Source organism: Pseudophryne corroboree, chromosome 6, assembly GCF_028390025.1.
Source record: "Pseudophryne corroboree isolate aPseCor3 chromosome 6, aPseCor3.hap2, whole genome shotgun sequence".
Taxonomy (NCBI): Eukaryota; Metazoa; Chordata; class Amphibia; order Anura; family Myobatrachidae; genus Pseudophryne; species Pseudophryne corroboree.
This window is the reverse complement of record NC_086449.1, coordinates 26603162-26675250: the sequence shown is the minus strand read 5'-3', so window position 1 is coordinate 26675250 and position 72089 is coordinate 26603162. Positions and strand designations below refer to the sequence as shown.

Below are 72089 nucleotides of genomic sequence, written 5' to 3'. Positions count from 1 at the left end.
TCCGACTTTCAGGGATGAATCTGCATTTTGCATTTAGTCAAACACTTAAACAACATATAAAGGGCAATTCCACCTGCAGGCAACTGTATGGAATTGGCTGCAAATCGCCTTCATACAAATATAACTAAGTCCATGACTCTCGCTATTCATTCTGTGCTGTTCAGCCACGTCTTTATATCATGCCTGCATGCTTCTGACAAGTGTGGAGGGCATGATTGATGTCACTGCGCAATGTGGAAGCAGGGAATTAATGGCGCAATGCACATCATCTGTCTTTGCCCACCGCTGCGATAGACTGCGATTTGTGTCCAGTCGCAGTACCTACGGGGCCTGATGATGCAAATGATGTCCATACGCGGTGTACACAGGGCCTGATGATGCGAATCCCGTGTATACGCAGTGCAGATGGGGCCTGATGATGCGATTCGCGTGCATACGCAGTGTAGACGGGGCCTGATGATGCAAATCCAAGTTCTCCAGACCAGTTGGACCCGAAAACAGGCAGGGTCTCAGTGCCAATGGAAAGCAACAATGGTCACTATGGGGGTCATTCCGAGTTGATCATAGCTGTGCTAAATTTAGCACAGCTACGATCATGAACTCAGACATGCGGGGGGACGCCCAGCACAGGGCTAGCCCGCCCCGCATGTCAGTGCTGCCCCCCCCCCCCCCTGCAGAAGTGCAAAGGCATCACACAGCGGCGATGCCTTTGCACTTCAAGAGTAGCTCCCGACCAGCGCAGCTTTAGCGTGCTGGCCGGGAGCTACTCATCGCTCCCCAGCCCGCAGTGGCTGCGTATGACGTCACGCAGCCGCTGCGGGCCACTCCCCGCATGGTCCGGCCACGCCTTAATTGGCTGGACCGCACCCACGAAACGGCGGTCAAACGCCGCCGTTTTCCCCCCTCCCGCCCATCGACCGCCTCTGCCTGTCAATCAGGCAGAGGCGATCGTTGCGCAGCGACGGCGCACGCGCAGTTCTGACCCGATCGCTACGCTGCGAAAAACTGCAGCGTGCGATCGGGTCAGAATGACCCCCTATGTCTCTGCATATTAGTCCTTACACCAGCTATGTCTCTGCATATTAGTCCTTACACCAGCTATGTCTCTGCATATTAGTCCTTACACCAGCTATGTTCTGCACATTAGTCCTAACACCAGCTATGTCTCTGCATATTAGTCCTTACACCAGCTATGTTCTGCATATTAGTCCTTACACCAGCTATGTCTCTGCATATTAGTTCTTACACCAGCTATGTCTCTGCATATTAGTTCTTACACCAGCTATGTCTCTGCATATTAGTCCTTACACCAGCTATGTTCTGCATATTAGTTCTTACACCAGCTATGTTCTGCATATTAGTCCTTACACCAGCTATGTTCTGCATATTAGTCCTAACACCAGCTATGTTCTGCATATTAGTTCTTACACCAGCTATGTCTCTGCATATTAGTTCTTACACCAGCTATGTTCTGCATATTAGTCCTAACACCAGCTATGTTCTGCATATTAGTCCTTACACCAGCTATGTCTCTGCATATTAGTCCTTACACCAGCTATGTTCTGCATATTAGTCCTTACACCAGCTATGTTCTGCATATTAGTCCTTACACCAGCTATGTCTCTGCATATTAATCCTTACACCAGCTATGTTCTGCATATTAGTCCTTACACCAGCTATGTTCTGCATATTAGTCCTAACACCAGCTATGTCTTTGCATATTACTCCTAACACCAGCTATGTCTCCGCATATTAGTCCTTACACCAGCTATGTCTCCGCGTATTAGTCCTTACACCAGCTATGTTCTGCATATTAGTCCTTACACCAGCTATGTCTCCGCGTATTAGTCCTTACACCAGCTATGTTCTGCATATTACTCCTTACACCAGCTATGTTCTGCATATTAGTCCTTACACCAGCTATGTCTCCGCGTATTAGTCCTTACACCAGCTATGCTCTGCATATTAGTCCTAACACCAGCTATGTTCTGCATATTAGTCCTTACACCAGCTATGTTCTGCATATTAGTCCTTACACCAGCTATGTTCTGCATATTAGTCCTTACACCAGCTATGTCTCCACGTATTAGTCCTTACACCAGCTATGTTCTGCATATTAGTCCTAACACCAGCTATGTTCTGCATATTAGTCCTTACACCAGCTATGTTCTGCATATTAGTCCTTACACCAGCTATGTTCTGCATATTAGTCCTTACACCAGCTGTGTTCTGCATATTAGTCCTTACACCAGCTATGTCTCCACGTATTAGTCCTTACACCAGCTATGTTCTGCATATTAGTCCTAACACCAGCTATGTTCTGCATATTAGTCCTTACACCAGCTATGTTCTGCATATTAGTCCTAACACCAGCTATGTTCTGCATATTAGTTCTTACACCAGCTATGTCTCTGCATATTAGTTCTTACACCAGCTATGTCTCTGCATATTAATCCTTACACCAGCTATGTTCTGCATATTAGTCCTTACACCAGCTATGTTCTGCATATTAGTCCTAACACCAGCTATGTCTTTGCATATTACTCCTAACACCAGCTATGTCTCCGCATATTAGTCCTTACACCAGCTATGTCTCCGCGTATTAGTCCTTACACCAGCTATGTTCTGCATATTAGTCCTTACACCAGCTATGTCTCCGCGTATTAGTCCTTACACCAGCTATGTTCTGCATATTACTCCTTACACCAGCTATGTTCTGCATATTAGTCCTTACACCAGCTATGTCTCCGCGTATTAGTCCTTACACCAGCTATGCTCTGCATATTAGTCCTAACACCAGCTATGTTCTGCATATTAGTCCTTACACCAGCTATGTTCTGCATATTAGTCCTTACACCAGCTATGTTCTGCATATTAGTCCTTACACCAGCTATGTCTCCACGTATTAGTCCTTACACCAGCTATGTTCTGCATATTAGTCCTAACACCAGCTATGTTCTGCATATTAGTCCTTACACCAGCTATGTTCTGCATATTAGTCCTTACACCAGCTATGTTCTGCATATTAGTCCTTACACCAGCTGTGTTCTGCATATTAGTCCTTACACCAGCTATGTCTCTGCATATTAGTCCTTACACCAGCTATGTCTCTGCATATTAGTCCTTACACCAGCTATGTTCTGCATATTAGTCCTTACACCAGCTATGTTCTGCATATTAGTCCTAACACCAGCTATGTTCTGCATATTAGTCCTTACACCAGCTATGTCTCTGCATATTAGTTCTTACACCAGCTATGTTCTGCATATTAGTCCTTACACCAGCTATGTTCTGCATATTAGTCCTTACACCAGCTATGTTCTGCATATTAGTCCTAACACCAGCTATGTCTCTGCATATTACTCCTAACACCAGCTATGTCTCTGCATATTAGTCCTTACACCAGCTATGTCTCCGCGTATTAGTCCTTACACCAGCTATGTTCTGCATATTAGTCCTTACACCAGCTATGTCTCCGCGTATTAGTCCTTACACCAGCTATGTTCTGCATATTACTCCTTACACCAGCTATGTCTCCGCGTATTAGTCCTTACACCAGCTATGCTCTGCATATTAGTCCTAACACCAGCTATGTTCTGCATATTAGTCCTTACACCAGCTATGTTCTGCATATTAGTCCTTACACCAGCTATGTTCTGCATATTAGTCCTTACACCAGCTATGTCTCCACGTATTAGTCCTTACACCAGCTATGTTCTGCATATTAGTCCTAACACCAGCTATGATCTGCATATTAGTCCTTACACCAGCTATGTTCTGCATATTAGTCCTTACACCAGCTATGTTCTGCATATTAGTCCTAACACCAGCTATGTCTCTGCATATTAGTCCTAACACCAGCTATGTCTCTGCATATTAGTCCTTACACCAGCTATTTTCTGCGTATTAGTCCTTACACCAGCTATGTTCTGCATATTAGTCCTTACACCAGCTATGTCTCTGCATATTAGTCCTTACACCAGCTATGTCTCTGCATATTAGTCTTACACCAGCTATGTTCTCCATATTAGTCCTTACACCAGCTATGTCTCCGCGTATTAGTCCTTACACCAGTTATGTTCTGCATATTAGTCCTAACACCAGCTATGTCTCCGCGTATTAGTCCTTACACCAGCTATGTTCTGCATATTAGTCCTTACACCAGCTATGTCTCCGCGTATTAGTCCTTACACCAGCTATGTTCTGCATATTACTCCTTACACCAGCTATAACTCCGCGTATTAGTCCTTACACCAGCTATGCTCTGCATATTAGTTCTTACACCAGCTATGTTCTGCATATTAGTCCTTACACCAGCTATGTTCTGCATATTAGTCCTTACACCAGCTATGTTCTGCATATTAGTCCTAACACCAGCTATGTCTCTGCATATTACTCCTAACACCAGCTATGTCTCTGCATATTAGTCCTTACACCAGCTATGTCTCCGCGTATTAGTCCTTACACCAGCTATGTTCTGCATATTAGTCCTTACACCAGCTATGTCTCCGCGTATTAGTCCTTACACCAGCTATGTTCTGCATATTACTCCTTACACCAGCTATGTCTCCGCGTATTAGTCCTTACACCAGCTATGCTCTGCATATTAGTCCTAACACCAGCTATGTTCTGCATATTAGTCCTTACACCAGCTATGTTCTGCATATTAGTCCTTACACCAGCTATGTTCTGCATATTAGTCCTTACACCAGCTATGTCTCCACGTATTAGTCCTTACACCAGCTATGTTCTGCATATTAGTCCTAACACCAGCTATGTTCTGCATATTAGTCCTTACACCAGCTATGTTCTGCATATTAGTCCTTACACCAGCTATGTTCTGCATATTAGTCCTAACACCAGCTATGTCTCTGCATATTAGTCCTAACACCAGCTATGTCTCTGCATATTAGTCCTTACACCAGCTATTTTCTGCGTATTAGTCCTTACACCAGCTATGTTCTGCATATTAGTCCTTACACCAGCTATGTCTCTGCATATTAGTCCTTACACCAGCTATGTCTCTGCATATTAGTCCTTACACCAGCTATGTTCTGCATATTAGTCCTTACACCAGCTATGTCTCCACGTATTAGTCCTTACACCAGCTATGTCTCTGCATATTAGTCCTTACACCAGCTATGTCTCAGCGTATTAGTCCTTACACCAGCTATGTTCTGCATATTAGTCCTAACACCAGCTATGTCTCTGCATATTAGTCCTTACACCAGCTATGTTCTGCGTATTAGTCCTTGCACCAACTATGTCTCTGCATATTAGTCCTTACACCAGCTATGTCTCTGCATATTAGTCCTTGCACCAACTATGTCTCTGCATATTAGTCCTTACACCAGCTATGTCTCTGCATATTAGTCCTTACACCAGCTATGTTCTGCATATTAGTCCTTACACCAGCTATGTCTCTGCGTATTAGTCCTTACACCAGCTATGTCTCTGCATATTAGTCCTTACACCAGCTATGTTCTGCATATTAGTCCTAACACCAGCTATGTCTCTGCATATTAGTCCTAACACCAGCTATGTCTCTGGATATTAGTCCTTACACCAGCTATGTTCTGTGTATTAGTCCTTACACCAGCTATGTTCTGCATATTAGTCCTTACACCAGCTATGTCTCTGCATATTAGTCCTTACACCAGCTATGTTCTGCATATTAGTCCTTACACCAGCTATGTCTCCGCGTATTAGTCCTTACACCAGCTATGTTCTGCATATTAGTCCTAACACCAGCTATGTTCTGCATATTAGTCCTTACACCAGCTATGTCTCCGCGTATTAGTCCTTACACCAGCTAGGTTCTGCATATTAGTCCTAACACCAGCTATTTTCTGCATATTAGTTCTTACACCAGCTATGTACTGCATATTAGTCCTAACACCAGCTATGTCTCTGCATATTATTCCTAACACCAGCTATGTCTCTGCGTATTAGTCCTTACACCAGCTATGTTCTGTGTATTAGTCCTTACACCAGCTACTCCGCATATTAGTCCTTACACCAGCTATGTTCTGCATATTAGTCCTTACACCAGCTATGTTCTGCATATTAGTCCTTACACCAGCTATGTCTCTGTGTATTAGTCCTTACATCAGCTATGTTCTGCATATTAGTCCTAACACCAGCTATGTCTCTGCATATTAGTCCTTACACCAGCTATGTTCTGCATATTAGTCCTTACACCAACTATGTCTCTGCATATTAGTCCTTACACCAGCTATGTCTCTGCATATTAGTCCTTACACCAGCTATGTTCTGCATATTAGTCCTTACACCAGCTATGTCTCTGCATATTAGTCCTTACACCAGCTATGCTCTGCATATTAGTCCTTACACCAGCTATGTTCTGCATATTAGTCCTTACACCAGCTATGTCTCTGCATATTAGTCTTTACACCAGCTATGCTCTGCATATTAGTCCTTACACCAGCTATGTTCTGCATATTAGTCCTTACACCAGCTATGTCTCTGCATATTAGTCCTTACACCAGCTATGTTCTGTGTATTAGTCCTTACACCAGCTATGTCTCTGCGTATTAGTCCTAACACCAGCTATGTCTCTGCATATTAGTCCTTACACCAGCTATGTTCTGTGTATTAGTCCTTACACCAGCTATGTCTCTGCGTATTAGTCCTAACACCAGCTATGTCTCTGCGTATTAGTCCTAACAACAGCTATGTCTCTGCATATTAGTCCTTACACCAGCTATGTTCTGCATATTAGTCCTAACACCAGCTATGTTCTGCATATTAGTCCTAACACCAGCTATGTTCTGCATATTAGTCCTAACACCAGCTATGTTCTGCATATTAGTCCTAACACCAGCTATGTCTCTGCCTATTAGTCCTTACACCAGCTATGTTCTGCGTATTAGTCCTTACACCAGCTATGTCTCTGCGTATTAGTCCTTACACCAGCTATGTCTCTGCATATTAGTCCTTACACCAGCTTTGTCTCTGCGTATTAGTCCTTACACCAGCTATGTCTCTGCGTATTAGTCCTAACACCATCTATGTCTCTGCGTATTAGTCCTTACACCAGCTATGTCTCTGCGTATTAGTCCTTAAACCAGCTATGTCTCTGCGTATTAGTCCTTACACCAGCTATGTCTCTGCATATTAGTCCTAACACCAGCTATGTCTCTGCATATTAGTCCTTACACCAGCTATGTCTTTGCATATTGTCCTAACACCAGCTATGTCTCTGCGTATTAGTCCTTACACCAGCTATGTCTCTGCATATTAGTCCTAACACCAGCTATGTCTCTGCATATTAGTCCTTACACCAGCTATGTCTCTGCGTATTAGTCCTTACACCAGCTATTAGTCCTAACACCAGCTATGTCTCTGCATATTAGTCCTTACACCAGCTATGTCTCTGCGTATTAGTCCTTACACCAGCTATGTTCTGCGTATTAGTCCTTACACCAGCTATGTCTCTGCATATTAGTCCTAACACCAGCTATGTCTCTGCATATTAGTCCTTACACCAGCTATGTCTCTGCTTATTAGTCCTTACACCAGCTATGTTCTGCGTGTTAGTCCTTACACCAGCTATGTTCTGCATATTAGTCCTTACACCAGCTATGTTCTGCATATTAGTCCTAACACCAGCTATGTCTCTGCATATTAGTCCTAACACCAGCTATGTCTCTGCATATTAGTCCTTACACCAGCTATGTTCTGTGTATTAGTCCTTACACCAGCTATGTCTCTGCGTATTAGTCCTAACACCAGCTATGTCTCTGCATATTAGTCCTTACACCAGCTATGTTCTGTGTATTAGTCCTTACACCAGCTATGTCTCTGCGTATTAGTCCTAACACCAGCTATGTCTCTGCGTATTAGTCCTAACAACAGCTATGTCTCTGCATATTAGTCCTTACACCAGCTATGTTCTGCATATTAGTCCTAACACCAGCTATGTTCTGCATATTAGTCCTAACACCAGCTATGTTCTGCATATTAGTCCTAACACCAGCTATGTTCTGCATATTAGTCCTAACACCAGCTATGTCTCTGCCTATTAGTCCTTACACCAGCTATGTTCTGCGTATTAGTCCTTACACCAGCTATGTCTCTGCGTATTAGTCCTTACACCAGCTATGTCTCTGCATATTAGTCCTTACACCAGCTTTGTCTCTGCGTATTAGTCCTTACACCAGCTATGTCTCTGCGTATTAGTCCTAACACCATCTATGTCTCTGCGTATTAGTCCTTACACCAGCTATGTCTCTGCGTATTAGTCCTTAAACCAGCTATGTCTCTGCGTATTAGTCCTTACACCAGCTATGTCTCTGCATATTAGTCCTAACACCAGCTATGTCTCTGCATATTAGTCCTTACACCAGCTATGTCTTTGCATATTGTCCTAACACCAGCTATGTCTCTGCGTATTAGTCCTTACACCAGCTATGTCTCTGCATATTAGTCCTAACACCAGCTATGTCTCTGCATATTAGTCCTTACACCAGCTATGTCTCTGCGTATTAGTCCTTACACCAGCTATTAGTCCTAACACCAGCTATGTCTCTGCATATTAGTCCTTACACCAGCTATGTCTCTGCGTATTAGTCCTTACACCAGCTATGTTCTGCGTATTAGTCCTTACACCAGCTATGTCTCTGCATATTAGTCCTAACACCAGCTATGTCTCTGCATATTAGTCCTTACACCAGCTATGTCTCTGCTTATTAGTCCTTACACCAGCTATGTTCTGCGTGTTAGTCCTTACACCAGCTATGTTCTGCATATTAGTCCTTACACCAGCTATGTTCTGCATATTAGTCCTAACACCAGCTATGTCTCTGCATATTAGTCCTAACACCAGCTATGTCTCTGCATATTAGTCCTTACACCAGCTATGTTCTGTGTATTAGTCCTTACACCAGCTATGTTCTGCATATTAGTCCTTACACCAGCTATGTCTCTGCATATTAGTCCTTACACCAGCTATGTTCTGCATATTAGTCCTTACACCAGCTATGTCTCCGCGTATTAGTCCTTACACCAGCTATGTTCTGCATATTAGTCCTAACACCAGCTATGTTCTGCATATTAGTCCTTACACCAGCTATGTCTCCGCGTATTAGTCCTTACACCAGCTAGGTTCTGCATATTAGTCCTAACACCAGCTATGTTCTGCATATTAGTCCTTACACCAGTTATGTTCTGCATATTAGTTCTTACACCAGCTATGTACTGCATATTAGTCCTAACACCAGCTATGTCTCTGCATATTATTCCTAACACCAGCTATGTCTCTGCGTATTAGTCCTTACACCAGCTATGTTCTGTGTATTAGTCCTTACACCAGCTACTCCGCATATTAGTCCTTACACCAGCTATGTTCTGCATATTAGTCCTTACACCAGCTATGTTCTGCATATTAGTCCTTACACCAGCTATGTCTCTGTGTATTAGTCCTTACATCAGCTATGTTCTGCATATTAGTCCTAACACCAGCTATGTCTCTGCATATTAGTCCTTACACCAGCTATGTTCTGCATATTAGTCCTTACACCAACTATGTCTCTGCATATTAGTCCTTACACCAGCTATGTCTCTGCATATTAGTCCTTACACCAGCTATGTTCTGCATATTAGTCCTTACACCAGCTATGTCTCTGCATATTAGTCCTTACACCAGCTATGCTCTGCATATTAGTCCTTACACCAGCTATGTTCTGCATATTGGTCCTTACACCAGCTATGTCTCTGCATATTAGTCCTTACACCAGCTATGTTCTGTGTATTAGTCCTTACACCAGCTATGTCTCTGCGTATTAGTCCTAACACCAGCTATGTCTCTGCATATTAGTCCTTACACCAGCTATGTTCTGTGTATTAGTCCTTACACCAGCTATGTCTCTGCGTATTAGTCCTAACACCAGCTATGTCTCTGCGTATTAGTCCTAACAACAGCTATGTCTCTGCATATTAGTCCTTACACCAGCTATGTTCTGCATATTAGTCCTAACACCAGCTATGTTCTGCATATTAGTCCTAACACCAGCTATGTTCTGCATATTAGTCCTAACACCAGCTATGTTCTGCATATTAGTCCTAACACCAGCTATGTCTCTGCCTATTAGTCCTTACACCAGCTATGTTCTGCGTATTAGTCCTTACACCAGCTATGTCTCTGCGTATTAGTCCTTACACCAGCTATGTCTCTGCATATTAGTCCTTACACCAGCTATGTCTCTGCGTATTAGTCCTTACACCAGCTATGTCTCTGCGTATTAGTCCTAACACCATCTATGTCTCTGCGTATTAGTCCTTACACCAGCTATGTCTCTGCGTATTAGTCCTTACACCAGCTATGTTTCTGCGTATTAGTCCTTACACCAGCTGTCTCTGCATATTAGTCCTAACACCAGCTATGTCTCTGCATATTAGTCCTTACACCAGCTATGTCTTTGCATATTGTCCTAACACCAGCTATGTCTCTGCGTATTAGTCCTTACACCAGCTATGTCTCTGCATATTAGTCCTAACACCAGCTATGTCTCTGCATATTAGTCCTTACACCAGCTATGTCTCTGCGTATTAGTCCTTACACCAGCTATTAGTCCTAACACCAGCTATGTCTCTGCATATTAGTCCTTACACCAGCTATGTCTCTGCGTATTAGTCCTTACACCAGCTATGTTCTGCGTATTAGTCCTTACACCAGCTATGTCTCTGCGTATTAGTCCTAACACCAGCTATGTCTCTGCATATTAGTCCTTACACCAGCTATGTCTCTGCTTATTAGTCCTTACACCAGCTATGTTCTGCGTGTTAGTCCTTACACCAGCTATGTTCTGCATATTAGTCCTTCCACCAGCTATGTCTCTGCATATTACTCCTTACACCAGCTAGGTTCTGCATATTAGTCCTTACACCAGCTATGTACTGCATATTAGTCCTTACACCAGCTATGTCTCTGCATATTAGTCCTAACACCAGCTATGTCTCTGCATATTAGTCCTTACACCAGCTATGTCTCTGCATATTACTCCTTACACTAGCTATGTCTCTGCATATTAGTCCTAACACCAGCTATGTCTCTGCATATTAGTCCTAACACCAGCTATGTCGCTGCATATTAGTCCTAACACCAGCTATGTCTCTGCATATTAGTCCTTACACCAGCTATGTCTCTGCATATTAGTCCTAACATTAGCTATGTCTCTGCATATTAGTCCTAACACCAGCTATGTTCTGCATATTAGTCCTAACACCAGCTATGTCTCTGCATATTAGTCCTAACACCAGCTATGTCTCTGCATATTAGTCCTTACACCAGCTATATTCTGCGTATTAGTCCTAACACCAGCTATGTCTCTGCGTATTAGTCCTAACACCAGCTATGTCTCTGCGTCTTAGTCCTTACACCAGCTATGTTCTGCATATTAGTCCTAACACCAGCTATGTTCTGCATATTAGTCCTAACACCAGCTATGTCTCCGCGTATTAGTCCTTACACCAGCTAGGTTCTGCATATTAGTCCTAACACCAGCTATGTTCTGCATATTAGTCCTTACACCAGTTATGTTCTGCATATTAGTTCTTACACCAGCTATGTACTGCATATTAGCCCTAACACCAGCTATGTCTCTGCATATTATTCCTAACACCAGCTATGTCTCTGCGTATTAGTCCTTACACCAGCTATGTTCTGTGTATTAGTGCTTACACCAGCTACTCCGCATATTAGTCCTAACACCAGCTATGTTCTGCATATTAGTCCTTACACCAGCTATGTTCTGCATATTAGTCCTTACACCAGCTATGTCTCCGCGTATTAGTCCTTACACCAGCTATGTTCTGCATATTAGTCCTAACACCAGCTATGTCTCTGCATATTAGTCCTTACACCAGCTATGTTCTGCGTATTAGTCCTTACACCAGCTATTATCTGCATATTAGTCCTTACACCAGCTATGTCTCTGCATATTATTCCTTACACCAGCTATGTTCTGCATATTAGTCCTTACACCAGCTATGTCTCTGCGTATTAGTCCTTACACCAGCTAAGTCTCTGCATATTAGTCCTTACACCAGCTATGTTCTGCATATTAGTCCTTACACCAGCTATGTCTCTGCATATTAGTCCTTACACCAGCTATGTTCTGTGTATTAGTCCTTACACCAGCTATGTCTCTGCGTATTAGTCCGAACACCAGCTATGTCTCTGCATATTAGTCCTTACACCAGCTATGTTCTGTGTATTATTCCTTACACCAGCTATGTCTCTGCGTATTAGTCCTAACACCAGCTATGTCTCTGCATATTAGTCCTAACAACAGCTATGTCTCTGCATATTAGTCCTAACACCAGCTATGTTCTGCATATTAGTCCTAACACCAGCTATGTTCTGCATATTAGTCCTAACACCAGCTATGTTATGCATATTAGTCCTAACACCAGCTATGTCCTGCATATTAGTCCTAACACCAGCTATGTCTCTGCCTATTAGTCCTTACACCAGGTATGTTCTGCGTATTAGTCCTTACACCAGCTATGTCTCTGCGTATTAGTCCTTACACCAGCTATGTCTCTGCATATTAGTCCTTACACCAGCTATGTCTCTGCGTATTAGTCCTTACACCAGCTATGTCTCTGCGTATTAGTCCTAACACCATCTATGTCCTGCATATTAGTCCTTACACCAGCTATGTCTCCGCGTATTAGTCCTTACACCAGTTATGTTCTGCATATTAGTCCTAACACCAGCTATGTTCTGCATATTAGTCCTTACACCAGCTATGTTCTGCATATTAGTCCTCACACCAGCTATGTTCTGCATATTAGTCCTAACACCAGCTATGTCTCTGCATATTATTCCTAACATCAGCTATGTCTCTGCGTATTAGTCCTTACACCAGCTATGTTCTGTGTATTAGTCCTTGCACCAACTATGTCTCTGCATATTAGTCCTTACACCAGCTATGTCTCTGCATATTAGTCCTTACACCAGCTATGTTCTGCATATTAGTCCTTACACCAGCTATGTCTCTGCGTATTAGTCCTTACACCATCTATGTCCTGCATATTAGTCCTTACACCAGCTATGTTCTGCATATTAGTCCTTACACCAGCTATGTTCTGCATATTAGTCCTTACACCAGCTATGTTCTGCATATTAGTCCTAACACCAGCTATGTCTCTGCATATTAGTCCTAACACCAGCTATGTCTCTGCATATTAGTACTTACACCAGCTATGTTCTGTGTATTAGTCCTTACACCAGCTATGTTCTGCATATTAGTCCTTACACCAGCTATGTCTCTGCATATTAGTCCTTACACCAGCTATGTTCTGCATATTAGTCCTTACACCAGCTATGTCTCCGCGTATTAGTCCTTACACCAGCTATGTTCTGCATATTAGTCCTAACACCAGCTATGTCTCCGCGTATTAGTCCTTACACCAGCTAGGTTCTGCATATTAGTCCTAACACCAGCTATGTTCTGCATATTAGTCCTTACACCAGTTATGTTCTGCATATTAGTTCTTACACCAGCTATGTACTGCATATTAGTCCTAACACCAGCTATGTCTCTGCATATTATTCCTAACACCAGCTATGTCTCTGCGTATTAGTCCTTACACCAGCTATGTTCTGTGTATTAGTCCTTACACCAGCTACTCCGCATATTAGTCCTTACACCAGCTATGTTCTGCATATTAGACCTTACACCAGCTATGTTCTGCATATTAGTCCTTACACCAGCTATGTCTCTGCGTATTAGTCCTTACATCAGCTATGTTCTACATATTAGTCCTAACACCAGCTATGTCTCTGCATATTAGTCCTTACACCAGCTATGTTCTGCATATTAGTCCTTACACCAACTATGTCTCTGCATATTAGTCCTTACACCAGCTATGTCTCTGCATATTAGTCCTTACACCAGCTATGTTCTGCATATTAGTCCTTACACCAGCTATGTCTCCGCGTATTAGTCCTTACACCAGCTATGTTCTGCATATTAGTCCTAACACCAGCTATGTCTCCGCGTATTAGTCCTTACACCAGCTAGGTTCTGCATATTAGTCCTTACACCAGTTATGTTCTGCATATTAGTTCTTACACCAGCTATGTACTGCATATTAGTCCTAACACCAGCTATGTCTCTGCATATTATTCCTAACACCAGCTATGTCTCTGCGTATTAGTCCTTACACCAGCTATGTTCTGTGTATTAGTCCTTACACCAGCTACTCCGCATATTAGTCCTTACACCAGCTATGTTCTGCATATTAGTCCTTACACCAGCTATGTTCTGCATATTAGTCCTTACACCAGCTATGTCTCTGCGTATTAGTCCTTACATCAGCTATGTTCTACATATTAGTCCTAACACCAGCTATGTCTCTGCATATTAGTCCTTACACCAGCTATGTTCTGCATATTAGTCCTTACACCAACTATGTCTCTGCATATTAGTCCTTACACCAGCTATGTCTCTGCATATTAGTCCTTACACCAGCTATGTTCTGCATATTAGTCCTTACACCAGCTATGTCTCTGCGTACTAGTCCTTACACCAGCTATGTCTCTGCATATTAGTCCTTACACCAGCTATGTTCTGCATATTAGTCCTTACACCAGCTATGTTCTGCATATTAGTCCTTACACCAGCTATGTCTCTGCATATTAGTCCTTACACCAGCTATGTTCTGTGTATTAGTCCTTACACCAGCTATGTCTCTGCGTATTAGTCCTAACACCAGCTATGTTTCTGCATATTAGTCCTTACACCAGCTATGTTCTGTGTATTAGTCCTTACACCAGCTATGTCTCTGCGTATTAGTCCTAACACCAGCTATGTCTCTGCGTATTAGTCCTAACAACAGCTATGTCTCTGCATATTAGTCCTTACACCAGCTATGTTCTGCATATTAGTCCTAACACCAGCTATGTTCTGCATATTAGTCTTAACACCAGCTATGTTCTGCATATTAGTCCTAACACCAGCTATGTTCTGCATATTAGTCCTAACACCAGCTATGTCCTACATATTAGTCCTAACACCAGCTATGTCTCTGCCTATTAGTCCTTACACCAGCTATGTTCTGCGTATTAGTCCTTACACCAGCTATGTCTCTGCGTATTAGTCCTTACACCAGCTATGTCTCTGCATATTAGTCCTTACACCAGCTATGTCTCTGCGTATTAGTCCTTACACCAGCTATGTCTCTGCGTATTAGTCCTAACACCATCTATGTCTCTGCGTATTAGTCCTTACACCAGCTATGTCTCTGCGTATTAGTCCTTACACCAGCTATGTCTCTGCGTATTAGTCCTTACACCAGCTATGTCTCTGCATATTAGTCCTAACACCAGCTATGTCTCTGCATATTAGTCCTTACACCAGCTATGTCTCTGCATATTGTCCTAACACCAGCTATGTCTCTGCGTATTAGTCCTTACACCAGCTATGTCTCTGCATATTAGTCCTAACACCAGCTATGTCTCTGCATATTAGTCCTTACACCAGCTATGTCTCTGCGTATTAGTCCTTACACCAGCTATTAGTCCTAACACCAGCTATGTCTCTGCATATTAGTCCTTACACCAGCTATGTCTCTGCGTATTAGTCCTTACACCAGCTATGTTCTGCATATTAGTCCTTACACCAGCTATGTCTCTGCGTATTAGTCCTAACACCAGCTATGTCTCTGCATATTAGTCCTTACACCAGCTATGTCTCTGCTTATTAGTCCTTACACCAGCTATGTTCTGCGTGTTAGTCCTTACACCAGCTATGTTCTGCATATTAGTCCTTCCACCAGCTATGTCTCTGCATATTACTCCTTACACCAGCTAGGTTCTGCATATTAGTCCTTACACCAGCTATGTACTGCATATTAGTCCTTACACCAGCTATGTCTCTGCATATTAGTCCTAACACCAGCTATGTCTCTGCATATTAGTCCTTACACCAGCTATGTCTCTGCATATTACTCCTTACACTAGCTATGTCTCTGCATATTAGTCCTAACACCAGCTATGTCTCTGCATATTAGTCCTAACACCAGCTATGTCGCTGCATATTAGTCCTAACACCAGCTATGTCTCTGCATATTAGTCCTTACACCAGCTATGTCTCTGCATATTAGTCCTAACACCAGCTTTGTCTCTGCATATTAGTCCTAACACCAGCTATGTTCTGCATATTAGTCCTAACACCAGCTATGTCTCTGCATATTAGTCCTAACACCAGCTATGTCTCTGCATATTAGTCCTTACACCAGCTATATTCTGCGTATTAGTCCTAACACCAGCTATGTCTCTGCGTATTAGTCCTAACACCATCTATGTCTCTGCGTCTTAGTCCTTACACCAGCTATGTTCTGCATATTAGTCCTAACACCAGCTATGTTCTGCATATTAGTCCTTATACCAGCTATGTCTCCGCGTATTAGTCCTTACACCAGCTAGGTTCTGCATATTAGTCATAACACCAGCTATGTTCTGCATATTAGTCCTTACACCAGTTATGTTCTGCATATTAGTTCTTACACCAGCTATGTACTGCATATTAGCCCTAACACCAGCTATGTCTCTGCATATTATTCCTAACACCAGCTATGTCTTTGCGTATTAGTCCTTACACCAGCTATGTTCTGTGTATTAGTGCTTACACCAGCTACTCCGCATATTAGTCCTAACACCAGCTATGTTCTGCATATTAGTCCTTACACCAGCTATGTTCTGCATATTAGTCCTTACACCAGCTATGTCTCCGCGTATTAGTCCTTACACCAGCTACGTTCTGCATATTAGTCCTAACACCAGCTATGTCTCTGCATATTAGTCCTTACACCAGCTATGTTCTGCGTATTAGTCCTTACACCAGCTATTATCTGCATATTAGTCCTTACACCAGCTATGTCTCTGCATATTAGTCCTTACACCAGCTATGTTCTGCATCTTAGTCCTTACACCAGCTATGTCTCTGCGTATTAGTCCTTACACCAGCTAAGTCTCTGCATATTAGTCCTTACACCAGCTATGTTCTGCATATTAGTCCTAACACCAGCTATGTCTCTGCATATTAGTCCTTACAACAGCTATGTTCTGTGTATTAGTCCTTACACCAGCTATGTCTCTGCGTATTAGTCCTAACACCAGCTATGTCTCTGCATATTAGTCCTTACACCAGCTATGTTCTGTGTATTAGTCCTTACACCAGCTATGTCTCTGCGTATTAGACCTAACACCAGCTATGTCTCTGCGTATTAGTCCTAACAACAGCTATGTCTCTGCATATTAGTCCTTACACCAGCTATGTTCTGCATATTAGTCCTAACACCAGCTATGTTCTGCATATTAGTCCTAACACCAGCTATGTTATGCATATTAGTCCTAACACCAGCTATGTCCTGCATATTAGTCCTAACACCAGCTATGTCTCTGCCTATTAGTCCTTACACCAGCTATGTTCTGCGTATTAGTCCTTACACCAGCTATGTCTCTGCGTATTAGTCCTTACACCAGCTATGGCTCTGCATATTAGTCCTTACACCAGCTATGTCTCTGCGTATTAGTCCTTACACCAGCTATGTCTCTGCGTATTAGTCCTAACACCATCTATGTCTCTGCGTATTAGTCCTTACACCAGCTATGTCTCTGCGTATTAGTCCTTACACCAGCTATGTCTCTGCATATTAGTCCTAACACCAGCTATGTCTCTGCATATTAGTTCTTACACCAGCTATGTCTCTGTATATTGTCCTAACACCAGCTATGTCTCTGCGTATTAGTCCTTACACCAGCTATGTCTCTGCATATTAGTCCTAACACCAGCTATGTCTCTGCATATTAGTCCTTACACCAGCTATGTCTCTGCGTATTAGTCCTTACACCAGCTATTAGTCCTAACACCAGCTATGTCAATGCATATTAGTCCTTACACCAGCTATGTCTCTGCGTATTAGTCCTTACACCAGCTATTAGTCCTAACACCAGCTATGTCAATGCATATTAGTCCTTACACCAGCTATGTCTCTGCGTATTAGTCCTTACACCAGCTATTAGTCCTAACACCAGCTATGTCTCTGCATATTAGTCCTTACACCAGCTATGTCTCTGCTTATTAGTCCTTACACCAGCTATGTTCTGCGTATTAGTCCTAACACCAGCTATGTCTCTGCATATTAGTCCTTACACCAGCTATGTCTCTGCTTATTAGTCCTTACACCAGCTATGTTATGCATGTTAGTCCTTACACCAGCTATGTTCTGCATATTAGTCCTTCCACCAGCTATGTCTCTGCATATTACTCCTTACACCAGCTTGTTTCTGCATATTAGTCCTTACACCAGCTATGTACTGCATATTAGTCCTTACACCAGCTATGTCTCTGCATATTAGTCCTAACACCAGCTATGTCTCTGCATATTAGTCCTAACACCAGCTATGTACTGCATATTAGTCCTTACACCAGCTATGTCTCTGCATATTACTCCTTACACCAGCTATGTCTCTGCATATTAGTCCTAACACCAGCTATGTCTCTGCATATTAGTCCTTACACCAGCTATGTCGCTGCATATTAGTCCTAACACCAGCTATGTCTCTGCATATTAGTCCTTACACCAGCTATGTCTCTGCATATTAATCCTAACACCAGCTATGTCTATGCATATTAGTCCTAACACCAGCTATGTTCTGCATATTAGTCCTAACACCAGCTACGTCTCTGCATATTAGTCCTAACACCAGCTATGTCTCTGCATATTAGTCCTTACACCAGCTATATTCTGCGTATTAGTCCTAACACCAGCTATGTCTCTGCGTATTAGTCCTAACACCAGCTATGTCTCTGCGTATTAGTCCTTACACCAGCTATGTTCTGCATATTAGTCCTAACACCAGCTATGTTCTGCATATTAGTCCTTACACCAGCTATGTCTCCGCGTATTAGTCCTTACACCAGCTAGGTTCTGCATATTAGTCCTAACACCAGCTATGTTCTGCATATTAGTCCTTACACCAGTTATGTTCTGCATATTAGTTCTTACACCAGCTATGTACTGCATATTAGTCCTAACACCAGCTATGTCTCTGCATATTATTCCTAACACCAGCTATGTCTCTGCGTATTAGTCCTTACACCAGCTATGTTCTGTGTATTAGTGCTTACACCAGCTACTCCGCATATTAGTCCTAACACCAGCTATGTTCTGCATATTAGTCCTTACACCAGCTATGTTCTGCATATTAGTCCTTACACCAGCTATGTCTCCGCGTATTAGTCCTTACACCAGGTATGTTCTGCATATTAGTCCTAACACCAGCTATGTCTCTGCATATTAGTCCTTACACCAGCTATGTTCTGCGTATTAGTCCTTACACCAGCTATTATCTGCATATTAGTCCTTACACCAGCTATGTCTCTGCATATTAGTCCTTACACCAGCTATGTTCTGCATATTAGTCCTTACACCAGCTATGTCTCTGCGTATTAGTCCTTACACCAGCTAAGTCTCTGCATATTAGTCCTTACACCAGCTATGTTCTGCATATTAGTCCTTACACCAGCTATGTCTCTGCATATTAGTCCTTACACCAGCTATGTTCTGTGTATTAGTCCTTACACCAGCTATGTCTCTGCATATTAGTCCTAACACCAGCTATGTCTCTGCATATTAGTCCTTACACCAGCTATGTTCTGTGTATTAGTCCTTACACTAGCTATGTCTCTGCGTATTAGTCCTAACACCAGCTATGTCTCTGCGTATTAGTCCTAACAACAGCTATGTCTCTGCATATTAGTCCTTACACCAGCTATGTTCTGCATATTAGTCCTAACACCAGCTATGTTATGCATATTAGTCCTAACACCAGCTATGTTATGCATATTAGTCCTAACACCAGCTATGTCCTGCATATTAGTCCTAACACCAGCTATGTCTCTGCCTATTAGTCCTTACACCAGCTTTGTTCTGCGTATTAGTCCTTACACCAGCTATGTCTCTGCGTATTAGTCCTTACACCAGCTATGTCTCTGCATATTAGTCCTTACACCAGCTATGTCTCTGCGTATTAGATTTTACACCAGCTATGTCTCTGCGTATTAGTACTAACACCATCTATGTCTCTGCGTATTAGTCCTTACACCAGCTATGTCTCTGCGTATTAGTCCTTACACCAGCTATGTCTCTGCGTATTAGTCCTTACTCCAGCTATGTCTCTGCATATTAGTCCTAACACCAGCTATGTCTCTGCATATTAGTTCTTACACCAGCTATGTCTCTGCATATTGTCCTAACACCAGCTATGTCTCTGCGTATTAGTCCTTACACCAGCTATGTCTCTGCATATTAGTCCTAACACCAGCTATGTCTCTGCATAGTAGTCCTTACACCAGCTATGTCTCTGCGTATTAGTCCTTACACCAGCTATTAGTCCTAACACCAGCTATGTCAATGCATATTAGTCCTTACACCAGCTATGTCTCTGCGTATTAGTCCTTACACCAGCTATTAGTCCTAACACCAGCTATGTCTCTGCATATTAGTCCTTACACCAGCTATGTCTCTGCTTATTAGTCCTTACACCAGCTATGTTCTGCGTGTTGGTCCTTACACCAGCTATGTTCTGCATATTAGTCCTTCCACCAGCTATGTCTCTGCATATTACTCCTTACACCAGCTAGGTTCTGCATATTAGTCCTTACACCAGCTATGTTCTGCATATTAGTCCTTACATCAGCTATGTCTCTGCATATTAGTCCTAACACCAGCTATGTCTCTGCATATTAGTCCTTACACCAGCTATGTCTCTGCATATTAGTCCTTACACCAGCTTTGTCTCTGCATATTAGTCCTAACACCAGCTATGTCTCTGCATATTAGTCCTAACACCAGCTATGTCTCTGCATATTAGTCCTTACACCAGCTATGTTCTGCGTATTAGTCCTAACACCAGCTATGTCTCTGCGTATTGTCCTAACACCAGCTATGTCTCTGCGTATTAGTCCTTACACCAGCTATGTCTCTGCATATTGTCCTAACACCAGCTATGTCTCGGCATATTAGTCCTAACACCAGCTATGTCTCTGCATATTAGTCCTAACACCAGCTATGTCTCTGCATATTAGTCCTAACACCAGCTATATTCTGCGTATTAGTCCTAACACCAGCTATGTGTCTGCGTATTAGTCCTAACACCAGCTATGTCTCTGCGTATTAGTCCTTACACCAGCTATGTCTCTGCATATTAGTCCTAACACCAGCTATGTCTCTGCATATTAGTCCTTACACCAGCTATGTCTCTGCATATTAGTCCTTACACCAGCTATGTCTCTGCATATTAGATCCCTACACCAGCTATGTTCTGCGTATTAGTCCTTACACCAGCTATGTCTCTACATATTAGTCCTAACACCAGCTATGTCTCTGCATATTAGTCCTTACACCAGCTGTCTCTGCGTATTAGTCCTTACACCAGCTATGTTCTGCATATTAGTCCTTACACCAGCTATGTGCTGCATATTAGTCCTTACACCAGCTATGTCTCTGCATATTAGTCCTTACACCAGCTATGTTCTGTGTATTATTCCTTACACCAGCTATGTCTCTGCATATTAGTCCAAACGCCAGCTATGTCTCCGCGTATTAGTCCTTACACCGGCTATGTCTCTGCATGTTAGTCCTTACAACAGCTATGTCTCTGCATATTAGTCCTTACACCAGCTATGTCTCCGCGTATTAGTCCTTACACCAGCTATGTTCTGCATATTAGTCCTTACACCAGCTATGTTCTGCATATTAGTCCTTACACCAGCTATGTTCTGCATATTAGTCCTTACACCAGCTATGTTCTGCATATTAGTCCTTACACCAGCTATGTCTCTGCATATTAGTCCTTACACCAGCTATGTTCTGCATATTAGTCCTTACACCAGCTATGTTCTGCATATTAGTCCTTACACCAGCTATGTTCTGCACATTAGTCCTTACACCAGCTATGTTCTGCATATTAGTCCTTACACCAGCTATGTCTCTGCATATTAGTCCTTACACCAGCTATGTCTCTGCATATTAATCCTTACACCAGCTATGTTCTGCATATTAGTCCTTACACTAGCTATGTCTCTGCATATTAGTCCTTACACCAGCTATGTTCTGCATATTAGTCCTTACACCAGCTATGTTCTGCATATTAGTCCTTACACCAGCTATGTTCTGCATATTAGTCCTTACACCAGCTATGTTCTGCATATTAGTCCTTACACCAGCTATGTCTCTGCGTATTAGTCCTTACACCAGCTATGTTCTGCATATTAGTCCTTACACCAGCTATGTCTCTGCATATTAGACCTTACACCAGCTATGTCTCTGCATATTGGGGGTCATTCCGACCCGATTGCTCGCTGCAGTTTCTCGCAGCGCAGCGATTGGGTCAGAACTGCGCATGCGCCGGTGCAGCAGTTCGGCGGTGCATGGTAGCCGTCGTTGCCTAGCGATCACCTCTGAGGCACAGACGGTCGCTGGGTGGGAGGAGGCTGGACGGTGGCGTTAAGCTACCTTTTAGGGGGAGCGGTCCGGCCAACGCATGCGTGGCCGGAACATTGGGGGGGGGGGGGGGCGGTCCGCGGCGGCAGCGTGACGTCACACGCAGCTGCTGCGGGTCGGGGAGCGACGAGTAGCTCTTGGACAGCACGCTAAAGCTGCGCTGGTCGTGAGCTACTCTTGAAGTGCAAAGGCATCGTCTTTGCATTTCTGGGGGGCGGGGGGCGGCACTGACATGCAGGGTGGACTAGCACAGCTACGATCAACTCGGAATGACCCCCATTAGTCCTTACACTGGAGATGTCCTCATACCCCATATAGATTTCTATGTTAATTGTGGCACAACACATGGCTGTGTACACTACATATATTTATATTAGAAGAGTATCGCAAACTGCTATCACGTTCTCATTACCTCAGAATCTTATATGAAATACATAAAATTATCTCTGAATTAATTTTTTTTAGTTTAAAATAGAAATGCGATGGGGTATTTCCCACCTTCTCTATCACAAACACTTAAGTCTCAATCTTACATGCTATAAACATAGCCTATAATAATTGAATCGGGATACCACTGACCATTCCCTTCGGTGTTAAGCCTCTGACCTGTACAGCCATTTTTGATGTTACCTAGGAGACTTTACAGCAGTCTTCCCGCCCAACACCTCTCTCTCTCCCTTTTCCAGAGTGATGCAAGACTGAGAAGCCCCACTTATTAGCTTATGAAACAAGGCATCCGTCATAGATTACCAGACATATAAATAAATAAATGTCTGATAATGGAATTACATCCCTGAGAGTAATTCTGTGAGTCTGCCTGTTGGTTCTGCAGGTTTTCTAACACACGGGAAGCAGATTTTGGTCTTGTTCACACTTGTCTGTTTCTCATCTGGCGTCTGCGGGCGCTGAGCATATGGTATGCCAGCAAAATTCACATTACAAAACAAGGCAGCGAAGCTCTGCGGGGCCGTTCCGTAGTCCTGCGTCTGTATTGATCTTATATCACAGCTTAGCAATAGGTATTCGTTTAATAATCATTATTTTTCTTTTTTTTCACGGCGTTTCTTCAAGACACAAGCGGCTTTTCTCCATAATCACTGAAGCAATTTCCGCGTCTTTATACTGCTGTAGATTCGCCGGGAATATGTCTTTTTTTACATTTTATTATTATTATTTCTAAGCCTAAAGAAGCTCATTTTATATTTCCTTCCATCTCTGAAGAGATACAGCTTTCATTTGATGGGCAAATTAAATCCAACACATTTTCACAAGATGAATATTCCCTATGGGAAAAAAAAGGAGATGCGTGCTTGCGTTTTTGCATTTAAACAATTAGCACAGTCCCAGACGTCTACCCCAAAAAGCCATTGCTGAAGTCTCCGGATAAGAGGGGGGGGGGGGGCACAAAAATATTCGCTTTAAGGCCTTCACGCCGACTGGTGTTTTACTTCTGCTTATTACACCAATAAAATATTCTATTGCCCCAGTTTATCAAGACAATCCTGCTTTGGCAGCTGAGTGACACTTGACCATCGATTATTGTGACTCATCGATGGTCAATGGCCATCCCTACTGCAGGATACTGTCCTGGAGTAGGGATGGCCATTGACCATCGATGAGTCACAATAATCGATGGTTTATGGCCGATGTAGAATACTCTTGCCATCTATGGGCAAGACCCAGATGGTTTCCCTTCCTCGATGGCAAGGCATAACCAAATTATTATTTTTTTAATGAGGTACCGGGACAAGGAGTATAGTTCCACCCCCTGACACCCACAAATCCCCACCCCATATTCTGATTGGTCAGCGAACCAGTCAGTAAAAGAACAGGGATGAGCCCTGCTTTGCGCTGGGTAATACGTAGCTCAGTTCCTACTAGCGAATACCCTTGATATTACGGGCAAAGCACCCCAATTTCTCCGCCAATATTACTTTTTGCCCCGTTCTAAGCATACCCCATGGATCATATGATTTGTAAATTATAAAAAAAAAATTTAATGGCGTGATCTGCTGACCGCCGATAGCAAATAAGCACACCTTAAAGTCGCCTCTAGCCTATCTACTTGTGGGGGTTTCAGTCATCATGTTCCACTTCAGCCTGGGAAAGGGCGAGTGTTATAATAAATCTTGTTTCCATGCGTAACGCAGCAGAAAATGAACAAACATCCAGAGAGAAATCTCATTTATTCTCTGGTACAATGTAGGTGAAGCTGACATTATAATTATAAATGACCCTTTTTCCCCCTCTTCCTTTTCAGTTTTAAATGACTTTTCAACAAAGGAGACTGGAGAGAGGACGCCTTTGAAGGAGAGTTCTGGGCGGAATAACGCTGTAACAGAAAGCACTCCTCTGACTAGCACTGTAGAACTGCCCCAGGGACCCCCCTTGTTCGTTGGGGGGGGGGGGGGGGTACAAAATGTGACATTCAAAATGATGACATGGTTGTTATGTCGATATGTGAAATGCAAAAATTAACAATGTCATCACTGACATATCGACATCATGAATATCAACAGTCGACGTGTTGACATTACAACTGAGCCCACACCCTATCTCTAACCACAGCCTAACCCTTACACTAACATTTTGACCGTCGACATTCAGACCATGGGGGGTATTCAATTCAAGTCGGAGCTGCCGTCTTGACGGAAAGACTGCAGTTTCCGACTTTTTTTAGGTCGGATAGTGTTCCGAACTATTCAATTGGGATGCCATTTTTCCGACAGGTCGGCAATTCCGACTTGTCGGAGAACAAGTGGATTGGCGGATTAGCGTGCTTTGTCGGATTCACGGCCAAATCCGACAGGTTTTAGCCCCATTTTCGACAATGTCAGTCCGACTTTAAAAAAAGTCGGATTGACATTGTCGAGAATGGCTAAGTCCGCTAATTGAATACTGAAATGTCGGATCCTTTCCGTCGGAAAAAGATCCCACATCAATTGAATACCCCCCATGTTGACATTCTGGTGTCGGCGTTCTGAATGGCGGCATTAAGGGGCATGTCCAATTAGCCAGCTCGGGCACCGCAAAGTAACCCATAGAGATTGCGCAAATGCAGGTATCTGCGTTAAATCCCAAGGGTGTATTGTAATGCAGACTTTTCCTCGCAGCTCCGGAGGCTCCTCTGGTAATTAACATGCAAGGTTTCCGCGGGCCATTAAATCGGTCAGCGCGGGGAATAATTTCATATTCCCTTATGTCTACATACCTCTTGGGGTACTTACTGTTCTACAAAACCTTAAATGGAGACAGCGTCACGTTGAAGATTCTCTAATAGGCCCTCATTCCGAGTTGTTCGCTCGCTAGCTGCTTTTAGCAGCATTGCACACGCTAAGCCGCCGCCCTCTGGGAGTGTATCTTAGCTTAGCAGAATTGCGAATAGAAATTTCTTTGCAGTTTCTGAGTAGCTCCAGACTTACTCCTACACTGCGATCAGTTCAGTCAGTTTCGTTCCTGGTTTGACGTCACAAACACACCCAACGTTTGCCCAGACACTCCCCTGTTTCTTCAGACACTCCCGCGTTTTTCCCAGAAACGCCAGCGTTTTTCCGCACACTCCCATAAAACGGCCAGTTTCCGCCTAGAAACACCCACTTCCTGTCAATCACACTACGATCACCAGAACGATGAAAAAACTTTGTTAGGCCGTGAGTAAAATACCAAACTTTTGTGCAAATTTACTTGGCGCAGGCGCACTGCGAACATTGCGCATGCGCAGTTTGCGACTAATCGCTCCGTTGCGGAAAAAATCTAACGAGCGAACAACTCGGAATGACCCCCATAGTGCAAGCCCAGGTGTTGTGTACTGTATGCGTGTGCGTGGGATTATAGTCTGCAAATTTGTAACCCCCATATGATTTTCTGGCCGGGGGGAGGTGGACTTTATATTAATGACATCTTAGAGATGGATCAGAAATCCACTTATCCTGTCCTGTACTGAAGAGCAGAGCAGCCATCAGGGGGGGACTGTGGGGAATGGGGTCCAGGGCCCATACAGAGAGGGGGCCCACCCCTGGCTCCTACCGCCAATACCTGTAGAGCAGGCCTGGCCAACCTGTGGCTCTCCAGATGTTGTGAAACTGCACATCCCAGCATGCCCTGCCACAGGTTTAGCATTCCTTAATAGCAAAACTGTGGCAAAGCATGATGGGACTTGTAAGTTTTACAACAGCTGGAGAGCCACAGGTTGGCCAGGTCTGCTGTAGAGTTTCACCAGTCTGTGACTCAACATCAGGCTGATGTGCAATGAGGACTTCTTAAAACAAGCCTTATCTTTTTTGGAAGGGAGGGGCCCTGTCTATTTTGTCAGTCCCGGGCCCCACAATTTCTGATTGCAGCCCAGCTGAGGAGACCCGACAGGGCTGAAACAGGCCGTCAGCATTTTCACGTCCTGCAGACTCTTGGGCAAAGGTCCTATCCTAGGGGGCTTCTGTTCGGCTGCCATAACAGAAGTCTCTCCCCTCACTTTGGAGTAGACAATTTGGTGTAAAAAAAAAGTTTGGTTGACCCCGGAAACACCGACATGTAATATATCAGCAGAAAATCTTCTTCGTTCTGTCATTTTCGGTACATATTTATAAAAAGTGCCATTTTTTTTTTTAACAATAAATTCTGGATTCTGGGCAGGGTCTTAATGATAACGTGGTTTCTGAGCTGCAACGCCGGTAGAGGTGATTTGTGGAGAATCCGCCGTTCGCAGAAATACGCGGTGGCGGGATCCTGCCCTCCGCCGTCTCCGCAGCGACATTTCTCAGAAAGACGTTTTCTTGTCATTAAAACCACCCGCAGATGAGCCTTTGGGCACAGGGCTGTGATTCTGTTTGCGCTGGCAATAAAATATATATTTTAAGATGCACCACACAGGTTGACATAAGTAACCAGCGCTAGCTCTGCAAGCGAGTAACAATGAGCCGGGAATCAGAGTAACAGAAACATGCAACCTCCCGTCCCCCAGAGTATGTAGTCAGAACGTCTCCGATTGCAATGTCCGTGTCAACAGCAGACGATCGACATTGTAAAAATGTTAACACCTGGAAAATGTTACTCAGGGAAAAAAGAAAACGCAGGTGCACAACTGCACACTCTAAGCACTGAGAATACTGATAATCAAGCAATTACAATAAACAGAACAATTAGGAATGTTAGGGACCCACCTGATGAGATGCAGTCAGCATACCGTCGGACATGATCCCGGGGCTCGAAATACCGACGCCAGAATCCTGTCCGCAGCAGGAACACCGGCACGGAAATCCAGACAGGACTCTGGATCCTGGCGTCTAAATACCGACGTCCGGAATCCTGATCCTTCTTGATGCAATCGGGGTTAGGGTTAGTGTTTAGGGATGGGAAGGTTAGGGACCGGGGAGGGAGGGTTAGGGTTTTGCCCTTAGCAGGGGAGGTTAGGGTTTGGCACTTAGTGGGGAGGGTTAAGTTTCGGCAGCGGGGAAGGGAGGGTTAGGGTTAGGCACCCACAAGGGAGGGTTAGGGTTAGGCACCTACAAGGAGGGTTACTGTAGGGAAAAGGTGAGGGTTAGGGGGCTTAATGGGGGCTTGCGGGATTCTGATGGACGGGATGCCACTGTCGGTATACAGACAGCCGGCATCCTGTCCATTGTCAAATCATACTAAACCCCACCTGATGAAGTTACCATGATGTGGTAGGGGGGCATGCATTTTTGGCTAAATTTGCTAAGTACCTCAGTACTCTTAGTGCTAAGAGTGTGCACCTGCATTTTCTTTTTTTTCTGTGTGGCACTACAAGTCTCAGAATGGTAGCACCTCTTATGATTAACATTAAGAAGTGCTTTCAAGGTCTCCTCCCCCCCATCCTACATAATTGTGTATGTATGTACACTGGAAGGTGTAGATAGTCCTTCTACCTGGACTAGTACAGCAACCACCTACTCTTTCATTTGCTGGCTAGATATGAGAACGGGCACTATGATAGATAAGACCTGGATAAATGTATATCTCAGTATTAGGGACCCACCCAATGAGGGCACCGTGACAAGGTAGGTGGGCTCACGTTTGGCCAAACACGAGCTAAGTACCTCAATTTTACTCCATACTAAATTGTAGAGTTTATTATAATTATTTTGATTATCAAAACTGTGCTTAGAGTGTGCACCTGTGTTTTGTATTTTTCCTGCATGGCACTACAAGTCTCAGCAAGCATCTTATGTTTTAAATTAGTCCAGCTCCCCCCCTTAACCAGGAAAATGTTGATTAAGAATAAGATTAATGTTAGGATTAGTGTTAGTGTTAGGCATAAAATGAAACTAATAGCAAAGTGCCGACATTTCAGTCATGTTGACGCCATCGCGTGATTTACGAAAATCCATCCAGTATCATACGTTTTCGGTCCTAAATAAATAAAATGTGAGCAGCTCATTATACACCGCGACTATCGGCAGGGGGTGGAGCGCCGAAGCGGTAAGTTAACCGTTACCATGCCAGCGGCATCACAGAGATATTCTTTTCAGCAGTAGTTTCACAACTGGCCGATGCTTTCTGTTCCGCGCATGCGGCGTTGCCCCAGGTGCCGCAGCTCCAGTCGCACTGTGGTGTTACTCGCAGTGTGATTGTGTATGGGGGTAGTGATGGGGAGTAGAGAACGGAGGCACGATGCTGCCATTTTGGGGGGTGTGGCCAAGCCAGCGACTGCCTCTGCGGACGCAGAACCACCGGCCTCTGCAGCTTAGTTGCGGTGGACACTCTGAGCAAACTTATGGTGGTTCAGATGTGTGGTGTTCCCGATGTTGATCCAGTGCTGCGTCTCCGGGCGCAGGTAGCGCGTCTGGGACGCCCTTGGTGGGTGATCTCATTTCAAAAGATGGCTCCTGTGTGCATTTGCATAACTCAGTTACCAAAGAAGCAACACTGATTCCTCTTGTGTCTGTGGCAGCTTCCCTTGCGGCCTCCCTGCCCCCTGGTATGCAATGTTGTGCCCCTGCAAATATATATATATATATATATATATATATACATATATGTGTGTGTTTGTGTGTGTGCGTGTGTGTGTCTGGGTGTGCAACAGGGTTTAGGGATCTTAAACAGAGAGCAGAAATGCAGGATACAGAGAGGGGGATACAGAGAAGATGGAGGGAGAAAGGAGTAATAAGCTAACAATGGAGGACTGAGGGCCTCTTGTGGTGAAACAGAAAACTGCAGCACCTCGACCAGTATACACAGAGGAGACAAAGGACAATGAGGATAAATAAATTCATAGAATTGATTAGAAGTACAAAAAAAAAACAACAATACAGAAATACAAACAATTCAAATGCAAATACATTCCGAAAGCCGGAAAATAAATAATTCAGAAAAATAATCTTGAATCCTGAGATGAGTGAGAGAGAGAAGGGAATGAGTGAACTCTGATCTGTCACAGGGCTCCCACCCAATATGCATGAACAGCTGGATAGCGCCACCATGTGTCAGGCTTAGGAGTTGCAGTCACCATAAAAAGTGCCCTTAAAAATAAAAGCATACCAGAATGATTTCTATGTGAGAAAAACTTGTAGGCTAGAGCACAGGAGCTTACAGTCTATTCTGGAATCTTGTAGCTAAACAGTTGAACACAATCTTCTTGGGAATTATTTAGGGGTGCCAGACGCGCGCTATAAGTGATTGGAGGCTGTAAAAGACTGGCTCTGTGTGGTTCAAGGTTTCTGTTGAGTGCTTGTGAGTCCTGCGAGCTCTGGAGTCCTGACAAAGGGCACTTAACACTCAAGAAAACCCCAATAAATGTGTGGGGTGAGATGATAGATGAGTATCACACGGAGCAGATGAGCTCAGAGAAATACCCAAAGTATCTCTGCTCACTACATCACGTTCCATGTGAAAAAAAATGTTTTTTTTTTAATTGGAGTGCTGCTTTAATGACTAAATACACCATAAATAAGGGCACATAATTCAGTGTTTATTTTGTTTCAATTTTCAACATGGGAAAATGGCAGGGTGTGAAAGACACAGCGTGACAGTGGAGGGTGTCAGGGACCAGAGGACAGGGTAACAGGCGAGGTTGTGAGGGCCCAGAGGACTTGGTGAAGGTGGAGGGTGTGAGGGCCAAGAGAACAGAGTGATGGCGAAGGGTTTGGGGGACCGGAGGACCGAATGACAGCAGAGGGTGTGAGGACCAGAGGACTGGGTGATGGCGAAGGATGTGAGGGCCCAGAGGACAAGGTGGTGAGCGAGAGTGTTGGGGACTAGAGGAAAGGTTGAAGTCGGAGGGTTTGAGGGCCCAGAGGACAGGGTGAAGGCGGAGGGTGTGAAAACCGACAGGACATGGTGACGGTGGAGGGTGTAAGGTCCTAGAGAACAGGGTGACAGTGGAGGGTGTGAGGGCCCAGAGGACAGGGTGATGGCGGAGGATGTGAAGTACCAGAGGACATTTTAAAGGCGGAGTGTGTGGGGGCCCAGAGGACAGGGTGACGGCGGAGGGTGTGAGGGACCAGAGGACAATGTGACGGTGAAGGATGTGAGGGACCAGAGGACAGGGTGACGGCGGAGGGTGTGAGGGACCAGAGGACAGGGTGAAGGCGGAGGGTGTGAAAACCCACAGGACATGGTGATGGTGGAGGGTGTAAGGTCCTAGAGAACAGGGTGACAGTGGAGGGTATGAGGGACAGGGACAGGGTGACAGAGGAGGGTGTGAAGAACCAGAGGACAGGGTGATGGCGGAGGGTGTGAGGGACCAGAGGAAAGGGTGACGGCAGAGGACAATGTGATGGTTGAGGATGTGAGGGACCAGAGGACAGGGTGATGGCGGAGGGTGTGAGGGACCAGAGTACAGGGTGACGGCGGAGGGTGTGAGGGACCAGAGAACAGGGTGACAGATGAGGATGCAAGGGCCCAGAGGACAGGGTGATGGCGGAGGGTGTGAGGGACCAGAGGACAGGGTGACAGATGAGGATGCGAGGGCCCAGAGGACATGGTATCGGCGGAGGGTGTGAGGGACCAGAGGAAAGGGTGACAGGTGAGGATGCAGGGGCCCAGAGGACAGGGTGACAGAGAAGGGTGTGAGGGACCAGAGGACAGGGTGATGGCGGAGGGTGTGAGGGACCAGAGGACAGATGAGGATGTGAGGGCCCAGAGGACAGGTTGACAGAGGAGGGTGTGAGGGCCCAGAGGACAGGGTGACAGAGGAGGGTGTGAGGGCCCAGAGGACAGGTTGACAGAGGAGGGTGTGAGGGCCCAGAGGACAGGGTGATTTTTAGGGCAGTAAAGTGGAATTGCTGCAGAGGTGTAGCCTCTCTCTACTAATGACAGTTAAACTGGCAATATGTCCGCTACAAGTATAGTATGTGGCCGACTGGTTCCATGACAAGCATTGTTGTGCTGGGGTGTGCTTCATAGGGTCCACAGTGTCTAGGTCGACAATGTTTGGGTCGTCCACTATTGGTCGACAGTAACTAGGTCGACGGGGTCTCTAGGTCGACATGGTCTAGGTCGACAGGTCAAAAGGTCAACATTAGTTTGTAATGGGGGGTTTTTGTGTCGTTTTCTCCGTACAATGACTGGGAACCCCAATTAGTGCACTGTGTCCCCTGGCTTCAGGCAAGGTGCCTCGCTGCACTCGGCACAGGTTACTATTCCCAATCGTAGTCCGCGTGGATCGTTAATTACGAAAAAGTAAAAAAAAAAGATATTTTTTTTAAAAACTCATGTCGACCTTTTGACCTGTCGACCTAGAACATGTTGACCTAGAAACCCTGTCGACCTTGACACCCGGTCGACCTAGTTACTGTCGACCAATAGTGGTCGACCTAAACATTGTCGACCTAGTTACTGTCGACCTAGAGACCGGATCCCCATGCACTGATGGAATCATTGATGTCCCATCCATAGTCTGGTGTTACAGGAAGATCATGCAGTATTGGCATCAGTCTGGACGGCGCAGTGGGCGTAGCCAGGAGGCTTCCCCAGGCGTATCAGGCGCAGGAGGTAATCCGAGTGCAGAGCGGAGTCTGTCAGGTCGATAAATCGCTTGTAATTCAGCTGCAGCTCCTGAAAGTGAAAGACCACAAAGTGATATTAGAAGGGACACTAGAACTTAGGCATGGGGGCACGTGGACCCCAGGGTGGGGGAGCGTTATGCTTTCCCCTCACTAGGACGGGCGGCAGAAAACAATTGCTTATTTTAATTTCCAAAATATTGGTCATTGCTCCCACAAACAACCAGGACCCATTGTAGTCACCACACTCAGTGGTTTCTGTGGATCTGTCAGAAGACAGCTGCATTGTACCCATAGGTTATAGATTGCAATGTCATTTTACCCTCCCGGACACGCTTTTACCTCTCTCACTGTACCAGGCGGTAGCACTATTGTCTTACAGCAGCTCTTGGTACATTAAATGTGAAGATCAGAGGAAATTACAGGAAAATATGATAGACATTTGATGGAGGTGATGGAGGTGGTGTCAGAATCTGTAATAAGCACAGCTTAGTAGATCATGGACAGGTTAGTTCTGTAAGCTCCAGTCAGTCTTCTGGCAACCAGTCAGCTGTGCAGACTAGAGGGCCTATTTATAAATAATCACATTTGCAATGCAATCTGGGTGCAATATTAGCATCCAAAATATCGCTTTGCAGGATCGGCATGGAACACAGGTACAGGGGCTCTGAAAGGAGTCTGTCCCTGCGATGTGTTCGGACTTTTATTGGGAGTCCTGTGCATGCACGGCCACTGATGGCTAATTATGTGATGGGTAGCCTATAAGCTACTGCGGGATAACATAATTTACTGATGGGGCCAATCTCGGGAATGCTTTGCATTCTGGACCTTGGTTCATTCTGACCCCATAGAAACCTATGGGGATGCGGTCACTGACAGAATGTAGGGATTACTCTGTCATACATTTGAGTGATACTAAATATATGCAGATATCCTCAGGGGGATATGCCACCAATATTTAATGGTAAATGGACCTCTTGGTTTCATTATCTCCTGCTTGGTTCTTTGACTGGTGCTATTTGGATGTCTCAGCTCTTATAGGGAGTCTCCCTGTATACTCTCTTGTGGGTTGTAATCAGTGAGTATGGATTGAAGGATAGACCGTATATAGACGGTCAATAGGTCAACACGAGGTGGCCAACGGGCAATAGGTCCACGTGGTCAAAAGGTCAACAGTGAAATGGTTGGCATAGACTTAGGTCGACGTGGACAAAAGGTTGACAGGTTCAAAAGGTTGCCAAATGGTCGACACAGAACAATTTTTTTTGTTATTTTATCCCTAATCCTTCCCCTATTGAATAACCCTAACTGTCCCCGTATGCAGTCTAACCCTTTACCAAGTGCCTAAACCTAACTGTCCACTCCCCAAAGTGGCTAACCGTAACCATAAAACTAATCCCTAATACTAACAATCATGTATAATCAGGAAAAACCACATGTTGACATTTTTTGTGTTGACCATTTGTGTGACCTATTGCCGTCGACCATCTGGTGGTGCCCTGTTGACTGTCTATCTACAATCCGGATACCGCAATCAGTCTGTTCCTGTCTTGTCCAAATGCAAACTTGGATTTATGCTCTGAGATGCTCAACAAAGTTAATCTTTCTGTATCATTTGGAAAGCCTGTTACCTGATGATATTTCTCTTTTGTGAAGCTATCCTGCACTCTGTGAAAGATCTGCTAAGTATCTTGTTACAGTGATATGATCTGTGCATATTGAAAAGAACTGTGTGGCATTTCACTATAGTTCAATTAATCTCGAGTATTCTGAAGATCTACTCAATAGCTTGTTGCTGTGTAATATTCTTAAATTGTTGTGCAGTATTTCTCTTCAAAACGCATTTATTTATGCATGCAGAAAACCTGCTACTACTTATCAATTCATATCTCTACTGTAAAATATACCTGTGCTATTGGAAAGAACTGTGCAGTATTTATATCCAAGGCATTTACCTCTACATGCAAACAATATGTTACTTCCAGTCAGTTTTCTTGTAAAAAAGACTTGTAATATTTGTGAGAATTGTCCAGCAAAACATTAATTAGTGGTAATTATAAAACTGGCAAGCATATTCTTCAGTGAAGATTGCCCATGCTATACTGAAGACCTGGAATCCTTTTCTTCTGTATAGTTTCATAGTCTCTGAGGTGTCCTGTTCCCTTTAAATAAATGTGTCTGAGATCTTGAGCTTGAGTTGATGTCCTACTGGCTGTCAAGTACCAGTGAACGATTGTAGTTCAGGGGAAGGGGGTCTGTTACAGTCATTCATAACAGGTGATGGAGGTGGCGGTGGGAGTACATTACCTTAAACTGGCACTCAAAGTCCGTCTTCTCCCTGATTACACTCTCCAGCTGCTCCTGCACAGCACATATCCTGGTATAAGGAGATATAGGGTACAGGGGAAAATTACGTCATCTACACAGCGTTGGAATGACAACAGGGCAATTTGAGCTGGATGCCGGGGGTACACTATTATACGGGGCAGGCCAGTTTTGAAACCAGAGTGAGAGAGGGAAAGAGAAGAAGACAAAGGGATATAGAATGAGACACAAAGATTATATACACTTATCGAGTATATACGGGTGTTAATAACACCAGTATGTACCTAGAAATGCGCAAAGGATAGCTGTCCCAATAAGAGCTGTCCTTTGCGATCACAGGACTTCTGGGTTTTGAACCCGGGAGCTTTTTTGTGCATGCACAATATGACGCGGCGGCCGCAGAGGGTGCTAGGGAGGGATACAAATACAGAAGGAACACGAAAAGGAGCCCATAGGCTTCTACTGGGTAACGGCATCTAAAGATGGAGTTACCCATCGGATACAAGCTCCGGAGCTTGGTACATACATATGGGAATGCCGGAAAAATTCCCCAAACTGCAGTTTTGGAGTTTTCGTCACGTTTTCACCTTTTAGTACATCCCGCTTTGTATGAGAGTGAGTGTGCGTCTGAGCGTATGTGTCTATGTGAGTGTGTCTGAGTATGAGGTGTGTGTGTGTTAGTGAGTGTGTGTATGAGGGTACGTTAGTGTGTGTCTGAGCGTATGTGTCTGTGTGAGTGTGTCTGAGTATGAGGTGTGTGTGTTAGTGAGTGTATGAGGGTATGTTAGTGTGTGTCTGGGGGTATGTGTCTGTGTGAGTGTGTCTGAGTATGAGGTGTGTGTGTTAGTGAGTGTATGAGGGTATGTTAGTGTGTGTCTGGGGGTATGTGTCTGTGTGAGTGTGCCTGAGTATGAGGTGTGTGTGTGTTAGTGAGTGTATGAGGGTATGTTAGTGTGTGTCTGGGGGTATGTGTCTGTGTGAGTGTGTCTGAGTATGAGGTGTGTGTGTTAGTGAGTGTATGAGGGTATGTTAGTGTGTGTCTGGGGGTATGTGTCTGTGTCTGTGTGAGTGTGTCTGAGTATGAGGTGTGTGTGTTAGTGAGTGTATGAGGGTATGTTAGTGTGTGTCTGGGGGTATGTGTCTGTGTCTGTGTGAGTGTGTCTGAGTATGAGGTGTGTGTGTGTTAGTGAGTGTGTATGAGAGTGAGGGTGTGTCTGTGTGAGAGTGTCTGAGTATGAGGTGTGTGTGTGTTAGTGAGTGTATGAGGGTATGTTAGTGTGTGTCTGGGGGTATGTGTCTGTGTGAGTGTGTCTGAGTATGAGGTGTGTGTGTTAGTGAGTGTATGAGGGTATGTTAGTGTGTGTCTGGGGGTATGTGTCTGTGTCTGTGTGAGTGTGTCTGAGTATGAGGTGTGTGTGTTAGTGAGTGTATGAGGGTATGTTAGTGTGTGTCTGGGGGTATGTGTCTGTGTCTGTGTGAGTGTGTCTGAGTATGAGGTGTGTGTGTGTTAGTGAGTGTGTATGAGAGTGAGGGTGTGTCTGTGTGAGAGTGTCTGAGTATGAGGTGTGTGTGTGTTAGTGAGTGTATGAGGGTATGTTAGTGTGTGTCTGGGGGTATGTTGGTGCTGCTGTTACACAGAGCATATAAAGTAATGTGGTTTTCTCACTTCTCTTGGAAAGCCTTTAGTTCCTCCGCCTGCTGCCGTTTCATTGAGTCTCTCTGTTGCTCCGATTGTCTCTGTTCCTCTGCTACAGCCTCTGCTACCGCGTGCTTCAGACGGTCCTTGTAGTGCAGCTGATAACACAAAGCATTACCTAGAATATACATTTCATCTAGTGATGGTATAGTGGTGCCTGTACTGGTGACGGTGTAATGGTGCCTGTACTGGTGACGGTGTAGTAGTGTCTGTACTGGTGATGGTATATTAGTGTCTGTACTGGTGACGGTGTAATGGTGCCTGTACTGGTGATGGTGTAGTAGTGTCTGTACTGGTGACGGTGTAGTAGTGTCTGTACTGGTGATGGTGTAGTAGTGTCTGTACTGGTGACGGTGTAATGGTGCCTGTACTGGTGATGGTGTAGTAGTGCCTGTATTGGTGACGGTGAAGCAGTTTCTGTACTGGTGATAGTGTAGTAGTGTCTGTACTGGTGACGGTGTAATGGTGCCTGTACTGGTGACGGTGTAGTAGTGTATGTACTGGTGATGGTGTAGTAGTGTCTATACTGGTGATGGTATAGTGGTGTCTGTACTGGTGACGGTGTAATGGTGCCTGCACTGGTGATGGTGTAGTAGTGTCTGTACTGGTGATGGTGTAGTAGTGTCTGTACTGGTGATGGTGTATTAGTGTCTGTACTGGTGATGGTGTAGTAGTGTCTGTACTGGACACGGTGTAGCAGTGCCTGTACTGGTGACGGTGAAGCAGTATCTGTACTGGTGATGGTGTAGTAGTGTCTGTACTGGTGACGGTGTAGTAGTGTCTGTACTGGTGACGGTGTAATGGTGCCTGTACTGGTGATGGTGTAGTAGTGTCTGTATTGGTGACGGTGAAGCAGTTTCTGTACTGGTGATAGTGTAGTAGTGTCTGTACTGGTGACGGTGTAATGGTGCCTGTACTGGTGACGGTGTAGTAGTTCCTGTACTGGTGATGGTGTAGTAGTGTCTGTACTGGTGACAGTGTAATGGTGCCTGTACTGGTGATGGTGTAGTAGTGTCTGTACTGGTGACGGTGTAGTAGTGTCTGTACTGGTGACGGTGTAGTAGTGTCTGTACTGGTGATGGTATATTAGTGTCTGTACTGGTGATGGTATAGTGGTGCCTGTACTGGTGACGGTGTAATGGTGCCTGTACTGGTGATGGTGTAGTAGTGTCTGTACTGGAGACGGTGTAGCAGTGCTTGTACTGGTGACGGTGAAGCAGTATCTGTACTGGTGATGGTGTAGTAGTGCCTGTACTGGTGATGGTGTAGTAGTGTCTGTACTGGAGACGGTGTAGCAGTGCTTGTACTGGTGACGGTGAAGCAGTATCTGTACTGGTGATGGTGTAGTAGTGCCTGTACTGGTGATGGTGTAGTAGTGTCTGTACTGGAGACGGTGTAGTAGTGCTTGTACTGGTGACGGTGTAGTAGTGTCTGTACTGGTGACGGTGTAATGGTGCCTGTACTGGTGATGGTGTAGTAGTGTCTGTACTGGTGACGGTGTAAAGGTGCCTGTACTGGTGATGGTGTAGTAGTGTCTGTACTGGAGACGGTGTAATGGTGCCTGTACTGGTGATGGTGTAGTAGTGTCTGTATTGGTGACGGTGAAGCAGTTTCTGTACTGGTGATAGTGTAGTAGTGTCTGTACTGGTGATGGTGTAATGGTGCCTGTACTGGTGACGGTGTAGTAGTGTCTGTACTGGAGACGGTGTAGCAGTGCTTGTACTGGTGACGGTGTAGTAGTGTCTGTACTGGTGACGGTGTAGTAGTGTCTGTACTGGTGACGGTGTAATGGTGCTTGTACTGGTGATGGTGTAGTAGTGTCTGTACTGGTGACGGTGTAATGGTGCCTGTACTGGTGATGGTGTAGTAGTGTCTGTATTGGTGACGGTGAAGCAGTTTCTGTACTGGTGATAGTGTAGTAGTGTCTGTACTGGTGACGGTGTAATGGTGCCTGTACTGGTGACGGTGTAGTAGTGTCTGTACTGGTGATGGTGTAGTAGTGTCTGTACTGGTGACGGTGTAATGGTGCCTGTACTGGTGATGGTGTAGTAGTGTCTGTACTGGTGATGGTGTAGTAGTGTCTGTACTGGTGATGGTGTAGTAGTGTCTGTACTGGTGATGGTATAGTGGTGCCTGTACTGGTGACGGTATAGTGGTGCCTGTACTGGTGATGGTGTAGCAGTGCCTGTACTGGTGACGGTGAAGCAGTATCTGTACTGGTGATGGTGTAGTAGTGTCTGTACTGGTGACGGTGTAGTAGTGTCTGTACTGGTGACGGTGTAATGGTGCCTGTACTGGTGATGGTGTAGTAGTGTCTGTACTGGTGACAGTGTAATGGTGCCTGTACTGGTGATGGTGTAGTAGTGTCTGTACTGGTGACTGTGTAGTAGTGTCTGTACTGGTAATGGTGTAGTAGTGTCTGTACTGGTATGGTGTAGTAGTGTCTGTACTGGTGATGGTGTATTAGTGTCTGTACTGGTGATAGTGTAGTGGTGCCTGTACTGGTGACGGTGTAATGGTGCCTATACTGGTGATGGTGTAGTAGTGTCTGTACTGGTGATGGTGTAGTAGTGTCTGTACTGGTGATGGTGTATTAGTGTCTGTACTGGTGATGGTGTAGTAGTGTCTGTACTGGTGACGGTGTAGTAGCGTCTGTACTGGTGACGGTGTAATGGTGCCTGTACTGGTGACGGTGTAGTAGTGCCTGTACTGGTGACCGTGAAGCAGTATTTGTGCTGGTGACGGTGTAGTAGTGTCTGTACTGGTGATGGTGTAGCAGTGCCTGTACTGGTGACGGTGAAGCAGTATCTGTACTGGTGATGGTGTAATAGTGTCTGTACTGGTGACGGTGTAATGGTGCCTGTACTGGTGATGGTGTAGTAGTGTCTGTACTGGAGACGGTGTAGTAGTGCCTGTATTGGTGACGGTGAAGCAGTTTCTGTACTGGTGATAGTGTAGTAGTGTCTGTACTGGTGACGGTGTAATGGTGCCTGTACTGGTGATGGTGTAGTAGTGTCTATACTGGTGACGGTGTAGTAGCGTCTGTACTGGTGACGGTGTAATGGTGCCTGTACTGGTGACGGTGTAGTAGTGCCTGTACTGGTGACCGTGAAGCAGTATTTGTGCTGGTGACGGTGTAGTAGTGTCTGTACTGGTGATGGTGTAGCAGTGCCTGTACTGGTGACGGTGAAGCAGTATCTGTACTGGTGATGGTGTAGTAGTGTCTGTACTGGTGACGGTGTAGTAGTGTCTGTACTGGTGACGGTGTAGTAGTGTCTGTACTGGTGACGGTGTAATGGTGCCTGTACTGGTGATGGTGTAGTAGTGTCTGTACTGGTGAAGGCGTAATGGTGCCTGTACTGGTGATGGTCTAGTAGTGTCTGTACTGGTGACGGTGTAATGGTGCATGTACTGGTGACGGTGTAGTAGAGCCTGTACTGGTGACTGTGAAGCAGTATTTGTACTGGTGACGGTGTAGGAGTGTCTGTACTGGTGATGGTGTAGTAGTGCCTGTACCGGTGACGGTGAAGCAGTATCTGTACTGGTGATGGTGTAGTAGTGTCTGAACTGGTGACGGTGTAGGAGTGCCTGTAATGGTGACGGTGTGGTAGTGTCTGTACTGGTGATGGTATAGTGTGGTACCTGTACTGGTGATGGTGTAGTAGTGTCTGTACTGGCAGAGCCGGCCATAGGTATAGGCAAACTAGGCAATTGCCTAGGGCATTTGGTATGCCTAGGGGCATCAGCAGCTTCTGCTGATTAAAATGATATGCGGCATGCCTATATTCTGTGTGCAGCATTTCATATGCAGATACAGACACAGTCTCACACAGTATATTGGCATGCTGCATATCAGTTTAATCAGTAGAAGCTGCTTGTGCATCCTAGCCATAGGTGTGCGCAGGGGGGGTGCCTGGTGCGCACAGGCACCCCCTAATGTCCGGCACCCCGATCTCACATGCCTGATGCAGCGATCGCCGAGCAGGCTGATTACTGTCCCCTCTGCACTGCACCCTGTCAGGACTGCATTACTGACCGCACGCCTGGGTTAATCAAGGGTGCCACTGACACCGGCTTTCAAATTCCCAGCTCCACCTCCATGTATAAAAACAGTGTGATGTGACATGATTATGTCATGCTGCTCGCACGCCCATCCGTCACACCCGCCACAAGCCCACCTCTCTCCTTCTATGCTATGCCAACGCCAGCCACTGATGAGGAGCAGCATGCAGCCAACGTTCCTCTTAGGAAGACAAATTCAATACTGGCAGACGGCCGGCAGCAGCATGGACACATCACTTGTTTTTCCAGCAGCGGCAATACTAGTCTGCGACTGTCAGTGTCAGTGAGAGACTGACTTCTAAGTAAGCTGCTGCATCTTGCAGGGGAAAGCGAGGGAGAGCCAGACCAGGCTGAGGAGGAACAGTGTAATTGCAGTGAGTGCCATCAGGGGTGTTTGTTTGGAGCACACCACAACATCTGACAATGTATCTGCTTTATTAGGATTGGTACAAAGGTGGATATTTTATATGCATTGACCATCAATAGATGGTGCTAGATACGCCCAAAAGGCGGTGCTAGACACACCCCTCCGACGGTGCACCCCCTAATAAAATGGTCTGCGCACGCCAGTGATCCTAGCCACATAGCAATGCAAATAAGATGCATTTTCATAAAAAAATGTGCCTGACATTCAAATTGAGGCAAGATTTATGAGGACACATCTGTATCCAAGCAGAGGCAGAGGTCACAGTGTTAGTGGCAGTGTGAGTGTTGTGTGCATGTGAGTGGGTTGGTTGTGCAGTATTGTTCGGAATATGTGTAAGGAGCATTATGTGTGTCATGTAAAAATTCATTAATAATGTGTAACATATGTGTAAGGGGCACTATGTGTGTCCTTATGTGTATAAGGGCATTAATAATGTGCGGCATATGTGTAACAGGGTACTATTGTATGTGTGTCATTATGTGTATAGGGGCACTAATAACCTGCAGCAAATGTGTAGGGGGCACTTTGTGTGTCATTATGTGTATAAGGGCATTAATAATGTGCGGCATATGTGTAACAGGGTACTACTGTATGTGTCATTATGTGTATAGGGGCACTAATAATGTGCAGCAAATGTGTAGGGGGCACTATGTGTGTCATTATGTTTATAAGGACATTAATAATGTGCGGCATATGTGTAAGGGACATTACGTGTAAAAGGGCATTAATAAATGTTGGCATAATGTTTAAGGCGCATTATGTTTATAAGGACATTAATAATGTGTCTCATAAGTGTTAGGGGCATTACTGTGTGGCATTATGTGTTTAAGGTTCTCTACTATGTGGCGTTGCGTATGTCAAGGGCACTACTGTTTCATCTAATGTGAATAAAGAGCAATAGGGTGTGGTGTAATGTGAATAAGGAGCAATTCAGTGTGATGTAATGTGAATAAGGGGCTCTACTGTGAGGAGTAACGTTTATAAGGTAAAGTGATACTACTGTGGGATGTAATATGAATTATGGACACTATCGCATGATCAAATGTGAATAAAGTGCAGTACTGTGTGGCGTAACTGGAATTGGGGTTACTATTGTGTGGCCATGCCCCTTGCCAGCAAAAACACACCCCTTTTTGGGCCGTGCGCCAAATGTGCGAACTGTTCCTATTTAAAATATAGGGGGTACAAACACCAAAATAAGGACTGCTATGGATGAGGGGTGATGGTGCTGGGAAAGAAGTGCAAGGTCCGAGGCGGAACCAGCGGTGGTGCTAGGGGGCACCAGCCAAAATCTTGCCTAGGGCATCATATTGGTTAGGGCCGGCTCTGTGTACTGGTGACGGTGTAGTAGTGCCTGTACTGGTGACGGTGAAGCAGTATCTGTACTGGTGATGGTGTAGTAGTGTCTGTACTGGTGATGGTGAAGCAGCACCTGTACTGGTGATGGTGTAGTAGTGTCTGAACTGGAGACGGTGTAGCAGTGCCTGTACTGGTGACGGTGAAGCAGTATCTGTACTGGTGATGGTGTAGTAGTGTCTGTACTGGTGACGGTGTAGTAGTGTCTGTACTGGTGACGGTGTAATGGTGCCTGTACTGGTGATGGTGTAGTAGTGTCTGTACTGGTAACGGTGTAATGGTGCCTGTACTGGTGATGGTGTAGTAGTGTCTGTACTGGAGACGGTGTACTAGTGCCAGTATTGGTGATGGTGAAGCAGTTTCTGTACTGGTGATAGTGTAGTAGTGTCTGTACTGGTGACGGTGTAATGGTGCCTGTACTGGTGACGGTGTAGTAGTGTCTGTACTGGTGACGGTGTAGTAGCGTCTGTACTGGTGACGGTGTAATGGTGCCTGTACTGGTGACGGTGTAGTAGTACCTTTACTGGTGACTGTGAAGCAGTATTTGTGCTGGTGACGGTGTAGTAGTGTCTGTACTGGTGATGGTGTAGCAGTGCCTGTACTGGTGACGGTGAAGCAGTATCTGTACTGGTGATGGTGTAGTAGTGTCTGTACTGGTGACGGTGTAATGGTGCCTGTACTGGTGATGGTGTAGTAGTGTCTGTACTGGTGACGGCGTAATGGTGCCTGTACTGGTGACGGTGTAGTAGTGTCTGTACTGGTGACGGTGTAGTAGTGTCTGTACTGGTGACGGTGTAATGGTGCATCTACTGGTGACGGTGTAGTAGAGCCTGTACTGGTGACTGTGAAGCAGTATTTGTACTAGTGACGGTGTAGGAGTGTCTGTACTGGTGACGGTGTAGCAGTGCCTGTACTGGTGACGGTGAAGCAGTATCTGTACTGGTGATGGTGTAGCAGTGTCTGAACTGGTGACGGTGTAGGAGGGCCTGTAATGGTGACGGTGTGGTAGTGTCTGTACTGGTGATGGTGTAGTGTGGTACCTGTACTGGTGATGGTGTAGTAGTGTCTGTACTGGTGACGGTGTAGTAGTGCCTGTACTGGTGACGGTGAAGCAGTATCTGTACTGGTGATGGTGTAGTAGTGTCTGAACTGGTGACGGTGTAGGAGTGCCTGTAATGGTGACGATGTGGTAGTGTCTGTACTGGTGATGGTGTAGTAGTGTCTGTACTGGTGACGGTGAAGCAGTATCTGTACTAGTGATGGTGTAGTAGTGTCTGTACTGGTGACGGTGAAGCAGCACCTGTACTGGTGATGGTGTAGTAGTGTCTGAACTGGTGACGGTGTAGGAGTGCCTGTAATGGTGACGATGTGGTAGTGTCTGTACTGGTGACGGTGTAGTGTGGTACCTGTACTGGTGATGGTGTAGTAGTGTCTGTACTGATGACGGTGAAGCAGTATCTGTACTAGTGATGGTGTAGTAGTGTCTGTACTGGTGACGGTGAAGCAGCACCTGTACTGGTGATGGTGTAGTAGTGTCTGAACTGGTGACGGTGTAGGAGTGCCTGTAATGGTGACGATGTGGTAGTGTCTGTACTGGTGACGGTGTAGTGTGGTACCTGTACTGGTGATGGTGTAGTAGTGTCTGTATTGGTGACGGTGAAGCAGTATCTGTACTGGTGATGGTGTAGTAGTGTCTGAACTGGTGACGGTGTAGGAGTGCCTGTAATGGTGACGATGTGGTAGTGTCTGTACTGGTAACGGTGTAGTGTGGTACCTGTACTGGTGATGGTGTAATAGTGTCTGTACTGGTGACGGTGAAGCAGTATCTGTACTAGTGATGGTGTAGTAGTGTCTGTACTGGTGACGGTGAAGCAGCACCTGTACTGGTGATGGTGTAGTAGTGTCTGAACTGGTGACGGTGTAGGAGTGCCTGTAATGGTGACGATGTGGTAGTGTCTGTACTGGTGACGGTGTAGTGTGGTACCTGTACTGGTGATGGTGTAGTAGTGTCTGTACTGGTGACGGTGAAGCAGTATCTGTACTGGTGACGATGTAGTAGTGCCTGTACTGGTGACTGTGAAGCAGTATCTGTACTGGTGATGGTGTAGTAGTGTCTGAACTGGTGACGGTGTAGGAGTGCCTGTAATGGTGACGATGTGGTAGTGTCTGTACTGGTGACGGTGTAGTGTGGTACCTGTACTGGTGATGGTGTAGTAGTGTCTGTACTGGTGACGGTGAAGCTGCACCTGTACTGGTGATGGTGTTGTAGTGTCTGAACTGGTGACGGTGTAGGAGTGCCTGTAATGGTGACGATGTGGTAGTGTCTGTACTGGTGACAGTGTAGTGTGGTACCTGTACTGGTGATGGTGTAGTAGTGTCTGTACTGGTGACGGTGAAGCAGTATCTGTACTAGTGATGGTGTAGTAGTGTCTGTACTGGTGACGGTGAAGCAGCACCTGTACTGGTGATGGTGTAGTAGTGTCTGAACTGGTGACGGTGTAGGAGTGCCTGTAATGGTGACGATGTGGTAGTGTCTTACTGGTGACGGTGTAGTGTGGTACCTGTACTGGTGACTGTGTAGTAGTGTCTGTACTGGTGACGGTGTAGTAGTGCCTGTACTGGTGACGTGAAGCAGTATCTGTACTGGTGATGGTGTAGTAGTGTCTGTACTGGTGATGGTGAAGCAGTATCTGTACTGGTGACAGTGTAGTAGTGTCTGTACTGGTGACGGTGTAGCAGTGCCTGTACTGGTGACTGTGAAGCAGTATCTGTACTGGTGACGGTGTAGTGTGGTAACTGTACTGGTGATGGTGTAGTAGTGTCTGTACTGGTGACGGTGTAGTAATGTCTGTACTGGTGATGGTGTGGTAGTGTCTGTACTGGTGACGGTATAGTGTGGTACCTGTACTGGTGATGGTGTAGTAGTGTCTGAAATGGTGACGGTTTAGGAGTGCCTGTAATGGTGATGGTGTGGTAGTGTCTGTACTGGTGACGTTGTAGTGTGGTACCTGTACTGGTGATGGTGTAGTAGTGTCTGTACTGGTGATGGTGTAGTGTGGTACCTGTACTGGTGACGGTGTAGTAGTGTCTGTACTGGTGACGGTGTAGTAGTGTCTGTACTGGTGATGGTGTGGTAGTGTCTGTACTGGTGATGGTGTAGTAGTGTCTGTACTGGTGATGGTGTAGTGTGGTACCTGTACTGGTGACGGTGTAGTGTGGTACCTGTACTGGTGATGGTGTAGTAGTGTCTGTACTGGTGATGGTGTAGTAGTGTCTGTACTGGTGATGGTGTAGTAGTGTCTGTACTGGTGACGGTGTAGTGTGGTACCTGTACTGGTGAGGGTGTATTAGGGTCTGTACTGGTGATGGTGTAGTAGTGTCTGTACTGGTGATGGTGTAGTAGTGTCTGTACTGGTGACGGTGTAGTGTGGTACCTGTACTGGTGAGGGTGTATTAGGGTCTGTACTGGTGATGGTGTAGTAGTGTCTGTACTGGTGATGGTGTAGTAGTGTCTGTACTGGTGATGGTGTGGTAGTGTCTGTACTGGTGATGGTGTAGTGTGGTACCTGTACTGGTGACGGTGTAGTGTGGTACCTGTAATGGTGATGGTGTAGTAGTGTCTGTACTGGTGATGGTGTAGTAGTGTCTGTACTGGTGATGGTGTAGTAGTGTCTGTACTGGTGATGGTGTGGTAGTGTCTGTACTGGTGATGGTGTAGTAGTGTCTGTACTGGTGATGGTGTAGTAGTGTCTGTACTGGTGATGGTGTAGTAGTGTCTGTACTGGTGATGGTGTGGTAGTGTCTGTACTGGTGATGGTGTAGTAGTGTCTGTACTGGTGACGGTGTAGTGTGGTACCTGTACTGGTGATGGTGTAGTAGTGTCTGTACTGGTGATGGTGTAGTAGTGTCTGTACTGGTGATGGTGTAGTAGTGTCTGTACTGGTGATGGTGTGGTAGTGTCTGTACTGGTGATGGTGTAGTAGTGTCTGTACTGGTAACGGTGTAGTGTGGTACCTGTACTGGTGATGGTGTAGTAGTGTATGTACTGGTAACGGTGTAGTATACATCTCACCTCTGCTGCCTCTTTCGCTGCTTGCATCTCCCTCTCCCGTTCCCTCTCTGCCTGTCGCCGCGCCTCCTCCAGAGCCTCCAGCACAGCGTCTGTGGACTCTTCCTTCCAGCACTGCCGCAGTCCCCTCATCTCCTGCTCCATCTCTTGCTGTAGCCGGTGGCGTAGCATCCTCATACGCTCTTCCTCCAGGTGCTGCCTGTTCCTGGCTATCTCCGCCAGCTGCCTCTGGAAAGACTGTAGTGCACAGGGCGGACATTAAGCTACTGTGTAGGGTTACCCAGGCTGGTGGCAACCACTCCTCTCCAAGGCTTGCTAGATCTCCCCCTATGTGTACCCACATCCCCCACTAGACTGTAACATAATATATGCAATTATGTGTAAACGTGTCTGTTGCCATCTTATGTACTTATGTAATATTGTGTTATGTGATAACGTCGATGTGTTGCGCTACGGAACCCTTGTGGAGCCATATAATAATCATAATGCAGACCATTCCGTCGACGCCTTATCTACAAGAGGCTTAAACAATGTCACACTGAGGAAAGGGGTGAAATTTATACCTCATTTTGTTCTCTCAGTGCCTCTTCCTTCTCCTTCTCCATTCTTCCAATTGTGGCTCGTAGACTGGCGCACGTCTCACATGCCGCTACGTGCTGCCCAGAGCTGCCGCCTGTCGCAGAGAACGGACACAACTTTAACCAGGGACAAAGTACCGCAACCCACCCCTCACCTACATACAGGTGGCAGCCATTTTGTGGGCGGAGTCTAGACCAATAATTCGGCCTGTACATTCAGTAGGAACCAGTGACATCACTGAGGTACGAGACACAGAATGTATTACGCAACACTGTGCATGCAGGAGATCTAGCTACGTAGCGGCAACGGGGACAGTCGCACCTGACCAAAGCAGCTTACAATCTACGGGTACGCGTGAAGGCGATAGATACGCTAAGAATAGTAGATTCAATTAATTCCTAAAAAAAATTATAAATAAATACATAAAGGAAATCAGCAAATCATAAGGTCCACACCACAATGCTGACAGTTATGTTGTTATGTTACGTCATTGAAATGTCAACATGGAATAAGTCGACATCAGCAGAATGTTGACAAGTTCATAATAGGAGGGGAAAATAGGAGGAGGGTTACGGTTGTGGCTACTGGGTGGGAGGGTTAGGCTACAGAAGACACTAGGGACAGGGAAGTTTAGGGTTAGGCTACGGGGTAGGGGGGATAGGCTGAAGGGAAGGAGGCAAGGGTTAGGCTGTAGGAGGCAAGGGTTAGGCTGCAGGAGGGGGCGGAGCTAGACACTAGGGGCAGGGGAGTTTAGGGTTAGGCTACGGGGTAGGGGGGATAGTCTGAAGGGAAGGAGGCAAGGGTTAGGCTGTAGGAGGCAAGGGTTAGGCTGCAGGAGGGGGCGGAGCTAGACACTAGGGGCAGGGGAGTTTAGGGTTAGGTTACAGGGTGGAGGGATAGGTTGAGAGAGGGGAGGTTAGGGTTAGGCTATGCAGGAGGTTAGACACTAGGGGCAGGGCAGGCTGCAGGAGGGGTGGTTAGGGTTAGGCTGCAGGAGGGGAGGTTAGAGTTAGGCACTAGGGGAGGGTTAGGCTGTAGGAAGGTAGGGTTAGGCTACTGGGTGGGAGGATTAGGCACTAGGAGGAGGGTTAGGCTAGGAGAGGGTCAAGGTTAGGCTGCAGAAGGGGATGGCTAGCCTAAGGGGCAGAGGGTTAGGGTTAGGCAATAGGGGGAGGGTTTTGGCTGCGGGAGGAGAGGTTGGGTGTTAGCGGTACTCACCACTGTCAGCGCATTCGGACTAGGTAAGCATTTTGTTGGCATTTTAATCATGTTGACATTTCATTAGTGTTGACATGATGACTGTTGGCATGGTCAATGTGGACATTACGACATGTCAACATTCTCATGATGACATTGCGACTATCAACAAAATATCCAGAGGCCTCTGCGTCTGGGCAGCTCTAGTCCTAATTTTTAGCTGTACAAATTGGGATGACCTAGAAAATGTCCTGCCGACGCCATTTGTGTCTGTAAACGGTTCCATAGAATGCTCTGTGAGGTGTCCTTCTTATTGGCAGAATCACTTCCCACCGACAGCTGGAGAGGGACTCTACTAACCCCATGGGGTAATTACTCTGCAGGAAAGACTTTGTACAATCTCCATTCAGGACAATTGCTCCAGACTGTGACCAGCCGTGTTACTGTATATCCTAGAAAGCCCCAGTTACTCCAGGCAGGTCAATGGCCCACAGGCCTCTATATTTGGCACGATGGAGGCAGGCCTAGATGACCTGTTGCTATGGCCCTCCGCACTGGTGGACCTACAGGCAAAGATTTGCCAGGGCAGCACGGATGGTGTAATGGTTAGCATTACTGCCTCACAGCACCGAGGTCATGGATTCGATTCCCACCATGGCCCTGTGTGGAGTTTGTATATTCTCCCCGTGCATGCGTGGGTTTCCTCCCACAATCCCTCAAAAAATATACAGGTAGGTTATTTGGTTCCCAACGAAAATTAACCGTATCGTGAATGTGTGTGTGTACAAGTGGTAGGGAATATAGATTGTAAGCTCCACTGGGGCAGGGGCCGATGTGAATGGACAATTATTCTCTGTAAAGTTCTGCGGAATATGTGTGCGCTATATAAATAACTGGTAATAAACAAATATTTCATTTATCGGAATTGTGGAGTTTCCACACCCCTGGCTAATGGCACCCCAGAATACGTCAGGGCCCACCTTAGACAGGACGCCTGAGCGGCTTCTTTGCGCCCTATTAGGCCATTGGCGTAATTTCCCATGAGCCAATCTATGAGCCCAGCTGCCTGCGGTGGCAGATGTGGGCTTCGCACAGTAACCCCTCTGCGGCCTATACTGCAAATCACATTCCGAACTGTGACCCGACATCATGACACCCGCACATTTTACCATTATCGTCTTACAAGGTTATTGATGACTTTCGAGTAAGATTCCATAAAGAACGCTCGTGCCCCTCGTTAATCAGTGGGGAAAGTTAGCCAACATCTGCAGTTTACAAAATAATTTTAAAAAACGACAACAATTTTTGGGTAAAAAAAAAAAATATATATATATATATTTTTTTTACAGCCGGTGACATTCGCCAAGATTTATCAAGCTTTGGAGAGTGATAGATTGCACGGTGATAAAGTATCAGACAATCAGCTCCTAATTGTCATGTCACAGGCTGTGTTTGAAAAATGACAGTCTGGAGCTGGTTGGTTGGTCTTTTCTCTCCGTCCACTTTATTTCTCTCCAAGGCTTGATAAATATAGACCAAAATTATTTACCTAAAGAATATTCTATCACAGGTTTTACAGAAAGTCTCCACTAGTATAAGTTCCAGACATGCACACACAGGGCACACACACAGGGCACATGACGCACACACAGGACACACACACACGCAGAGCACACATAGAGCACAGAGTGATGGCATAGGAAACACGCAGAGCCCACGTTACCCGGATCACTGTGCTGGGGTGTGCGCTTTGAGGTGGTAGGTAGTGAGTGACTGCTGACCACAGCCGACATAGTGTCAGGGAAAGTGGTTGTGCGAGTTCTCAGAGACAGGCGGCCACACAGGAACTGTTTACTATGAGTTTCCTAGAAACGAGACAGAGAGAGAGCAGGGAGGGGTCTGCAGAGAGACAGCTTCCTATACATCCAGAGACCGCAGGGTGAGGGGGGTGGGGGGAGTAACTCAAGATTTAAAAGGGACAATGGACTCTTCTCATAACTCCGATAAATACTTAGGGGCAGATTTATCAACGGGTGATATTCCTGTTATCACTTCATTATGAATGAGAAATGGTGCTCCGGCCAATCAGCTCCTGTCATGTGTTTGGAAAATCACAGTTAGGAGCTGATTGGCTGGAGCATTTATCATTCATAACGAGTGATAACAAGAATATCACCCGTTGATAAATCTGCCCTTTATTCACGTTTCCATGAAAATTTAATAGTATTACTGGTCAAATGTTTTCATGAAAAACAACAATATACAACATAATATATATATATTTTTATATGCCACTTAAAAATATTTTATCCAATTAACCACTTCACTGACGATTCCCCCACCCCAACCACAAAACCGCTAAGAAATTGTCATTTTTTTTTGTTAAATCACTTAAAAGTATTTTAAATAATATATTAACACATTTTTTGTAAAAAAATATATATTTATCTAATAGGGATCACGCCCCGAACCCGGATCCGAGTCCGGCTCGGGTTTTCCCTCCAGACTTGGAAACCAGAACGACGCAAAGCGTCCTCATCCCGCTGTCAGGTTCTCACGAGTTTTGGATTCCATATAAGGAGCTGCACGTCGCCGCCATTTTCACTCCAGTCCTGGAGAGTGTAGTGAGAGGACGTGTCTCCTCAGTGTCTGTGCGGGAAAGTGGTGTGGCGCGTGTGGTGGCGACCTGCTCTTTTCTGTCATTCCAGTGCTGTCTTGTGCTGCATCAGTCAAGTCACAGTGGTGGTGTCCTGTGCTGTCATAAGTCCAGTGCTGCTGTATAAGTCCAGTGGAGCTGCTGTATAAGTCCAGTTGTGCTGTCTTGTGCTGTATCAGGCCAGTGGTGGTGTCCTGTGCTGCCATAAGTCCAGTGGTTCTGTCGAATAAGTCCAGTCCAGTGGTTCTGCCATATAAGTCCAGCGGTACTGCATTATAATTCTAGGGGTACTGCCGTCTAAGTCCAGTGGTGCTGCCATAAAAGTCCAGTCCAGTGGTGCTTCCGTATAAGTCCAGTGGTGCTTCCGTATAAGTCCAGTGGTGCTATCGTATAAGTCCAGTGGTGCTGCCGTAAAAGTCCAGGGGAACTGACGAATAAGTGCAGCGTTACTGCTGTATAAGTCCAGGGGTACTGCCATATAAGTCCTGTCCCGTGGTGCTGCTGTATAAGTCCATGGGTACTGCCATATAAGTCCTGTCCAGTGGTGCTGCCGTATAAGTCCAGTGGTGCTGCCGTATAAGTCCAGTCCAGTGGTACTGCCATAAAAGTCCAGTCCAGGGATGCTACCGTATAAGTCCAGCAGTACTGCCATATAAGTCCAGTCCAGTGGTACTGCCGTAAAAGTCCAGTACAGTGGTACTGCCATAAAAGTCCAGTGGTGCTTCCGTAAAAGTCCAGTGGTGCTTCCGTATAAGTCCAGTGGTGCTGCCGTAAAAGTCCAGGGGAACTGACGAATAAGTGCAGCGTTACTGCTGTATAAGTCCATGGGTACTGCCATATAAATCCTGTCCAGTGGTGCTGCCGTATAAGTCCAGTAGTGCTGCAGTATAAGTCCAGTCCAGTGGTACTGCCGTATAAGTCCAGTCTAGTGGTGCTGCCATATAAGTCCAGGGTTACTGCCATATAAGCCCTGTCCAGTGGTGCTGTCTTGTGCTGTATCAGGCCAGTGGTGGTGTCCTGTGCTGCCATAAGTCCAGCAGTACTGCTGTATAAGTCCAGGGGTGATGCCGTATAAGTCCAGTCCAGTGGTACTGCCGTATAAGTCCAGGACAGTGCTGCTGTCATATAAGTCCAGTCCAGTGGTGCTGCCGTATAAGTCCAGCCATACTGCCGTATACGTCCAGTCCAGGGGTGCTGCCGTATAAGTCCAGGGGTACTGCCTTATAAGTCCAGGGGTACTGCCTTATAAGTCCAGTCCAGTGTTGCTGCCGTAAAAGTCCAGTGGTGCTGTCATATAAGTCCAGGGGTACTGCCGTATCAGTCCAGGGGTACTGCTGAATAAGTAAAGCGGCACTGCTGTATAGGTCCAGGGGTACTGCCATTTCAGTCTTGTCCAGTGGTGGTGCCATATAAGTCCAGTCAAGTGGTGCTGCCGTATAATTCCAGTCCAGTGGTACTGTCGTATAAGTCCAGGGGTACTTCCGTATAAGTCCAGTCCAGTGGTACTGCCGTAAAAGTCCAGTGGTGCTGCCATATAAGTCCTGTCCAGTGGAGCTGCTGTATAAGTCCAGTGGTGCTGTCTTGTGCTGTATCAGCCCAGTGGTGGTGTCCTTTGCTGCCATAAGTCCAGTGGTAGTGTCCTGTGCTGTCATAAGTCCAGTGGTGGTGTCCTGTGCTGACAGAAGTCCAGTGGTGCTGCCGTATAAGTCCAGTCCAGGGATGCTACCGTATAAGTCTAGTCCAGTGCTGCTGCCGTATAAGTCCAGTCCAGTGGTACTGCCGTATAAGTCCAGTACAGTGGTGCTGCAGTATAAGTCCAGTACAGTGGTGCTGCTGTATAAGTCCAGCAGTACTGCCTTATAAGTCCAGCGGTACTGCCTTATAAGTCCAGGGGTACTGCCGAATAAGTCCAGGGGTACTGCCGAATAAGTCCAGTCCAGTGGTACTGCCGTATAAGTCCAGTCCAGTGGTGTTGCCGTATAAGTCCAGGGGTGCTGCCGTATAAGTCCAGTCCAGTGGTGCTGTTGTATAAGTACAGTGTTGTTGCCGTATAAGTCAAGGGGTACTGCTGTATAAGTTCAGGGGTACTGCCATATAAGTCCAGCCCAGTGGTGCTGCTGACTAAGTCCAGCGGTACTGCCGTATAAGTCCAGCGGTACTGCCGTATAAGTCCAGGGGTACTGCTGTATAAGTCCAGTCCTGCTGCCGTATAAGCCCTGGGGTACTGCCATATAATTCCAGCGGTGCTGCCTTATAAGTCCAGGGGTACTGCTGTATAAGTCCAGTGGTGCTGCCGTAAAAGTCCAGGGTACCTGCCGAATAAGTCCAGTGGTACTGCTGTATAAGTCCAGGGGTACTGCCATATAAGTCCTGTCCAGTGGTGCTGTTGTATAAGTCCAGCGGTACTGCTGTATAAGTCCAGTCCAGTGGTGCTGCCGTATAAGTCCAGAGGTTCTGCAGTATAAGTCCAGGGGTGCTGCCGTATAAGTCCAGTCCAGGGGTACTGCCATATAAGTCCAGCGGTATTGCCGTATAAGTCCAGGGGTACTGCCGTATAAGTACAGACCAGTGGTGCTGCTGTATAAGTCCAGCGGTACTGCCGTATAATTCCAGTACAGTGGTGCTGCCATACAAGTCCAGCGGTACTGCAGCATAAGTCAGGGGTACTACCGAATAAGTCCAGTCCAGTGGTGCTGCCGTATAAGTCCAGTGGTGCTGCCGTATAAGTCCAGTCCAGTGGTGCTGCCATATAAGTCCAGTGGTGCTGCCATATAAGTCCAAGGGTACTGCCATATAAATCCAGTCCAGTGGTGCTGCCGTATACGTCCAGGGGTACTGCCGTATACGTCCTGCGGTTCTACCGTATACGTCCTGCGGTTCTGCCGTATAAGTCCTGCGGTTCTGCCGTAGAAGTCCTGCGGTTCTGCCGTAGAAGTCCAGTCCAGTGGTACTGCCGCCGTATAAGTCCAGGGGTACTGCCGTATAAGTCCAGTCCATTGGTGCTGCAGTATTAGTACATCGGTACTGCCATATAAGTCCAGTGGTACTGCAGTATAAGTTCAGTCCAGTGGTGCTGCCGTATACGTCCAGGGGGTAAATTTACTAAGATGGGAGTTCTATTTAAGATGGGATGTTGCCCATAGCAACAAATCCGATTCCAGGTTTTATCTTCTAGAAGGTGCTAGATAATTGAGAAGTAGAATCTGATTGGTTGCTATGGGCAACATCCCATCTTAAATAGAACTCCCATCTTAGTAAATTTACCCCCAGGGGTGCTGCCTTATAAGTCCAGTCCAATGGTGCTGCTGTATAAGTCCAGAAGTACTGCCATATAAGTCCAGTCCAGTGGTGCTGCTCTATAAGTCAAGGGGTAAAGCCGTATAAGTACAGCGGTACTACCATATAAGTCCAGTCAAGTGGTGCTGGCGAATAAGTCCAGCGGTACTGCCGTAAAAGTCCAGTCCAGTGGTGCTGCCGTATAAGTCCAGCGGTACTGCCGTATAAGTACAGTCCAGCGGTGCTGCCGTATAAGTCCAGGGGTACTGCCGTATAAGTTCAGGGGTACTGCCGTATAAGGCCAGTCCAGTGGTGCTTCTGTATAACTCCATGGGTACTGCCGTATAAGTCCAGTCCAGCGGTTCTGCCGTATAAGTCCAGTCCAGTGGTGCTGGCGTATAAGTCCAGTCCAGTGGTGCTGCCGTATAAGTCCAGTGGTGCTACCATATAAGTCAAGGGGTACTGATGTATAAGTCAAGGGGTACTGATGTATAAGTCCAGGGGTACTGACTTATAAGTCCAGTCCAGTGGTGCTGCCGTATAAGTCCAGGAGTACTGCCGTATAAGTCCAGTCCAGAGGTACTGTCGTTTAAGTCCAGGGTTACTGCCTGTGACAGGACGATACCGTACGAAAGCACTTGCCGCTTTCGCGTCCCGTTGTCTGCACACAGAATGGAAGGTCAAGTCACACGAGGCCTGACCACATAGGGGATTCCCGCTTACCGTCAGTAACCGCCTGTTACTGACTCCACCCACTGCGTTGTGGGCGGGTTTTTGCTGCCACCACCAAACTCCTAACCTGCCGTGGCGTTTGGAACCACGGTTCTGCTCTGTATGTGCCGACGCACTGCCTTACCACACCTGTGTGGTGTTGACGAATCCCCACTAGCCACTTGCTAGGCCTCTACCGGTAGCGGGTGGAAGGCGGAACTTGGAGACGTTAGGTGCTTCCCTGGACAGCCGGAGGACGGGGCTATGGTTGGCATAACCCTGTAGGTCACAAGATGAAGCAGTCTTCTTGAGGCAATGATGTTTATTTGCTCAATGATAACCTTTAAAAAGGCTCCTCCCTATTGCTAGGGGCAACAGCATACAATCAGATGTTTCAGCAGAATAAAGATGGTACAATACACAATCCTATGGGCCAACTGCCCTCCTTTTATCCCTCTCCAAGACCCCTTACCACAGGGGGTAAGCCCGCCCTGTGGTGCACAACCAATCAATGTTTACCCATGAGCTGTGCATGCCTTGGTCACATGCACAGCTAACATTGTTCCCTATGGACAGTGGGGAGTGGTCGGTCTCCTTTGACTCTCCCATCTTGGAGGATCAGGATACGCCCCGGTGCCGTTCAGTCTGGCTGGGGGGAAGTTTTCCCTCCTAAATCTGACTTCCAGAAACCTGCCCGGGACCCAGCTCACTGCCTGCAGCCTGGATTTGGGCTCCAGAGCTGGGCAGCCTGGCTCCCCGGTCCAGGTTTCTAGGCCACTACGGGTGATCTCCATGGAGCTCCAAGAAACCACTCAGCTTGTTTCATAGCTGAGCTGCTTCTCTCTCTCCCTGTGCCCCTTGGAAGTGTGAGGCTGGATGGGAAAGCATTCCGTTTTTTTGGGAAAAGGTCTGGGAGAATCCATCAGCCTGCACAGCCATGGATTCCCCCCTCCTGGGACACACAACCAAGTAAGTGCAATTGACCGTTAAATACATTACATTTAGATCACACTGTACATGTTATACATTTTTTTACACAATGTCTGGTTTGGTAAACCCTGTGCCCAGTGCTGGCTCCCCTAGCCCTGCAGCCTGGCTGCTAGGGCTCTCTCAGTGCTGGAGGTATGGGGCTGGCTTCCCCCACCCTCCAGCCTGCCTGCCTGCCTGCCACTGGGGTCCAGGGAGCTGGCTCTCCCTGTCCCCCCAGTGTGGCACTAAATTTGTGGCCTCGCCGCACGCAGCGGCGCACCCCCCTGTACCGAAGCCCGGCGGCCCGGGACACTTGTCCCGGCCGCCGTGACTCTGGCTCTGTTGCAGCGCTGAGGTGCCAGGAGCATAGCTCCCGGACCCCAGCGCTCATCATCCTGCTCACCCCCGCCGCTAGGGAGCCAGCTAGCCCGGTCCCCCATGAGCGGCGCCTGTGGTGGCCTCGCCGCGCAGGGGGCCGGCTAGCCCGGTCCCCTGTATGCGGCGCTGGATCCGTGGTGTCTCGCCGCAGCGTCCGGCGGGGAGCCGTGCTGCGGTGCACCCCCCCTTGCCGGCCAGCAGCCCGGGATGTCCGTCCCGGCTGCTGCGGCTGGCCACCCGTGCTGGGCTGAGGCGCCGGGAGCAGAGCTCCCGGCCCCCAGCGGCGGCTCTCCCTTCTCCCCGGCGCGCACACAGTTAGTGCGGCCGGGGCTGCACTGACCGCTGCCGGGAGCGGAGCTCCCGGACTCCGGCGGTCAGCGGCTCCCCTCTCCCCCGGCGTGCACACTGCTCAGCGCGCCGGGGCTGCCCTCACTGCCGTGGTCTCCGGAGAGGTCCGGGACCACGGCACACACATATATTAACATTTTGGAAAACATTTTTTAAACCTGGCGCCAAGCGCCTATTGTCCGGCATAATGGCGCCGGGCACTAGGGGTTAACCTCTTCAGTGCCGCGGCGGCCATTTTCCTCGTGGCTGGAGCCTCTCCGGCCACACTCCTCCCCCCCCCCCATTCAAGCGGGTCAACCAGGGACCCATGTCCCAACGATTTGGGTCCTGGTCCCGCAGTCCGTTGGGGTGAAGGGGACGCTACCTGGGGGGTGTAGGCTCTGGCCTAGACAGTTCATCCATAGTGTAGTGGGCCTCTCTTCGTGGGTGCACAATGTTCAAATAGTCCACCTGAAGTCCAAGTTCAAGGCTCCACCACAAAAGTCTGTCCAATTTCCCCAAGGTAGGTTGCAACCACCTAACAGGTAGGTGGTAGGTCACCACGGTGGGGGGCTGGTTACAAACAAGTGCCACCCAAGGTGTCCCAATTGTGGCATACCCCACCTCCCACCATAGCAGTTTTCTGCTCAAACAGGCCACAGGGTGCTCCTGCCCATATGGCTCTTTCTGGCTTGGTACTGCTCCCAGTCCGTGCAGTGGCGCAATAGTGTCACGATCCAGGTAATTCCTTATCAGTATTTACCTTCCAAATGCCTCCTGAGACTGTCCCAGTGTTCCAAGCCTGGATTCCATCTGCATTGTCTGCACGTAGCACGCTGCATCTCATTGTCTCAAAACTCTTCACTGTGATTCTGGCAGCTTCATGGTTAAAGCTCACATGCAAGTTACAAACAATCTTTCCCTCCAAAAGCAAACATGGGCGCAGCCATGTTTGCTTTCATCACATGTTGCTTTTCAGCCTATCAGCTGCACTCTGGTTTCTACCTATTTACCCAGCAGCTGCACTCTAGACTCTGCTTAATCAGCCAGCCAATCCCTGTTTCCCAGCTGGTATAAATATCTTGTTCCTGGGGTGGAAAGATGTCAGTGCTTCAATTGTCTTCAGTGATTCCAGTGTGCAGTTCTCCCATGGACTTTCTCTGCAGTACAGCCTGACTCCCTGGTGATTATACTCTGCAGTGTAACCCGACACTCCAGTGATTAACCCTCTACAGTCTACCCTGATTCACCTGTGTCTGAACTCCGGCTTCCCAGCAGCCATTCTCCAGCGATCCCCAGCATCACTTCATGCTTCACCTGTGCTTCTAAGTACAATAGTGCATTTCTATCTGCGAACCCCAGCTTCACTCAAAGCTTACCAACGATCCCAACGTAACCATCGGTGTTCCGTCATCGATTCCAAGTCACCATCGGTGTTCCATCATCGATCCCAAGTATTTCTCTGAACTGTGTTTCCTATTACCAGTACCAAGTCATCAGTATTCCTCTGAACTGTGTTTAATAAAACCTTTGAACTTTCCCTTGTTGTCGTGGTCACGCCTTCGGGCATTTGTTCTAAAGGTTCCCTGCATGTCCAAGAACCCTGTACTGCCTCCCAGGTACACATATATACCTCAGCCCCTACAACTGAGGCTTCCCCCTGGTCAGCACCAGCCCTCAGTTGTGACAGTAAGCACTGACCTAATGGATCCGGCCGGAGACCAGGTCCAAGCGACCAGGCCGATGCAAGAACTTGCAGCCTGCCTTGAACGTCAGGAGACTGCACAGGGCCATGTGATCCGCTGTCTCCAGGACCTCTCATCTCGGCTGGATGGAATACAAGTAACCCTCCGTGGTTCAGGGGCGTCCAGTGTGCCGACTGCAGTACCTTTGGTGGTAACCCCACCCACCATTCCCGTTTCTGCTCCTTGTCTCCATTTACCGACACCTGCCAAGTTTGATTGTTCCCCAAAAGCCTGTCGGGGTTTCCTAAATCAGTGTGAGATATATTTTGAGTTACAGCCTGGCAGTTTCCCAACTGACCACACCAAGGTTGCTTACATCATCTCCCTCCTCAGTGGATCCGCCCTCGATTGGGTATCACCTCTATGGGAGAAGTCTGATGCCCTGCTCTCTTCATATGCAGATTTCGTGGCAACCTTCAGGCGCATCTTTGATGAACCAGGTCGTGTGACCTCTGCCTCCTCTGATATCCTCCGGCTACGTCAGGGGACATGAACAGTCGGTAAATATCTGGTACAGTACCAGATCCTAGCGTCCGAACTTTTCTGGAATGATGACGCGCTTTACTCAGCCCAAGAAGGGGCGTCTGTGTCTACAGCCCAAGAAGGGGCGTCTGTGTCTACAGCCCAAGAAGGGGCGTCTGTGTCTACAGCCCAAGAAGGAGTATCCAATGTTCAAGCTCTAGTAGGGGCATATGAGTCTTCTCAAAAAGGAGTTTCTGATCTGTGAACCCCAGGAGGGGTGCTGGAGAAAACAACCCTGAGAGAGGTGTCTGATTCATCAACCCCAGGAGGGGTCACCAAAGTTTCAGTCCCAAGGGAAGTATCCAGAGCCAAGTTCCCAGATGGAAATTTTTGTGCTACAGATGCAGTTATGAACTCCTGTTTGCCGTCTTCAGAGAGCACCACCCTGTTGGCATCCAGCATGGACCAGGATGGTCTAACTGAACACTCGGATACCACTCATTCCAGTTCTAACCGGATTCTGACTCCTTCAGTTCCAGCTGATTCAACTGTCTTTAGACTCAATCCGGTTCCATCCGTAGGTCCAAAGACTCCTTCGGTTCCAGCCGATTCCAATATCTCTGGACCCAATCCGGTTCCATCCGTAGGCCCAAAGACTCCTTCAGTTCCAGCTGATTCAACCGTCAATCCGAAGACTCCTCCGGTCCCAGTCGGTTCAAGCTTTTCTGGACCCAATCCGGTCCCATCCGTCTGTCCGGATCAGCCTCCTTCGGTTCCAGCCGATTCCAATACCTTCGGATCTAATCCGGTCCCATCCGTCGGTCCAAAGTCTCCGCCGGTCTCAGCCGGTTCAAGTTTGTCTGGACTCAATCTGGTCTCGTCCATAGGTCCAGTACAGTCTCCTCTGGTTCCAGCCAGTTCAAGTTCATCAGGATTCAATCTAGATTCTTCCGTTTGTTCAGGTAAAGAATTTATAAGAAGTGTCCTGGGGCCACTCCTAAAGGAGGGGGTGCTGTCACGATCCAGGTAATTCCTTATCAGTATTTACCTTCCAAATGCCTCCTGAGACTGTCCCAGTGTTCCAAGCCTGGATTCCATCTGCATTGTCTGCATGCAGCACGCTGCATCTCATTGTCTCAAAACTCTTCACTGTGATTCTGGCAGCTTCATGGTTAAAGCTCACATGCAAGTTACAAACAATCTTTCCCTCCAAAAGCAAACATGGGCGCAGCCATGTTTGCTTTCATCACATGTTGCTTTTCAGCCTATCAGCTGCACTCTGGTTTCTACCTATTTACCCAGCAGCTGCACTCTAGACTCTGCTTAATCAGCCAACCAATCCCTGTTTCCCAGCTGGTATAAATATCTTGTTCCTGGGGTGGAAAGATGTCAGTGCTTCAATTGTCTTCAGTGATTCCAGTGTGCAGTTCTCCCATGGACTTTCTCTGCAGTACAGCCTGACTCCCTGGTGATTATACTCTGCAGTGTAAACCGACACTCCAGTGATTAACCCTCTACAGTCTACCCTGATTCACCTGTGTCTGAACTCCGGCTTTCCAGCAGCCATTCTCCAGCGATCCCCAGCATCACTTCATGCTTCACCTGTGCTTCTAAGTACAATAGTGCATTTCTATCTGCGAACCCCAGCTTCACTCAAAGCTTACCAACGATCCCAAAGTAACCATCGGTGTTCCGTCATCGATTCCAAGTCACCATCGGTGTTCCATCATCGATCCCAAGTATTTCTCTGAACTGTGTTTCCTATTACCAGTACCAAGTCATCAGTATTCCACTGAACTGTGTTTAATAAAACCTTTGAACTTTCCCTTGTTGTCGTGGTCACGCCTTCGGGCATTTGTTCTAAAGGTTCCCTGCATGTCCAAGAACCCTGTACTGCCTCCCAGGTTCACATATATACCTCAGCCCCTACAACTGAGGCTTCCCCCTGGTCAGCACCAGCCCTCAGTTGTGACAAATAGTTCGTAACACACAGTCCTGGTCAAGAATGTGCGCCATCAGCACTGGAGCGGGTACCCGAGCCTCCTTCAATGACTGGAATGCCAACTCGCAAGCGGGTGAAAAGTCCACTGACTTGGGAATGCCCTTCCTAGCCATCTCTGTCAAGGGGTTCACTACAGGACTAAAGTCAATGACAACATGTCCGTAGGGCCTTACAGGTTCTAAGGTCAGTACCGGTCTGGGTGATGTGGGTCGGGGACAGCCTCTGGTTGCCTCCACCCCCTCTGGTTTGGGCCTACCCCTGTCTCCTCCCACATGGTGCCCCAGGCACTGCACCTCCGTCATACCTATCTGGCAACTGTCTGCCCGAACTGTCAGACCTGCCCTCCAATCCTCCTCCGTCGACCTATGACTCGGGAAACCTACCCTGTCACCTAGGCCTACTCCTTCCTCCTCGTCCGCTACCTGTGCCACAGTGATGGCGGCCAGACCACCAGCCTCTGGATCCTGTGTGGCATCCACTACAGGGAGGTTGCGTGTCTTCCCCGATCTACTGAGCACAGGCAGGGGACCTGCTATGTCCACAGCAACTGGCTGTAAAGGTTCTCCTATGGGCAGAGGCCCAGAGACAACACAACCGCTGGAGTGCCCCAGCTGCCAACGCATGGCACCAGCCTTACAGTTGGTCTGGGCGTCATCCGACATTCCAGACCAGGGTAAGCACTGTGTCAGGCACTTCAGGGTACGGTCTATCTCAGGGTTACTGTCCAAAGGGGTTTCGCTGGCAACCGACACCGGTTGCGCAGGAAAGTTCCCTGGGGGGACCAGTTGGACACATTCCCTATCTGGTCTATCCCCTCCCACTTTCCTGTCTACCCTGTACCTTAACCCTTCCCGCAGGTCAAACTTCCTGCCCCAACCCTGTCAAGGCCGCTGCCAGAGTGGCGCCTCATGCCTTTCGGGGATGGGTCAGAGAGTTGAGCCTCCCTAAACTCCTGCCTGTGGCCCTCAATCTCTCCTAAATTGGGACACTCTACAGGGGGATCTAGGTGGGGACTACTAGGGTCAGTCTGGTAGGGGTCAGTCATGGAAAAGTTAGTGTGGTTTCTCATACTCACCGCCGGAGTTGGCAAACCACTTGGGTCAGGAGCATCATTGGGCACCCCCACAGGATCAAACGAGCTGGAACCGACATCCTCTGCGTTGCTAGTGGACGTAGGCATACCAGAGGCAAAAGGCATGCGGGGTCGATGTACTGATCTAGCCGCTGTAATCTTTTCCTCTGGGCTGGTTGATGCTGTGGTTGGCTGTGCTGGCAGTTGTCTAGCAGCTGTAGTCTTTTCCTCTGGGCTGGGCTGTGCTGGAGTAGCTGATGTCAACGGTGGTTGTGGAACTTGACTCCGGGGAATGTCGCCAGCAAACGTGGTGACGATCCCACCACCCAGGTCATTTCCCAGGACCACATCAGTTGGGAGACCATCCATGACGGCTACTTCTCGCAACTCTGGTCCAGCTCCCCAGTCCAGGTAGACTCTTGCCATGGGAACCTCTTTCTCTCTTCCATCTGCCAGGGTGACCTTGGCAGTGCGACCCTGCAAAGCTGCAGCAGGATCTATGAGGTGGGGGCTCACCACAGTGATTGAGGCCCCAGAGTCTCTTAGGCCATCTCCCTGCAGGGGTCCCACGTGGACTGGCTGCAGGTGCCTCCACATGTTGTGTAGGGGCTGTTTGGCCATGCAGGTGACTCTCTCCGCAGAGTGCACCTGTCTCTCGCCACACTCCATCGGACTGACTGGAGGGGGTACAGTCTCTGGAAGCTCATCTCCACGGGTTAAACAAGCGAGCCGGGCTCCAGCACTCGGATTTGGGGCACGAGTCTGGGGTGCTTGGGATGCAGGACAGTTCATCCTTAGATGTCCGATTTTCCCACAGCCGTAGCACTTCTTCTCCAGTCGTGGCACCGATGATCTCTGATCAGTTGCAGGGATGCTGCGGTGCGATTGCTGGCCAAGAGCACCCGGGCTTGAAGATGCTTGTCTTTGGGGGTGATGAGTTGAAAAGGGGGGTCCCCTTGGTGGTGCAGTCTTTTGGAGCTGGCTGCTGGCTGGGCGCTTCTGCCCCTGTGGCCGAATTGCCACATACTTGTTGGCTAATTGGGCAGCCATCTTTAAGCTGGGTGGCTCCCGATCTAGCACCCACTCCTTCACTTCTTGGGTGCACCTGCGGTAGAACTGCTCCCTGCAGATCAGGTCGATCAGTGCGTCCCATGTAGTGGCTTCCGAATCCTTCACCCACTTCACCACGTACTGCCGCAGCTGGGTGGCGAACTGCTCATGGGTGCTGCTCGGATTCTTGGGCAAGTCTCTGAACTTCTTCCTGTAAGACTCTGGAGTGATGAAGAATCGCTGGAGGAGGGCCTTCGCGACTTCGTCGTAGTTCCCACAGTCCTCCGTGGCCACTCCTCGATAGGCCTCCAAGGCCTCTCCATGCAGAGTGGGCACAAGATGTCTCACCCACTCCGACTTGGGTAAATCGTGTAGTTTGCAAGTCCTTTCAAAAACTTGCAAATGTCCATCAATGTCCCCATCACTGTCTGCAAACTTGGCAAACTGAATGCGTCCTGATCTGTGTACAACAGCTGACAACGGCTCCCAGGGTACCACGGCCTGTGGTGCCCGCTCATCACGCCACATCTGGATGATGATCAAGCGCTCTTGCTCCGTTGCCCTTTCCCCCAATTCCGCTAGCCGATCTGCTAGGGTATCCGGGCCGCCCCCCCTGGGACGTTGGGATCCTGGCCCTGCTAGGGATTGCTGGGAAACATTGCTGCGGTGAGAGAGGGCGGGGCTTGTGGTTCTCACCGGTTCCTTACGAAGGTCCACTGTTGGGCCATCCTCTGTGATGCTGACGCCGTCAGTGCTTTCCAGCTCCGCCCGATGAGACTCCTCCACGCTCCTGAGCGCCGCCTTCATGACGCTTCTGGAAGCGTTGGAAGGGATATCCACACCCTTCTCCTGGCACACGATCTCCAGATCGCCCTTGGACATTCCGCTGAATTCCGCCATCTTGTGCGTTCTCCTGCGCTGCAGTTACTCCTCTCCTGAGTAACTCGGCTTCTCCAATCGGGTGATGAAAAGCCGCCTGGGAATATCCCACCACTATGCCACCAATTTCTGTGACAGGACGATACCGTACGAAAGCACTTGCCGCTTTCGCGTCCCGTTGTCTGCGCACAGAATGGAAGGTCAAGTCACACGAGGCCTGACCACATAGGGGATTCCCGCTTACCGTCAGTAACCGCCTGTTACTGACTCCACCCACTGCGTTATGGGCGGGTTTTTGCTGCCACCACCAAACTCCTAACCTGCCGTGGCGTTTGGAACCACGGTTCTGCTCTGTATATGCCGACGCACTGCCTTACCACACCTGTGTGGTGTTGACGAATCCCCACTAGCCACTTGCTAGGCCTCTACCGGTAGCGGGCGGAAGGCGGAACTTGGAGACGTTAGGTGCTTCCCTGGACAGCCGGAGGACGGGGCTATGGTTGGCATAACCCTGTAGGTCACAAGATGAAGCAGTCTTCTTGAGGCAATGATGTTTATTTGCTCAATGATAACCTTTAAAAAGGCTCCTCCCTATTGCTAGGGGCAACAGCATACAATCAGATGTTTCAGCAGAATAAAGATGGTACAATACACAATCCTATGGGCCAACTGCCCTCCTTTTATCCCTCTCCAAGACCCCTTACCACAGGGGGTAAGCCCGCCCTGTGGTGCACAACCAATCAATGTTTACCCATGAGCTGTGCATGCCTTGGTCACATGCACAGCTAACATTGTTCCCTATGGACAGTGGGGAGTGGTCGGTCTCCTTTGACTCTCCCATCTTGGAGGATCAGGATACGCCCCGGTGCCGTTCAGTCTGGCTGGGGGGAAGTTTTCCCTCCTAAATCTGACTTCCAGAAACCTGCCCGGGACCCAGCTCACTGCCTGCAGCCTGGATTTGGGCTCCAGAGCTGGGCAGCCTGGCTCCCCGGTCCAGGTTTCTAGGCCACTACGGGTGATCTCCATGGAGCTCCAAGAAACCACTCAGCTTGTTTCATAGCTGAGCTGCTTCTCTCTCTCCCTGTGCCCCTTGGAAGTGTGAGGCTGGATGGGAAAGCATTCCGTTTTTTTGGGAAAAGGTCTGGGAGAATCCATCAGCCTGCACAGCCATGGATTCCCCCCTCCTGGGACACACAACCAAGTAAGTGCAATTGACCGTTAAATACATTACATTTAGATCACACTGTACATGTTATACATTTTTTACACAATGTCTGGTTTGGTAAACCCTGTGCCCAGTGCTGGCTCCCCTAGCCCTGCAGCCTGGCTGCTAGGGCTCTCTCAGTGCTGGAGGTATGGGGCTGGCTTCCCCCACCCTCCAGCCTGCCTGCCTGCCTGCCTGCCACTGGGGTCCAGGGAGCTGGCTCTCCCTGTCCCCCCAGTGTGGCACTAAATTTGTGGCCTCGCCGCACGCAGCGGCGCACCCCCCTGTACCGAAGCCCGGCGGCCCGGGACACTTGTCCCGGCCGCCGTGACTCTGGCTCTGTTGCAGCGCTGAGGTGCCAGGAGCATAGCTCCCGGACCCCAGCGCTCATCATCCTGCTCACCCCCGCCGCTAGGGAGCCAGCTAGCCCGGTCCCCCATGAGCGGCGCCTGTGGTGGCCTCGCCGCGCAGGGGGCCGGCTAGCCCGGTCCCCTGTATGCGGCGCTGGATCCGTGGTGTCTCGCCGCAGCGTCCGGCGGGGAGCCGTGCTGCGGTGCACCCCCCCTTGCCGGCCAGCAGCCCGGGATGTCCGTCCCGGCTGCTGCGGCTGGCCACCCGTGCTGGGCTGAGGCGCCGGGAGCAGAGCTCCCGGCCCCCAGCGGCGGCTCTCCCTTCTCCCCGGCGCGCACACAGTTAGTGCGGCCGGGGCTGCACTGACCGCTGCCGGGAGCGGAGCTCCCGGACTCCGGCGGTCAGCGGCTCCCCTCTCCCCCGGCGTGCACACTGCTCAGCGCGCCGGGGCTGCCCTCACTGCCGTGGTCTCCGGAGAGGTCCGGGACCACGGCACACACATATATTAACATTTTGGAAAACATTTTTTAAACCTGGCGCCAAGCGCCTATTGTCCGGCATAATGGCGCCGGGCACTAGGGGTTAACCTCTTCAGTGCCGCGGCGGCCATTTTCCTCGTGGCTGGAGCCTCTCCGGCCACACTCCTCCCCCCCCCATTCAAGCGGGTCAACCAGGGACCCATGTCCCAACGATTTGGGTCCTGGTCCCGCAGTCCGTTGGGGTGAAGGGGACGCTACCTGGGGGGTGTAGGCTCTGGCCTAGACAGTTCATCCATAGTGTAGTGGGCCTCTCTTCGTGGGTGCACAATGTTCAAATAGTCCACCTGAAGTCCAAGTTCAAGGCTCCACCACAAAAGTCTGTCCAATTTCCCCAAGGTAGGTTGCAACCACCTAACAGGTAGGTGGTAGGTCACCACGGTGGGGGGCTGGTTACAAACAAGTGCCACCCAAGGTGTCCCAATTGTGGCATACCCCACCTCCCACCATAGCAGTTTTCTGCTCAAACAGGCCACAGGGTGCTCCTGCCCATATGGCTCTTTCTGGCTTGGTACTGCTCCCAGTCCGTGCAGTGGCGCAATAGTGTCACGATCCAGGTAATTCCTTATCAGTATTTACCTTCCAAATGCCTCCTGAGACTGTCCCAGTGTTCCAAGCCTGGATTCCATCTGCATTGTCTGCACGTAGCACGCTGCATCTCATTGTCTCAAAACTCTTCACTGTGATTCTGGCAGCTTCATGGTTAAAGCTCACATGCAAGTTACAAACAATCTTTCCCTCCAAAAGCAAACATGGGCGCAGCCATGTTTGCTTTCATCACATGTTGCTTTTCAGCCTATCAGCTGCACTCTGGTTTCTACCTATTTACCCAGCAGCTGCACTCTAGACTCTGCTTAATCAGCCAGCCAATCCCTGTTTCCCAGCTGGTATAAATATCTTGTTCCTGGGGTGGAAAGATGTCAGTGCTTCAATTGTCTTCAGTGATTCCAGTGTGCAGTTCTCCCATGGACTTTCTCTGCAGTACAGCCTGACTCCCTGGTGATTATACTCTGCAGTGTAACCCGACACTCCAGTGATTAACCCTCTACAGTCTACCCTGATTCACCTGTGTCTGAACTCCGGCTTCCCAGCAGCCATTCTCCAGCGATCCCCAGCATCACTTCATGCTTCACCTGTGCTTCTAAGTACAATAGTGCATTTCTATCTGCGAACCCCAGCTTCACTCAAAGCTTACCAACGATCCCAACGTAACCATCGGTGTTCCGTCATCGATTCCAAGTCACCATCGGTGTTCCATCATCGATCCCAAGTATTTCTCTGAACTGTGTTTCCTATTACCAGTACCAAGTCATCAGTATTCCTCTGAACTGTGTTTAATAAAACCTTTGAACTTTCCCTTGTTGTCGTGGTCACGCCTTCGGGCATTTGTTCTAAAGGTTCCCTGCATGTCCAAGAACCCTGTACTGCCTCCCAGGTACACATATATACCTCAGCCCCTACAACTGAGGCTTCCCCCTGGTCAGCACCAGCCCTCAGTTGTGACAGTAAGCACTGACCTAATGGATCCGGCCGGAGACCAGGTCCAAGCGACCAGGCCGATGCAAGAACTTGCAGCCTGCCTTGAACGTCAGGAGACTGCACAGGGCCATGTGATCCGCTGTCTCCAGGACCTCTCATCTCGGCTGGATGGAATACAAGTAACCCTCCGTGGTTCAGGGGCGTCCAGTGTGCCGACTGCAGTACCTTTGGTGGTAACCCCACCCACCATTCCCGTTTCTGCTCCTTGTCTCCATTTACCGACACCTGCCAAGTTTGATTGTTCCCCAAAAGCCTGTCGGGGTTTCCTAAATCAGTGTGAGATATATTTTGAGTTACAGCCTGGCAGTTTCCCAACTGACCACACCAAGGTTGCTTACATCATCTCCCTCCTCAGTGGCTCCGCCCTCGATTGGGTATCACCTCTATGGGAGAAGTCTGATGCCCTGCTCTCTTCATATGCAGATTTCGTGGCAACCTTCAGGCGCATCTTTGATGAACCAGGTCGTGTGACCTCTGCCTCCTCTGATATCCTCCGGCTACGTCAGGGGACATGAACAGTCGGTAAATATCTGGTACAGTACCAGATCCTAGCGTCCGAACTTTTCTGGAATGATGACGCGCTTTACTCAGCCCAAGAAGGGGCGTCTGTGTCTACAGCCCAAGAAGGGGCGTCTGTGTCTACAGCCCAAGAAGGGGCGTCTATGTCTACAGCCCAAGAAGGAGTATCCAATGTTCAAGCTCTAGTAGGGGCATATGAGTCTTCTCAAAAAGGAGTTTCTGATCTGTGAACCCCAGGAGGGGTGCTGGAGAAAACAACCCTGAGAGAGGTGTCTGATTCATCAACCCCAGAAGGGGTCACCAAAGTTTCAGTCCCAAGGGAAGTATCCAGAGCCAAGTTCCCAGATGGAAATTTTTGTGCTACAGATGCAGTTATGAACTCCTGTTTGCCGTCTTCAGAGAGCACCACCCTGTTGGCATCCAGCATGGACCAGGATGGTCTAACTGAACACTCGGATACCACTCATTCCAGTTCTAACCGGATTCTGACTCCTTCAGTTCCAGCTGATTCAACTGTCTTTAGACTCAATCCGGTTCCATCCGTAGGTCCAAAGACTCCTTCGGTTCCAGCCGATTCCAATATCTCTGGACCCAATCCGGTTCCATCCGTAGGCCCAAAGACTCCTTCAGTTCCAGCTGATTCAACCGTCAATCCGAAGACTCCTCCGGTCCCAGTCGGTTCAAGCTTTTCTGGACCCAATCCGGTCCCATCCGTCTGTCCGGATCAGCCTCCTTCGGTTCCAGCCGATTCCAATACCTTCGGATCTAATCCGGTCCCATCCGTCGGTCCAAAGTCTCCGCCGGTCTCAGCCGGTTCAAGTTTGTCTGGACTCAATCTGGTCTCGTCCATAGGTCCAGTACAGTCTCCTCTGGTTCCAGCCAGTTCAAGTTCATCAGGATTCAATCTAGATTCTTCCGTTTGTTCAGGTAAAGAATTTATAAGAAGTGTCCTGGGGCCACTCCTAAAGGAGGGGGTGCTGTCACGATCCAGGTAATTCCTTATCAGTATTTACCTTCCAAATGCCTCCTGAGACTGTCCCAGTGTTCCAAGCCTGGATTCCATCTGCATTGTCTGCATGCAGCACGCTGCATCTCATTGTCTCAAAACTCTTCACTGTGATTCTGGCAGCTTCATGGTTAAAGCTCACATGCAAGTTACAAACAATCTTTCCCTCCAAAAGCAAACATGGGCGCAGCCATGTTTGCTTTCATCACATGTTGCTTTTCAGCCTATCAGCTGCACTCTGGTTTCTACCTATTTACCCAGCAGCTGCACTCTAGACTCTGCTTAATCAGCCAACCAATCCCTGTTTCCCAGCTGGTATAAATATCTTGTTCCTGGGGTGGAAAGATGTCAGTGCTTCAATTGTCTTCAGTGATTCCAGTGTGCAGTTCTCCCATGGACTTTCTCTGCAGTACAGCCTGACTCCCTGGTGATTATACTCTGCAGTGTAAACCGACACTCCAGTGATTAACCCTCTACAGTCTACCCTGATTCACCTGTGTCTGAACTCCGGCTTTCCAGCAGCCATTCTCCAGCGATCCCCAGCATCACTTCATGCTTCACCTGTGCTTCTAAGTACAATAGTGCATTTCTATCTGCGAACCCCAGCTTCACTCAAAGCTTACCAACGATCCCAAAGTAACCATCGGTGTTCCGTCATCGATTCCAAGTCACCATCGGTGTTCCATCATCGATCCCAAGTATTTCTCTGAACTGTGTTTCCTATTACCAGTACCAAGTCATCAGTATTCCACTGAACTGTGTTTAATAAAACCTTTGAACTTTCCCTTGTTGTCGTGGTCACGCCTTCGGGCATTTGTTCTAAAGGTTCCCTGCATGTCCAAGAACCCTGTACTGCCTCCCAGGTTCACATATATACCTCAGCCCCTACAACTGAGGCTTCCCCCTGGTCAGCACCAGCCCTCAGTTGTGACAAATAGTTCGTAACACACAGTCCTGGTCAAGAATGTGCGCCATCAGCACTGGAGCGGGTACCCGAGCCTCCTTCAATGACTGGAATGCCAACTCGCAAGCGGGTGAAAAGTCCACTGACTTGGGAATGCCCTTCCTAGCCATCTCTGTCAAGGGGTTCACTACAGGACTAAAGTCAATGACAACATGTCCGTAGGGCCTTACAGGTTCTAAGGTCAGTACCGGTCTGGGTGATGTGGGTCGGGGACAGCCTCTGGTTGCCTCCACCCCCTCTGGTTTGGGCCTACCCCTGTCTCCTCCCACATGGTGCCCCAGGCACTGCACCTCCGTCATACCTATCTGGCAACTGTCTGCCCGAACTGTCAGACCTGCCCTCCAATCCTCCTCCGTCGACCTATGACTCGGGAAACCTACCCTGTCACCTAGGCCTACTCCTTCCTCCTCGTCCGCTACCTGTGCCACAGTGATGGCGGCCAGACCACCAGCCTCTGGATCCTGTGTGGCATCCACTACAGGGAGGTTGCGTGTCTTCCCCGATCTACTGAGCACAGGCAGGGGACCTGCTATGTCCACAGCAACTGGCTGTAAAGGTTCTCCTATGGGCAGAGGCCCAGAGACAACACAACCGCTGGAGTGCCCCAGCTGCCAACGCATGGCACCAGCCTTACAGTTGGTCTGGGCGTCATCCGACATTCCAGACCAGGGTAAGCACTGTGTCAGGCACTTCAGGGTACGGTCTATCTCAGGGTTACTGTCCAAAGGGGTTTCGCTGGCAACCGACACCGGTTGCGCAGGAAAGTTCCCTGGGGGGACCAGTTGGACACATTCCCTATCTGGTCTATCCCCTCCCACTTTCCTGTCTACCCTGTACCTTAACCCTTCCCGCCAGGTCAAACTTCCTGCCCCAACCCTGTCAAGGCCGCTGCCAGAGTGGTGCCTCATGCCTTTCGGGGATGGGTCAGAGAGTTGAGCCTCCCTAAACTCCTGCCTGTGGCCCTCAATCTCTCCTAAATTGGGACACTCTACAGGGGGATCTAGGTGGGGACTACTAGGGTCAGTCTGGTAGGGGTCAGTCATGGAAAAGTTAGTGTGGTTTCTCATACTCACCGCCGGAGTTGGCAAACCACTTGGGTCAGGAGCATCATTGGGCACCCCCACAGGATCAAACGAGCTGGAACCGACATCCTCTGCGTTGCTAGTGGACGTAGGCATACCAGAGGCAAAAGGCATGCGGGGTCGATGTACTGATCTAGCCGCTGTAATCTTTTCCTCTGGGCTGGTTGATGCTGTGGTTGGCTGTGCTGGCAGTTGTCTAGCAGCTGTAGTCTTTTCCTCTGGGCTGGGCTGTGCTGGAGTAGCTGATGTCAACGGTGGTTGTGGAACTTGACTCCGGGGAATGTCGCCAGCAAACGTGGTGACGATCCCACCACCCAGGTCATTTCCCAGGACCACATCAGTTGGGAGACCATCCATGACGGCTACTTCTCGCAACTCTGGTCCAGCTCCCCAGTCCAGGTAGACTCTTGCCATGGGAACCTCTTTCTCTCTTCCATCTGCCAGGGTGACCTTGGCAGTGCGACCCTGCAAAGCTGCAGCAGGATCTATGAGGTGGGGGCTCACCACAGTGATTGAGGCCCCAGAGTCTCTTAGGCCATCTCCCTGCAGGGGTCCCACGTGGACTGGCTGCAGGTGCCTCCACATGTTGTGTAGGGGCTGTTTGGCCATGCAGGTGACTCTCTCCGCAGAGTGCACCTGTCTCTCGCCACACTCCATCGGACTGACTGGAGGGGGTACAGTCTCTGGAAGCTCATCTCCACGGGTTAAACAAGCGAGCCGGGCTCCAGCACTCGGATTTGGGGCACGAGTCTGGGGTGCTTGGGATGCAGGACAGTTCATCCTTAGATGTCCGATTTTCCCACAGCCGTAGCACTTCTTCTCCAGTCGTGGCACCGATGATCTCTGATCAGTTGCAGGGACGCTGCGGTGCGATTGCTGGCCAAGAGCACCCGGGCTTGAAGATGCTTGTCTTTGGGGGTGATGAGTTGAAAAGGGGGGTCCCCTTGGTGGTGCAGTCTTTTGGAGCTGGCTGCTGGCTGGGCGCTTCTGCCCCTGTGGCCGAATTGCCACATACTTGTTGGCTAATTGGGCAGCCATCTTTAAGCTGGGTGGCTCCCGATCTAGCACCCACTCCTTCACTTCTTGGGTGCACCTGCGGTAGAACTGCTCCCTGCAGATCAGGTCGATCAGTGCGTCCCATGTAGTGGCTTC

At 48.0% G+C, this 72089-nt stretch overlaps 1 protein-coding gene across 1 annotated transcript; it reads right to left on the bottom strand.

Annotated features, from left to right (window-relative positions):
* Nucleotides 1-30442: 30442 nt before the first annotated feature.
* LOC134935956 (golgin subfamily A member 6-like protein 7) lies at nucleotides 30443-50088 on the bottom strand. The gene is made up of 6 exons (XM_063930816.1): nucleotides 49933-50088; nucleotides 46997-47106; nucleotides 46437-46670; nucleotides 36490-36617; nucleotides 34806-34875; nucleotides 30443-32550 (listed from the first exon to the last, which is right to left on the bottom strand). Exons 1-6 carry the CDS (start codon nucleotides 50000-50002, stop codon nucleotides 32410-32412), a joined length of 753 nt encoding a protein of 250 aa, XP_063786886.1. The 5' UTR covers nucleotides 50003-50088; the 3' UTR covers nucleotides 30443-32409.
* Nucleotides 50089-72089: the final 22001 nt, after the last annotated feature.

Coding starts and splice junctions, on each gene's coding strand:
- LOC134935956 (XM_063930816.1), bottom strand. CDS start 50,002: ATGTCGGCTGTGGTCAGCAGTCACTCACTACCTACCACCTCAAAGCGC. Junction 36,618..46,436: donor CAGCGAAAGAGGCAGCAGAG/GTGAGATGTATA, acceptor TTGTGTTATCAG/CTGCACTACAAGGACCGTCT. Junction 34,876..36,489: donor CTAAAGGCTTTCCAAGAGAA/GTGAGAAAACCA, acceptor TCCTTATACCAG/GATATGTGCTGTGCAGGAGC.